The sequence below is a fragment of the Panicum virgatum genome, chromosome 7K (assembly GCF_016808335.1).
Source record: "Panicum virgatum strain AP13 chromosome 7K, P.virgatum_v5, whole genome shotgun sequence".
Lineage (NCBI taxonomy): Eukaryota > Viridiplantae > Streptophyta > Magnoliopsida > Poales > Poaceae > Panicum > Panicum virgatum.
The window spans coordinates 8,030,178-8,102,266 of record NC_053142.1 but is presented as its reverse complement, the minus strand read 5'-3'; the positions used below and the strand labels follow the sequence as shown (position 1 = coordinate 8,102,266).

Sequence of the window (72,089 nt, the reverse complement as noted above, 5' to 3'; positions counted from 1 at the left end):
TGTATGCTATGGCAAAGAAGATTCGCTACTCACCTGTCATGGGCATGGTCGCACACTGGCAGAAAATAATCACGTGCAAATCCCCCATCGATATAACCTCACTGGTCACCTGCATTGCGCGGTTTGTCGGTGTTTTGGAGAATGCACAAGTCACATATCTTCCCGCGATGGATGAGTACCGAACCTTCATCGGTCTGTACCACTTTGTTTAAGCACACATGATGCGTGAAGGTCCCGAGAACTCAGTGTTCATGTGGTATCCGGGGCACGAGAAGGAGATCGAGCTACCATGCCCGAAACTCTCACTCTACTCCATGAAACAACTGACCCTCCCAATGGAAAAGAAGGAGCCAGCACGCCACAACACAGCTGGCCTATTGTTGACGGTCATTATTTCCTATTTTGACCATCAACTTCTCGGGAATAACATGAGCTTTACACCATGTTCCATACATATTTTGCTTATTTCTAACAAGTGCAATAAATTTTGGATGAGTTGTGGTCGCAGGAACTAGTGTACCAAAAATCAGGAAAAAAGGACAAAATACCAGGCCGACCGGCCTACCCTAGACCGGCCGGCCTGGCATCTCAACATACCATGCCACGAAACTTTGCTAGAGTGATCATGAGCACACATCCAAGCCAATCCAATCTGGTTCCGTCCAAAATTCACAAATAAAGACCGAAAGGCTTGGGCAATGGAAGGTTGGGTCCACTTTCAGTGTCGAAACGCAGTTTCAAGACCTAAACCGCCTTGAGCAAGAATGTGCAACCGTTGATTGATGCATCGGTGGAATAGAGGGCCGAGAGGAGCCAAACCCAGGCTGGCCGGCCTAACAATCATGTGCTTTGGACCCAATCCTCTTCCACCGACTTCCAGGAGACAATCCAAGCCGTCCGCAAAAAGTCGGTGGCCATATGGTGGGATCCTTAGGCCGGCTGACCTAGGGGAGGACGGCCGGCCCACCTTGTAGCGTCTCGTGCTCAACTTCGCGTGGAAGTTACATCAACTATCCTAGTTGCTTACAACACACGCGCTCACCTCGTATCGACCTTGGAGGACTATAAATAGAGAGCAACAGCCTCTCTCAACACACACAAAAGGAGCTCTCTTCTCTCATTCTTAGTTTCTAGAGTAGGTTAGGTAGTCTGGGAGTTAGAGTCGAGTCGAGTTTGTCTTGGGATTTCGGAGTCGTCATCGGAAGTCGGGTATAAGCTCTTGTATCTTTTCCTTTGATATTTATCAATATAAGTTATCTTCTTTATCTTTTTGAGTCAGCTTTACCTTCCTCATTTATTTATCTTTCCAAGTTATCTTACTTGTGTGCAGAAGTAATTCCTCCACTACTAGAAAACGGGACAAAGGTCATGGCCAAAGGTACCAGCTGCTGTTGCAACCGGTACTAATGCCACGCATCAGTACCAGCTGCAAAAGTAGCTGGTACCTTTGGCCAGCGGCGATCAAAGGTAAGGGATTCGGTACCAAGTTAAAGCATCACCCGGTACCAAAACCCCAGTATAGGCACCGGTCAGTTCCACCAACCGGTACCAAAAGAACAAGGAGGATTAGGTACCGGTTGGTGGCACCAACCGGTGCCTAAAGAGCGGACAATGGCACCGGGTTTTGCCATGACCCGGTGCCGCCACGTGCCCACCACAAAGGCACCGGTTGTTAACTTCAACCGGTGCCTAAGTCTATTGTTTGCCAGCGGTTGTTGAGCACCAACCGGTGCCTTTGGTCCACGCCTATAAATACCCCAACCCCTCCAAGCTGGCGTGAACTCACTGTTCATGGCAGCTGAGTGAGAGGAGGGGGGCGATTTTTGTTTTTTTTTCAAAAAAGTTAGTTATTTTTCTCCATAACTTAGCAATTGGTTTTTAGAAGCAGTTATCATTTAATTTAGTTTATACATGTGATAATTATTTTTATTTGTAGCATCTTATTGTAGTTATATGCGTTATCAATTTATTTGATATGTGAATACTATCAAATTATTCTATTTATATATTTTATCAATTTATTTGATAAGTGAATAGTATCTATTTATTATAGTTATATGCATTATAAATTATATATTTGAATTCAAATTTTGTATGGAAATATTATCAATTACATATGCAAGGGGGCTTTATTTAGTTCCCTTCAAAATTTGAAAACTATACAAGATTCAACATTCGAGATGCATGCTGCGCCAATTCGAGACCCGCAGCTCAGCTAGGCCTACTGCTGCTGCACTGTAGCGTGCGCGTCTACAAGAAAAAAACATTATCACGCCACTACCATTAATACAGCCAGAATGACCGTGCCAAAGAGAATCATTGCACAGACGATGATCCCAAATCCTCAAGGCTCCAGGCAAACAAATCAAGGTCCATATATAGAAATAAAGTTTTTTACCCAGTCATGCAGCCAGAAGGCCATATGCGTCATTTCTTGTACAAAAATATAAAGTTCCATATAGAGAAACAAAGTTTTTACACAGTCATGCAATCAGAAGGCCATATGCATCGTTATAATTTTGTAGTTAAGTTTTATTAATAGCGTATTCAATGTTAGTTATAAATTGGTAGTATGAATGAACTATTTGTACACTACAATGATGTATATAAATGTATTGTGGACCCAGATGAGTCTTCAATGGATGTACATGGCCGACCGACATTCAAAGGAGTTCATTGATGGCATGCATGAATTCATAGAAGCGGCCGAGAAACACAAATATGGTGGTTTCGTTCATTGTCTATGCAAATTCTGTAAGAATGAGAAGGATTACTCATCATCAAGAACCATCCACAGTCAATTGTTCAATAGTGGTTTCATGCCAAACTGCTATGTTTGGACCAAGCATGGAGAAATAGGAATTATGCTGGATAATAATGTAGAAGAAGAGAATAGGATTCCTAACTTTGCAGCCAATTATAATGCCTTTTTCAATGACACTGCAATGGGTGAGCCTGAAGAAGATACTTAAGGATACGTTGTAGAAGATGATCTTGGTCAGATGCTATGCGAAGCTGAGGAAGTTTGCCAAACAGAAAAGGAATCGAGAGATCTAAAGCTTATGTTGGAGGACTACAGAACATTGTTGTACCCAGATTGCAAACAAGGCCAAAAGAAGTTGGGTACCACATTGGAATTGTTGCAATGGAAGGCATCAAATAGTTTGTCTGACAAGGGATTCGAGGAGTTGCTGAAACTTATAAAAAACTTACTCCCTGAGGGTAACACCTTGCCGGAGACAACATACGAGGCAAAAAAATTTGTTTGTCCTTTAGGATTAGAGGCACAGAAGATACATGCTTGTCCTAATGAATGCATCCTATATCGAGGTGAGTATGAAAATTTGGATTTATTCCCTGTATGCAACGCATGCCGGTATAAGATCCCTCGAGATGATCCAGGCGACGTTGAGGGAATGCGTGCCATGAAGAGGGTGCCTGCCAAGGTGATGTGGTATTTCCCTCTAATACCACGTCTGAAACGTTTGTTCATGAACAAAACGAATGCTAAATTGATGCGATGGCACAAAGAAGAACGTAAGCAAGACAATATGTTGAGACACCGCGCTGATGGGTCGCAGTGGAGAAAAGTGGACAGAACATTCCCAACATTTGCAAATGATGCGAGGAATAAAAGGTTTGGCTTAAGTACGGATGGCATGAATCCTTTCGGTGACAAGAGCAGTGGCCATAGTACCTGGCCTGTGAAACTCTGTATATACAACCTTCCTCCCTGGTTGTGTATGAAGCGGAAATTCATTAGATGCCGGTGCTTATCCCCGGCCCGAAGCAACCCGGTAACGATATAGATGTGTATCTGAAACCACTGATTGAGGATCTTCTATTGTTGTGCAAAGAGGAGGGTGTTCGTATGTGGGATGCACACACAGAGGAACATTTTAACCTTCATGCATTGCTTTTCGTAACCACCAACGATTGGCCAGCACTAAGCAACCTCTCCGGACATTCCAATAAGGATTATAGGGCATGCACCCATTGTTTAGAAGAAACCGACAGCATGTACCTCAAGCACTGTAGGAAGATCGCGTATATGGGTCATCGTTGATTTCTTCCGATCAAGCACCCATTAAGGAAGAGGCATGCTCACTACGATGGAAAGGCAGATCATCGTACCAAGCCTAGGCACCGTTGTGGGAAAATTGTGTTTGAAATGGTCAAAGATATAAAAGTAGTATTCAGAAAAGGACTCGGCAGCAGATCAGTGCAGAGTGATGACAGACGTGCACCTATGTGGAAGAAGAAGAGTATTTTTTGGGAGCTACCTTATTGGGAAGTTTTAGACGTCCGCCAAGTAATTGATGTGATGCACCTAACAAAGAATCTTTGTGTGAACCTTCTAGGCTTCCTTGGTGTCTATGGTAAGCCAAAGGATACATTGGAAGCGCGGCAAGATCTTCAACGTATGAAACAATGGGCCACCCTACATCCAAAAAATAGGGATAAAGGACGTCATTACCTAGGTCCTGCGTGCTACACTCTTAGTAAGGAAGAGAAGCAAAGTATGTTCGACTGTTTGAATAGTATCAAGGTCCCATCAGGCTACTCTTCGAATATAAAGAGGCTACTGAACTTGAAAGAGAAGAAATTCGCACACGTAAAGTCCCATGACTGTCACGTGTTGATGACGCAATTGATTCTAGTTGCACTTAGAGGTATTCTAGCAGCTAATGTTCGAGCAAAAATCATAAAGCTATGCGCCTTTCTAAACACAATTTCTCAGAAGGCAATCGATCCATCGAGTTTAAGCAGGCTACAAGAGGATGTTGTCCAAAGTTTAGTCAGTCTTGAAATGATATTTCCTCCATCATTCTTCAATATTATGACGCATCTTCTAGTTCACCTGGTCAAAGAGATTGGTATTCTCGGTCCTGTTTTCCTTCAAAATATGTTCCCTTTTGATCGATACTTTGCAGTCCTAAAGAAATACGTTCGTAATCGGGCTCATCCAGAAGGAAGCATTGCGAAGGGTTGCGTCACAGAGGAGGTCATTGAGTTTTGTGTTGACTAGGTGGAAGAATTCTGCCCAATTGGAATTCCAGTATCACGTCATGAGGGCGGCTGATTGGAAAGGGCACACTTGGAAGAAAATCAATAAATGCCACAGATCATGCCACATTGAGCAAAGCACATCTCACAGTTCTGCAACAATCAGCCTTGGTGGCTCCATACATGGAGGAGCACATGCAAATTGTGCGAAGCATGTACCCTTTGAAGTTTGAGACATGGATTACAAAACATCATAACGATACATTCGCCACCTGGTTGCAGAAGGAAGTCATGGCCAACAATCAAATTCATGAGCAGCTAGCATGGCTGGCCAGGGGTCTGGCAAATTCAATCCTGATGTACCAAGGATATGAAATTAATGGTTATACATTTTATTCAAGAGCCCAAGATAACAAGAGCACCAATCAAAATAGTGGTGTCCGTATAGATGCCACTGACTCTAGTGACCAAACGAACTCATATTTTAGTTACATTGAAGAGATCTGGGAACTCGACTATGGGCCGTTGAAGATCCCTCTATTTCGTTGCCAATGTGTTAAACTCACAGGAAAAGGTGTCGATATCGATGAGTACGGAAGGACAACGGTAGACCTCAAAGAGCTTTGCTATCGAGACGAACCATTCGTCCTAGCTAAGGAAGTCACCCAAGTTTTCTATGTGCAGGACATGTCTAGGAAACCGAAAAAGGATAAGTCTAGAAATAAATCAAGTTTTGTAGGTGCAGAAGATGAGCCAAAGCGCCGCATAGTTCTAGCAGGCAAAAGAAAAATTGTAGGAGTTGACGATGTCATATATGAAGAAGAACATAACAAGGTCGAAGACATGACTCCGTTCGTAGTGGATGTTGACACAAGTATTCTTTTAGCCCAAGAGGAGGCTCCCTATGCACGTCATGATCACAATGAAGGGACGATTGTAAAGCGAACCATCATTACTATTCTATTAGCTGAATGATTAACTCTTGTAATATTTCCTTTGAACATTATCATATTTATTGGGCAATTAACTGATTTATTAGGCATTTATCGGATTTATTATTCAATTAACTTATTTACTAGGCATCATATGATTTATTATTCAATTAACAAATTTATTAGACGATTAAATGATTTATTAGGCTATTAATGTAATTATTGGACCATTAATTGATTTACTAAGCATTTATCAGATTTATTAGTCAATTAACTAATTTATTGGGCTATTAATAAGTCAATTAACTAATTTGTTGGACCATTAACTCATTCACACACACAATAATTGATTTATTAGGTACAATGTTTTATTTGAATATCATGAAGCAATATTTGATTTATTGGGCAATTAACAGATTTATTAGTCAACTAACAGATTTATTAGAGAACCAGAAAAGGGAAAAGAAAAGAAACAGAAAAGGGAAAAGAAAAGAAACAGAAAAGCCTTAGGTACCGGGTCGAAATATGAACCGGTACCTAAGGCTTCCTAGCCAAAAAAAGGGGGTTGAGGAGTTTCGAACCGTGGCCACGGCGAACAAAATACCCAGAGTGACCATTGCGCTATCGAGTAATTTCAGTTAGATTGTCGCCAACAAGCGGGAGAAGCAAATGTCGTGGAAGCCTTGGGCACCGGTTTTCGTTCCCCACCCGGTGCCAAAGGGGAATTTCAGTTCCCGCCCGTTGGGCACCTAAGGCACCGGGTGGGAGGTCACCCGGTACCTAAGGCTGCCTTAGGTACCGTGTCACTTTATCACCCGGTGCCATAGGCTTCCACCATATAAGCACCGGCCCTCTCCATCTTCCTCCACTCGCTGCCCCTGCTCGATCGATCGTCGCCGCCACCTCGACCTGCTCGACCCCGTCGTCCCTGCGCTGCCCTATGCTTCGACCTTCTCCACCCCGTCGTCCCTGCACTGCCCTCTGCTCCGGCCCGCCACCTCGACCTCCGCACGCCAGCCGGCCCGCCACTACTGATGAGGACATGAGAGTACGTCCAAACCGTTCACTAGTACATTTTCATAATTGTACTAACGTGCATGATGTTAATCCTTTTTTCCTAAATGATAGATGTCTCAAATGGGGGATGAATGTTACTCTACTGATCAGATCAACGCCGTGTGCGAGCAGCTCACCGGATTCATTTTGAACGAGATCTTGGATCCTAGAGGCGAGTTCTACCACGACGGTCACATCCTTTGAGGACTTCCATCGAGCTCCTAAGGGGACCAGTAGTTGGACTACAAACATGACTTGTACATTTGTAAATATTTCTAAACGTGATGCCTTGATGTTTGTATATTTGTAAATATATTAGTTCATCTAATTAGCTTAATTATATGCTCGCATTTCACTTTAAGTTAGTTTCAAATATTCTCTGAAAACGAACACGAACGAACAATGAATGTATAGTATTGTAGAGCTCGAGTGCGTTTAGCAATTATAAAAGAATAAATAGTAATAAATATAACAAACAAAACTGGATTTGGGAAAAAAAGGGAAAAGGTCATTGGTACCAGTTGGAAAGACCAACCGGTACCAAAGGGGCTACCACCTTGCGTCAGCGTGGCAGCCTCTTTGGTACCGGTTGGTCTTTCGAACCAGTACCAATGGAAGCCTAAGGCACCGGTTGAAAAACCCGGTGTCTTAAGGCGAGGCCATTGGTCTCGGTTTGTGGGAACCGGTTGGAAAAACGGTGCCTAAGGCCTTTTCCAACCAGTTCCCATAGCCTGTTTTCCAGTAGTGCTCTAGCTTAGGCTTTGTACCTATCTTGTTTATCGGGATCTTACCTTACGGGTTTTCTCGCCCGGACTAGGGAGGCTCATGTTAGTTCCCTAGGTTGAGGGGGATTTCTCTTGTTAGCTACAAGAGAAATCCTAACACCGAGAGCAGACGTGGTGTCTGAGCTCAGTGTTAGCTAGAAAGTGTGTTCCACCCCTCGGTACTGTTGTGGTAGGCGGCAGGTGGTGACAGCCCTGTTCGTCCTTCGTAGTCCACCACGTTCGGGTGTTTTCATAGCAGTAGTTGCAGGTTGCCGTTGGACTCCCCTCTCACCCCTTTCTGAAGTCCTTCCTCTTCCAACCACCGAAGTAAGCTCTAGGTTCCCGATAACTAGTTAGAAGCAAGGTTTAGTCTAGAGAGGCTAGCTCGATAGTTTAGAAGTGTTTTAGGAGTCTTTCTCGCTCGTTGTCCTCCCAGCTGCTTACCTCTCTAAGGATTAGAGTCTCCTGTGTCAAACGGTCATCGTTGGCCATTATCTTATCTATCATATCAGGCTTATCCCAACTAAGTTAGTCAGTTGATATCTCTAGTAAAGTTTTTCATTTGATTCTCCGATACTCTTTATCCATAGTGCTTCCCTGAGGAAATATACGATACCTTGGAATACTCCAAGGTTAAGTGCTACAGCAGTGATTATGTGCGCTTGCGGAATCCATATTCTATTGAGCGTAAGAAACGCCAACAAGCATTTCTAGCGCTATTGCTGGGGAAGCAATTGGCTAAAGATATCGTCGAATAGTTTGATAAAAGTTACTAATTATCACTGCTAATTTTAGTGGGATTACCATTACTCTCGGTATCCTTGTGATTTCTGTAGAGCAGTGCAGGACCATATTCGATCTACCATATCACTTCAACTCAGATCCAGAAAGAATTGGGTGAAATTTTTTTTCTAATAGAAGAAATTTTCTTAGGATCAAGGTTTGACAACACCAGCATTACACTCATGGCTCAGAAGACACTCCGTCAATTCTCAGCCCCGTCCAATAGCCATATTCCTACTGGACTGAACAATTACCAAGGAACTGATGGCTTTGAGATAAAGACTGGGCTTGTCAACATGGTTCAAGCAAGTCCCTTCTGCGGAAAGGCATCAAAGGATGCCCACGCTCATCTACAGAATTTTCTGGAAGTGAGCAGCATAATCAACCCAAAAGGCACCACGATGTATAATATTCGTCTTCGACTGTTCCCATTCTCTTTGCTTGGGAAAGCAAAGACGTGGTTTTACACCTACAAGGAAGGATTCAACACTTGGGATGTGTGCTACGATTCTTTTCTGGTCAAGTACTTTCCGGTGGGCAAAACCAATGCCCTTCGGAATAGGATTTCCAGTTTTGAACAACTCCAGGACGAGACAGTCCCGGAAGCCTGGGAATGCCTTCAGGAATACATTGCCGCATGCCCAGACCACGGCATGGAAGAATGGCTTATCATTCAGAACTTCATCCATGGCCTGAACCAGTGATCGCAAGATCACATGGACGTAGCAGCCGGAGGAGCGTTCCTCTCTCTCGATGTTGCAGGAGCTAAAGTGCTCATCGACAAGATTGCTTCCAACCAGAGTTGGAAGGAAGATAGGCAGTCGGCCCATGCAAAAAAAATACATGAAATCGATAGTGTCAATATGCTTGCAGCCAAGATGGATCTTCTCATGAAAAAGCTGGAATATCCACACTAGGAGGTTAACTAGATTATGGAGTCTCAGATGACATGTGAGAAATGTAGCAATACTGGACACTCGGGCAAATCTTGCCCATTCACTCAAGAGGACGAGAACTCCATTGGGAACCACACTCCCAATGACTCAGACTGTCATCCTCAGCAAGGTTGGAATTCTAAGCCCGACCTCCCCTTCGGCCAACAGTAAGGTATCAATTTTAATAATAGTTTTCAGCCCTCGCTTAAAGACTTCATGAATGGCCAAAAACAAATTAATGACAACATTGGTGAGAAATTTCTTGCTAATGATAAAATTCTTGAGACTTTGGCTATGCAACTAGATGGGTTTAACTCTATTATTAAACATCAGTTGAGTTTCAATGAATTGTTAGAAACTAAAGTAACTCAACTGGCCTCATCCTGCCTTAACCATGACACGGGGAAGCTATCCGGGCAACCGGAAGTGACCCCGAAAGAAAGTCTGAGTGCGGTGGCTGTGCGGGCATGGCAATCCGCACAGAAACCACATCTTCCGCCAGCCACCACATCCCGCTAGGAAGGAATTGTTCGCCAGCCAGGAATTTCACGGCAGGCCCGCGCTTCTCAGGAAGCCAGACCATCAAACGCTGCACCCTCGCCAGATGCCTGAGCACAACCTCACCCAGACATGACTCACATGATCTTCGAGAAGGCCTACGGGTATTACACCCAGGGTGGCCAGACCTCGTACCAGCCTGAGGGTAGCACGGGGTATGGGTACGACCAGGGGTTTTACTACCCCTTGGGTATGGGGACCTCCCATGGCCCACAGGTCAGCCCGTCTGCGTCAGCACGCTTTGAGTACGACAACCCGCTCACACGGGAGCTGTCGGGTCTCACTGCCCGAATGGGTGCCATAGAGTTACGTCAGGAGGAGTTGGGACACAGCCTCGATCACAACGCCAGTCTCACACAGGAGAGTTGGGGATGATATCCTCCATGTCCTACGATTGGCACCACGGTACGTACTACCCCCCGCCACATCTAGACCAGTAGCCCCGAGCTTCGTTGAAGCTGGGGGGAGAGATCGTTAGTATCCAGGCAAGTCGTCATACCCGCTCTTTCAGCTTGTCATGATCTTAGTAGTAAGAGAGAGAGAGAGAGAGAGAGAGAGAGAGAGAGAGAATTGACATGCCTAGAATAAATGTGTGGAAATCCGTGCATACTCTTATCATGGAAATGATGAATAGTTGCTCTGTTTGAGCTTTGCATGTGCCCCGTTTACAGCCTTTTACTCATCTAGTACTAGAGCTAGTTGGCACATAATAGACACATTATAAATCTATTTGTGTGGGAGGATTAACATGATTTCTGAGTCTAAGTTGTTGTGGGATTCGAGATGGCCAACATTGGAATTAAAACAGTATACCTCAGTAAGGGAAATTCTCAAAATAACATTAAAACATGGTAAAAAGGTTTCCCTGTTGGTTTATATATCCCATCCAGAGCCATAATGTTTTATCATACATGAGCTACCATAGGCTATCTTGATTTACTTTGAGCTTTGTCGAATGGGGAGTTCACTTGAGGAAAGGTACTTGTCATCTGCCGGTCTTTCTCCTTTGCATACCCATTTCTTTGCTAGCTTCAAAATGTCTGGTATGACAATTACCTACTCCGGGTATTGTCATCCACTTTCACCAGAAAATTCCACCACAACTCCAACCCAAAATCTCCACTGTGTGCCTATCCACTCCAGAAAGGGTCAAAATTCTTCAAAATTTTTCGTACCGACTGGGTGAGTCGGAATATCTGGAGGTGTGAGTGATCTGGGAGTCTAGATGCCAGAATGGCCCGTGACGAGATGATGGAAGAGTTGCGTATCTATGTGAGGTACTTTTGTATGTTGGAAACCCCTTACCTTTCCTTGGTTATAATTTTATACCGATGCATCCACAAAGCTTGCATACGGATGGTGACATGAACCTATCACGTCCTTGGGGATAGCTTGGCAAGATACAGGATCCGAGGAGGAGCTCGACACAAATGATGACGGGTGGTATGACTAAGGCTTGGACTACGCTCAAGTCTGCCTATGCAGGAGAAGTCCCAAAGATGGAGGCCCTGAACATCTAGTTATTTGCTCTGAGATTTTGCCCTACGGGCTTGTAATGGAAAAACCATATTGAATCCCCATGATTTATGTAATGACTAAACCCATGCCTTTACTATTTAAGTGGTATGACTATGATATTGTCTAAAATGATGGATCTGTATGTGATAGCATCTGATCTAGTGACTAGCACGATGATATAGGAAGTCAGGATCTCCTTACGGGTTCCCAGTTTGTTTCACCCGGAAACGCCACGGGTGTATTTCTTACATTACGAAAGAATCCGCAAGCGCACGGAATACCACAGTAGGTTTACCCGGGAGTACTCCAGAGTTGTTGATTTATCTTTCTACAGGGAAGGCAGCGGCTAATAAATAGATAAGTTTAAGAACAAATCTTGATTGTATATTCAATTATATAAATAGAGGTAAGTGTTGACGCAAAATGAACACACTGGAATCTGAGGGGCACCGTTCCCCAAGCCTCAGAATGCAGACCAAGCGTGCCAGTCAATTTGACCTGTAAATTGACAAGGAAACAATAAACCGTCAAATTCAAGAGTGTATCGGCTGGATTTCCGAATCACTCTTACGTGGGGTATTGGCAAGACTCTGCCGATACAGAAGACGACAAAAGACCATGTAGAGTAAGCGTGTAATAAAAATGATCTACTACGAATCGGCAATGAGCTGCCGATGCCGATGAGCAACCAGACGGCTAGATCTAAAAGCCGACACGTGCTAGGTAACAATGTACAAACCCACGAATGTATGGATCTGGACAAAGCTAAGCTTATGATTTAATCTAATCAGCTTTACAAGGTTTATCGTCATAAATAGGGAGCTTACAGCCGATTAAACAGATCACTAAGCTGGGTAATTGGTGAATTAATCTAAACAAGAAAACAACGATGCGCCCGAGATCAAAGCTTAGATAAATTTTGAATAGATCTGAACGAAGTGACAGCGATACGCCCATAAACTAAAGCTCAGATTTAGTCGGTAAACAAAAACTTACCTGCAAACTAAGTCGGTCGAATGTGAGACGTCATTGATCAGCTTGAAAGAACTCGCGGAAAGAAAAAAGATGGCGAATCCGCCGACAAGAAAATAAATTCAAGTAGAGTAAAGTTTTGTTTGTTGGATGTGTATCAATCTGTTACAATGGCCGAGGGTTCATATTTATACCCCACGCTAACACAATCCTGGCCGATCACGTCAAAACATGATCTATCCTAGGGGATAAAAACTACTTCTAAAAATAAGATAATTCTTGCCAAACCGAAGCCAAAATATCTGGTCAACTTCTTCCTCTTCGGTCAGCAAAATTTTTGACCGTGGCACACGATCACCCGTCCAAATCCACCGATCGTACGGCGCAAAACCTTTTCTCCTTTGCAACACTTTTCCTTGACATGTGCCAAAATTTGGTGTCAACACATGCCCCAAATTTTAGAGTAAAAATGTCCTTTTTACTTTGAAATCAAACCTCATCATGATTACGCTGCCGAACGGTCTTTTCACATACTGCCGCTTCGCTACCTGTGCGGGTGGCGAGTGAAAATCTCTTCTTTGCCCTCAACCCTTCATCTTCCCGTCCGCACAACGGGAATCTGCCGATTCACCTTCCGTCTTTTTACCCATGCGCCCCTCGATTAGACCCAATTGTAAAGGCTATGCTGGGGCATGCAACCGATTCACCTTCCCTAACTTAGGCTATAAATCGCCCCATCGGCACTGTAGTCTCCTCATCGGCCAAAGCTTTCCTTGCCTTCTCCTTTTTCCAGTCCAAAAATCCTAACCTCTTCTCCTTCTTCAAGACAAATGGCCAACAACAAGCACATCAGCGAGGGTTCCTCCGACGCTCCTCCGCCGCTCCATCCCCATCTGGGGTAAGACATTGTCTTCTTCTCTGTCAATGTTGCATCTCTGATCTGCTTTTTGACCATCTGCTCTTCTTCTGTAGGTACGCCGCCATGGAGCTCCCCCTCAACTTCCGGATCCAGGACTCGGGTACCCAGGACTACATCTACGACCTCCTCCGCCAGCTCAACGAGGCCCACAGCGGCCTCGACCGGGCACAGACGGACCAAGTCATCGTCCACGGCCAACTCACCAGCATCGACACCAAGGCCGCAAGTAAGTTCTTGAATCACGCCTCCCTCAGCGATCTTCCCAAATCTTCCATTCTAACCCCCTCCTTCTTTCTTAGACCTGGAGGCACAGGTTCAGACCCTCCTGGACGCTGCCCGAGTCGCCATCGACTCGGTGAACGGGAGGGGGAACACCATCGCCGCGCGCCTCCAGAACATTCCGGCCCGTGTCACGGAGGTCGCCGAGCACGAGGCTCACAAGGGCGCTGCCAGAGCCATCGCCGTCATTTCCACCATGTTCGAGGCGGATTACCGGCAGTGGGCACCGATCTTCCCCGAGTCAGGGCCGCGGAGCGATGCCTTCGAGGAGCTTGTTGATGACCTCTACTACCCCGCTGATGTCGTCGCCCGTGACGTCAACTCGGAGGGGGTCATTAGCAACCTCTTCAGGGAAGAGTCAGATTAGGTTGCAGCATGTAACATCCTATTCTGGCTTTTTTTGTAAATATAATTAATGAACTGGCTTCCCCGTTGACTCTTGTCTTTTGTCTTTATTATGCTCCGCATTGATTTCTGTCTGATAATCGCACTGAACACACTAACATCCAGGAATCAACCAGAAAAGCCAAGTCAAATCCAAATCACACGTTTTTGGATTAGACTTTTTGATCTAAGGGCGATATATGTATATCGGCCACGAAAACACTTGAACGCATCACGATACGATCAAATCTCTCCTTTATTTTCGCGCTAAAGGCGATACACTTTCTGTATCAACTATTCTGAACTCAACCGACCTTTTCACGTAATCGGCTATGCATCTAACCAAACACTTGGGTAATATTTCTTCAAATATTTGCCATTAAGTGCACTATAAAATTCTTCTCCTTCCAAAGTTTCCAGAATATATGTGTTCCCTGGAACACACATGCTAATCTTGTACGGCCCTCCCCATGTTGGAGACCATTTCCCAAATTTGGGATCTTTAGTTCCTATCGGCAGGACTAGCTTCCAAACCAAATCTCCTTCATCAAAAGATTTGACTTTGACTTTCTTATCATACCATCGACCCACTCTAGCTTTATTGGCCTCGATGCTGATGAGAGCATTCAGCCGATGTCCAGCCAAGTCTTCCAACTCATCCTTCATCAATACAGTATAATAATTGGATGTCAGCTGATCTTGAAACGTAACCCGTCTGGAACCAAGTCTAGATTCCCAAGGCAGTACAGCTTCATATCCATAGACTAGCTAATACGGCGACACTTTAGTAGCCCCATGGCAAGACATCCTGTAGGCCCACAAAACATCATTAAGAGTTGTATGCCACCTCGTTGGTTGTTCCTCAATTTTCCTCTTAATCAACTTGATGATTCCTTTATTGGAAGCTTCTGCCTGACCATTGGCTTGAGCATAATATGGAGAAGAATTTAACAATTTAATTCCCATACTTGCAGCAAACTCTCCAAACTCCTCTGAAATAAACATACTGCCTTGATCGGTCGTAATAGTTTGCGGGGTGCCAAACCGATAAACAATATGTTCCATCACAAATACAATCATCTCCTTGGATGTTACTGTCTTCAGAGGAATCGCTTCAACCCACTTGGTGAAGTAATCTGTCGCTACCAGTATGAACTTGTGATTCTTGCTAGATGGTGGATAAATCTGTCCAAACAAATCAATTCCTCATCCTCTAAATGGCCACGGCTTAATAATAGGATTCATAGCCGATGCCGGTGCTCTTTGCACATTTCCAAATTTTTGACACCCTTGACAACCCTTGTAATAAGTGAATCAATCTTCTAGCATGGTTGGCCAAAAGTATCCATTCCTTCTAATCACCCACTTCATTTTGTATTCCGATTGATGCGAGCCGCAGACACCCTCATGTATTTCTCCCATTAAAACTTTAGCTTCTTCTTTGTCGAGGCATCTAAGTAAAACTCCATCAATCGTCCGATAATATAGTTCTCCTTCAAGCAACACATATTTAGTCGCCTGAAATCTGATCATTCGGCTTACTTTCTTGGAGGGATCTTCCAAATACTCCACAATTTCTTTCCTCCAATCACCAGTAGGCAATTCCAAAGTCAACACACCTTCAATCGGCCGATAACCAGAAGCATGTTGTGCCAGCCGATTGGCATCTTCATTGTAAAGTTTTGGTACATGTTCAATGGTCACTTTCTTGAATTCTTTCAATAATCACTTTCTTGAATTCTTTCAATAATCGGCAACATTCTTCGTGATAGACTCATAGGATGTCATCTTTACACTCATATATGCCGATCAACTAATTAACCACCAGCATGGAATCCCCAAATATCTCAAATGCATCAGCTCTGATCTCTTGTAACCGCCGAATTCCTTTAAGAAAAGCTTGGTACTCAGCCTGATTATTGGTAGCAGTAGCTTCTATTGGAAAAGACAACTCAAATGTTGCCCCCCGAGGCGACACCAAGACAATACCAATACTAGATCCAACTCCACATGATGAACCATCAAAGAATAATGTCCATGGAACTAGATCAACAACTCACAATTCTGGCCCATAATATTGAACAACAAAATCGGCCATGACTTGCCCTTTAACTGCTTTTGCCAATTCATATCTCAAATCAAATTCAGACAAGGCCAGAATCCATTTTCCAATTCTCCCACTCAGAATCAACATAGAGAGCATGTATTTGATAACATCATCTTTGCTTACCACAACACACTCAGCCGATAATAGATAATGTCTAAGCTTGGTACAAGAAAAGTATAAGCAAAGACATAATCTTTCAACAGGAGAATACCTGGTTTTAGCATCCAAGAGTCTTCTACTGACGAAATATATCACGCGCTCTTTTCCATCAAACTCCTGAATAAGGGACGATCCAATAGCACGTTCATCAGCCGATAAATATAACTTAAACGGCTTGTGCTTTTGTGGTGGAACCAACACAGGAGGCAATGTTAGATACTGTTTGATTTCATCCAATGCCTTTTGCTGTGGCTCTCCCCATACAAACTTCTAATCGGCCTTCAACTTCAATAAAGGATTGAACGGTTGTATTTTACCGGATAGATTAGCAATAAATCTCTGAATAAAATTAATTTTGCCGATCAATGATTGAAGTTCAACTTTTGTTTCTGGAGCCACTACTTTGTTAATGGCTGCAATAGTCTTCTGACTAATTTCAATCCCTTTTTCATGTACCATGAACCCCAGGAACTGACCAGCCGACACACCAAATGCACATTTGTTAGGATTCATCTTCAACCCATGTCTTCTAGTGCATTCTAAAGCTTTGCGTAGGTCGGCTAAATGCTCTTGGTATCCTTTGGATTTTACCACAACATCATCAATATAAATCTCAACAATCTTGCCGATGATTTCATCGAAGATATAATTCATAGCCCTCTGGTATGTTGCCCCTGCGTTCTTCAAACCAAAGGTCATGACAATCCACTCGAACAAACCAACATGCCCTGGACATCTGAATGCAGTTTTATGAATATCTTCCTCAGCCATGAGTATCTGATTGTATCCAGCATTCCCATCCATGAAACTGATCACTTTATGTCCTGCAGCAGCATCCACTAACATATCGGCAACTGGCATTGGGTAACCATCCATTGGCGTAGCTTTGTTGAGATCTCTGAAGTCGATGCACACACGTAGCTTCCTGTTCTTTTTATATACAAGAACCACATTGGACATCCATTCAGCATATTTGCACTGCCTGATGAACTTTACTTCTATCAACTTTGTAATCTCGGCCTTTATGTCTGGTAAGATCTTCGGATTGCACCGTCTTGACCCTTGTTGATGTGGCCGATATCCAGGTTTGATAGGAAAACGGTGTTCAACAATAGACCGATCCAAACCTGGCATTTCATAATACTCCCAAGCAAAACAATCTTTGTATTCTTTTAACAGCTTTACCAACTCTTGTTTATACTCAGGATCTAGCTTAGCACTAATAAATGTTGGCCTTGGCCTATCTCCATCTCCAATGTCTACTTCCTTCAATGCATCGGCCGACGTGAACCCATGCCCCAACTTCCCTTCATCTTCTAGGAACTCATCCATTAGGAACAGTTGGGAGAACTGACTGCTTGGATCGGTAGAAGCATGGAGGTTACATTAACAGACATGGTCGATGATTCTGATTGCTGTCCTCCATCGGCCTTTGGCTTGACATGCCAAACTTCAGATCTAACTCCCCTCCTAGGAGCCTCTCTTCTTTCCTCTTTTTCCAGGGCCTCTATCTGACGCAGTCTCTAAACCCGTCTCTTTTGTGACCTGGTCAATCCTCCTAGACACCATCGAGGCCGATCAATGTTGTCATGAACAAGCACTCTTTTTGGATCTCTGCGGTGTGGGTACTCATCGGGAATATGTGCAGCAGCAGCTTGTTCAACTCGCTCATCGGCAGAAATCCTTCCTCCTGCAGGATCACATAGCATGGTCCTGCCCCCCTAGCCGATCATGCACTGAAACCCCGCCCCCCAGCCGATCATGTACAGAGATACGTCTATTATTGCTCCTCTCTCTGATGATCGGCCCTCGATGCCTCTGGTCGAAATGTGGCTTCTTGAATGACCGGTCTTCACGATAGAAGTCGTTGCACTCTAGACAATTATCCACTATTGGCAGAGTCAACCCTTCTTCCCAACAGTACACAAAGAAAGGACACTTCCAATGTCCCTCACGTCGTCTAGCAGATTCTTCCTGGTACTGTCTTCTCTCTTGATCACGCTGGAATTTGTTCAACAGCATTTGATACGTGACCTTCATCTTAGGTGCCACCGATTCTTCTCTCTATTGCAGCCCTTTGCCTTTAGCATCATCGGTCATAATCTGTGCTTTGGGATCAACAGCACCAGACTCCTTTGCCGATTGTGATGTGAGCATCTTAGTTTGTAAAGCATTACCCTTCTTTCCAACATCTACCATATTTGCTGGAAACGGATGCCCATCAATCTTCATCGGCTTTTTAGGTGTCTCAAACTTGATCCTACCTTGTTCTATAGCCGATTGTATCTGCTGACGGAATACCTTGCACTCATTGGTATCATGAGATGTCGCATTGTGCCACTTGCAATACTTGATATTCTTCAATTCCTAATCTGTCGGGATCTTATGGTGTGGCTTCAACTTAATTTATCCCTCTGATAGCAACAGGTCGAAGATCTTGTCAGCTTTGGTAATATCAAACCCATACTTCTCGGGTTCTTTGTTACCAAAAGGACATGAGATCGGCTTCTTACTGTTCTGAACCCATTCAGTCGACCCCACCATCTGATCATCATCTGAATCAGAAGAATCTGAGCAGTCAACAAAATTAACCTTTTTCTGGAAGTTGCTCCTCTTCTGTTCATATGGTCTTGCCTCCCCTAGCATCTTGTTAGCCATCTGACTGATGCTGTAGAACTCCTAAGAAGCATACTTCTCCTTGATGTGTGGCAGGAGTCCTTGGAAGGCAACCTCTGCTAGCTGTTGATAAGACAGAACCAGACTAAAGCGCCGGTTCTTGCCATCTCTGAACCTCTAGGTGAAGGTAGCGACCGATTCATCGTTTCTTTGCCTCAGGTTAGTCAAATCGGTCAACTTCATCTCCTCTACACCAGAGTAGAAGAACTGGTGGAACTATTTCTCTAGATCGACCCAGTATATGATGGAATTGGCTGGCAATGTAGTGAACCATGTAAAGGCCGATCCAGACAAGGACATGGAAAATAAACGCACTTTTAATGCGTCGTGTTGAGCTGCCTCTTCACACTGCACAATGAACCTGTTGATATGTTCCACAGTGGAGACCTCCCCCTGTCCAGAAAACTTGGTGAAATCTGGAAGCTTGTACTTGTGGGGCAATGGAAGTTGATCATAAGCAGCCGGATATGGAGTTCTGTACATCAGATTCTGCTGCTTTGGCTTCAAACCAAACTGATTTCTCATCACCTCAGCAATCTTAGATGTCCAGTCGACCTGTTGGCCACCAGCTGATGCTGCTTGTGGTGTTGGTAGAGTCAACGGCAAGGTTGCCGATGCAGGCTGGACGTTTGGTGAGGTTATCGGCTGAGCAGCCAATGGAGTCTGTGTAGCTTGCTGAGGGAGTTGATTGGATGGTGCTTGGTACAGCACCATCTCATTGCTATGACTGTTCTGCACCATCTTCTAATTAAGCTATTGTTGTGCAAAGCTAGGTACATTAGGCACATCCACATGGCGCAGCATACCAGTCGCAAGATCTTGGAAAACCCATGTGACTCCGTTGGCGTGAGGGAATCTGTTTGCTAGGACTTCTGTAGGAGACTTGGGTTGCAGCATCATTGCCAGATACTGTTGTTGAGATGTCGGCCATGGGGCAGACACATTGCTTGGATTTGCTGGCAAAGACACTGACGCAGGTGTAACCGCTGGTTGTGACGTTGGTGCGATATCTTGAGGCTGAGTCGGCTGCGAAGCCGACACATTGTCTTGCTGGTTCATCAGCTGAGAAGCTGATGTACTTGGCTGCTTTGATGGAGATGAAATCATGAATTTCGGAGGCATACCAAGTCTAGTAGTTGAATTCCATCCAGCTGGGTATCCTAACATGAAGTTCCCCTGTGCATATGTAGCCATCGGCGTAGAATTGGTGTCCACTGGTGGAATCTGAGTTGTCGCTACAGTGCTAATCGGCTGTGCATCTAAGATTTTCCCTTCTGCCTGAGCTTGGGGGTCAATCTGTGGGGTTCCAGTAGCCGATCCAATAGGAGAGAAGACCATCTGACTACCTTGATAATAATCTGGTCCCATAAAGCCTCCCTCTATCTTGTAGCGTCTTGAGCACAGCATTTGTGGACGTGGTTGGCCATGATTGAAGCATGATTCGCGAAAGCATGTCCAATCGCCTGATTCATCTGATGAATCATCTTGTCCTCCTTCTGTGACTCTTCATATGGTACAAAAGTGGGAAAATTGAACTTTTTGACTACCTCTCCACTTCTGTTAGTGCTGAAGGACAAAAGGCACTATTGCTCAAAAGTATCTGTGAGAGCTTTAAGTTCTGCCTTGTGTTCTTCCTTCAACTTCTCTTTATCAATCGGGATCTGATTGTTTCTCGAGATCTCTGCCTTCGCTGACATCTTGATGTTCCGTGTCCCACCAGGCGTGCCAAAAGATGTGTTGACGCAAAATCAACACACTGGAATCTGAGGGCACCGTTCGCCAAGCCTCAGAATGCAGACCAAGCGTGCCAGTCAATTTGACCTGTAAATTGACAAGGAAACAATAAACCGTCAAATTCAAGAGTGTATCGGCTGGATTTCCGAATCACTCTTATGTGGGGTATCGGCAAGACTCTGTCGATACAGAAGACAACAAAAGACCGTGTAGAGTAAGCGTGTAATAAAAACGATCTACTACGGATTAGCAATGAGCTACCGATGCCGATGAGCAACAAGATGGCTAGATCTAAAAGCCGACACGTGCTAGGTGACAATGTACAAACCCATGAATGTATGGATCTGGACAAAGCTAAGCTTATGATTTAATCTAATCGGCTTTACAAGGTTTATCGTGATAAACAGGGAGCTTACAGCAGATTAAACATATCACTAAGCCGGATAATTGGTGAATTAATCTAAACAAGAAAACAGCGATGCGCCCGAGATCAAAGCTTATATAAATTCGATAAATTTTGAATAGATCTGAACGAAGCGACAGCGATACGTCCGGAAGCTAAAGCTCAGATTTAGTCGGTAAATGAAAACTTACCAGCAAACCAAGTCGCTCGAATGTGAGACGTCCTTGATCAGCTTGAAAGAACTCGTGGAAAGAAAAAAGATGGCGAAGCCGCCGACGAGAAAGTAAATTGCAAGTAGAGTAAAGTTTTGTTTGTTGGATGTGTATCAATCTATTACAATGGCCGGGGGTTCATATTTATACCCCATGCTAACACAATCCTGGCCGATCACGGCAAAACATGATCTATCCTAAGGGATAAAAACTACTTCTAAAAATAAAATAATTCTTGCCAAACCGAAGCCAAAATATCTGGTCAACTTCTTCCTCTTCGGTCAGCAAGATTTTTGACCGTGGCACAGGATCACCCCTCCAAATCCACCGATCGTACGGCGCAAAACCTTTTCTCCTTTGCAACACTTTTTCATGACACGTGCCAAAATTTGGTGTCAACAGTAAGAAAAATACTGGATAAGAGGTAGTGTGACACACAAGGCTATCAAGCTCATACTCATGAAAAGGCTAAGGCAAGGAGAAAGGAAGAAATTAGCTAACCTTGCTAATGTACTTTTAGTTAATTATATAGCTTGTATTATACATTTACACCATACACATTATTATCCTCAGCTCTAGACGTCTACGCACTATCGGAAGACTGCTCATGACTAATAGATAAGACTGTCTAGATCATCACGGTACATTATGGACCTCCTACCCACCTAACCGAATGTGGAGGATTACAGTGACCAAAACAGGGTTGTCAACACCAGCTGACTACCTCTACAAACCGTGGGAAAGGGCGACATCCAGCAATACATGATTAACCTAGACACCATGTCTACATTATATCTAGCAAGAGAGAAATGGGACATGTGGTATGTCTACATTTGACCCCCATGGTGTGCATGGCTAGGAAACGCTGCCCTTGCACCATGAACCAACGTTGGGAGCCAATGGGGAGCTGCCACGTTGAAGAAGAAGGTCAGTGGCACTAACCATGGCTCGGTCGAGCTGGGTGGTCGGCCAACCCAGGTTAGGCACCAACCAACCTCAGTCCGGACCAATGGGCCCTCTTGACAATTATGGGTGCGCCGGCCTTGTCCTAATATGGTTATATCTGTTGGTGGACCCTTTGATCCATAGGAGCCTAAATTTTGCAATCTAATTTGTAGCCGTGTTTTGCCTTGAATCATGGGGGTGCTTGAGTTTCATTCCTGCTCAATTTCCAGTATTGCATAGTTTTCCAAGTTATTTTTTGTTATGGCATTACTTTGAATAGGTATGCGTGTAAGAAATGCAAACTCTTTTGATTTTCTAATCAAATTGACACTGTAGCAAGTGTCAACAATATACAACATCTACAAGATATTATCCAAATGAATCGGACTCTGAGATTTACTGATAACATCATCCTCCTGTCCGACTTGTGGCCTACTGCTGTGCCGCACTTGACCAGTCTCTTCACGGCACCTCGACCTTGCTGGCGTCAGATATGACCAGGTCTGCTTGCTTCTTGGGCCGAATGGGCCATCGACATTTCTAAAAATTCCCTTTATTCTACTTACCAAAATTATACTTGCAAAATTTTGACGCCAACACATACATTACATTATTTTTTCATGGTTAAACTCAAAATTTTTTGTTGTACAGTATTACATTATTAAATCCAAAGCACTCATGGATGCAAGGCCAGCTCAGAGGGGAGGGCAGGCAGGGCGACCGCCTAGGGCCCATGAAGCTTGGGGGGGGGGCAGGACCATATACATAATTAGTACATATAATTTTCTATTTGGATGGTTTTTCTCAAAACAACAACTTTAATGTTGATTTAGATGATTTTTTTTCTATGAACTAAAAGTGTTGCAAATATCTTTGCTAGAAGAATTGATATAAGCAACTGAGATTCTTCAGTTTGTTAAAGCTGTAGATTGTTATCCGAATTGTCTCTATTGCATATTGGATTCTCTAAACTATTCCACTAACAATAGCATCATCTAAGAAGTTTGTACAAATTGTAACAGTAGTAACAGTAGCATTGAGAAGGATATTTTGGATGATGTTAATCTTGATATAGTTCTTGAATATTTTTGCATCAAGAAATGCCTGAAGACGGTTTGTTACAAGACATTGAAGCTTTATATTTTTATTTGAGATAATCATGATGGTTATTATTTTTAGTTTTTTATACTACTGCTATGTTTTTTGAGCTACATATATATTGCAAAGTAATTTTTATGATTCGTACTATATACTAATTTTGATAATAAAAATTAGTTTAATGGGCCTTTATTTTTTTTCTTGCCCATGGGCTCTTAAAATTATAGGGCCGGCCCTACTCGGATGCATATGACCAGCGGCGGACATAGGTTTTCATCAAGACTAAGGGCCATGTTTCAAGTTCTAATGACACGGTGATACATATATCGCATAGATATAGTTTACCATACGGCCACACGTTTACTAAATAAAATATGTCATAATATGTACGGTATTTTCTCAACATCTACGCATATGATATAATTGTTACATTGTAAAGTCAAATCTAGCAGGTACTACTTCTCGGCCTTATCTATCGTGCGGCCCTTAAAAAATTGCTTGATTAATTGAGTCTAATAATCTAGAGATATAATCATCGAGTTGTTAGTTGGCTGTGCTTTTTCTAGTAGTTAGAGCATCTCCAACAGATTACTCATACCTCATACCTTAAATATTCTCTCTTTCTATTACCAATAGCTATTTTTATTTTTTAGTAATGATTGCTACAGCAGATTACCAAAATCCAATCACCAATAATAGGGTAGAGGAGAAATCCCCTTCATTTAGGTGAGAGAGAGCACTACTAGAAAATGGACCTTGGGCACCGGCTGAAAAGGGCTAAAGGCACCGGTTTCCCAACCGGTGCCCCGCAACCGCGACCAATGGTCTCGCCTTAAGACACCGGGTTTTTCAACCGGTCCCTTAGGCTTCCATTGGTACCGGTTTTTAAAGACCAGCCGGTACCAAAGAGGCAGCCACGCTGACGTAAGGTGGCAGCCCCTTTAGTACCAGTAGGTATTTCCAACCGGTACCACTGACAATATCCTTTTTTTTCCCAAATCCATTTTTGTTTGTTATATGTATTATTGTTTATTCTTTTATAATTGCTAAACGCACTCAAGCTCTACAGTACTATACGTTCATTGGTCGTTCGTGTTCGTTTTCAGAGAATATTTGAAACTAACTAAAAGTGAAATGCGAGCATATAATTAAGCTAATTAGATGAACTAATATATTTACAAATTTACAAACATTAAGGCATAATGTTTAAAAATATTTACAAATGTACAAGTCATGTTAGCAGTCCAACTACTAGTCCCCTCAGGAGGTCGACGGAAGTCCTCTATAGATGTGACCGTCGTGGTAGAACTCGCCTCTAGGATCCAAGATCTCGTTCAAAATGAATCCGGCGAGCTGCTCGCACAATGCGTTGATCCGGTTGATCCGATCAGTAGAGTAACATTCATCCCCCATTTGAGACATCTATCATTTAGGAGAAAAGGATTAGCATCATGTGCGTTAGTACAATTATGAAAATATACTAGTGAACGGTTTGGACGTACTCTCGTTTCTTCATCAGTAGCCTTCCCGCATGGAGTCATGATGTGCAAGTAGTCGCATACGTAGTACCCGCACCAATCAGTTCCTTATTGTTGTCTCGCACACTTAAGGAGAAACAAATAAATTACTCAATTTATAGAACAATTTGGGATTATATACTTAACTAGACAAATCTTTATGAATGAACATACCAGATAATCCATGTTAACGTTCAGTTCGGGCCTCCATTGACCACGTCCTTTGTTATTTTTTGTTAGGTGCACCACATCAATTGCGTGGCGGACGTCCAAGACTTCCCAATAAGGTAACTCCCAAAAAATGCTCTTCTTCTTCCACATAGGTGCACGTCCGTCATCACTCTGCACTGATCTGTTGTTGGGTCCTTTTCCGAATACTACTTTTATATCTTTGACCATTTCAAACACAATTTTCCCACAACGGTGCCTAGGCTTGATACGATGATCTGCATTACCATCGTAGTGAGCATGCCTCCTCCTTAATGGGTGTTTGATCGAAAGAAATCGACGATGACCCATATACACGATCTTCCTACAATGCTTGAGGTACATGCTGTCGGTTTCTTCTAAACAATGGGTGCATGCCCTATAACCCTTATTGGATTGTCTGGAGAGGTTACTTAGTGCTGGCCAATCGTTGGTGGTTACGAAAAGTAATGCAGGTTACTTAGTGCTAGTCAATCGTTGGTGGTTACGAAAAGTAATGCACGCAGGTTAAAATGATCCTCTGCGTACGCATCCCACATACGAACACCCTCATCTTTCCACAACAATAGAAGATCCTCAATCAGTGGTTTCAAATACACATCTATATCGTTACCGGGTTGCTTCGGGCCGGGGATAAGCACTGGCATCATAATGAATTTCCGCTTCATACACAACCAGGGAGGAAGGTTGTATATACAGAGTGTCACAGGCCAGGTACTATGGCCACTGCTCTGCTCACCGAAAGGATTCATGCCATCCGTACTTAAGCCGAACCTTATATTCCTCGCATCATTTGCAAATGTTGGGAATGTTCTGTCGACTTTTCTCCACTACGACCCATCAGCGGGGTGTCTCAACATATTGTCTTGTTTACGTTCTTCTTTGTGCCATCGCATCAATTTAGCATTCGTTTTGTTCATGAACAAACATTTCAGACGTGGTATTAGAGGAAAATATCACATCACCTTGGCAGGCACCCTCTTCTTGACACGCATCCCCTCAACGTCGCCTGAATCATCTCGAGGGATCTTATACCGGCATGCGTTGCATACAGGGCATGAATCCAAATTTTCATACTCTACTCGATATAGGATGCAATCATTAGGACAAGCATGTATCTTCTGTGCCTCTAATTCTAAAGGACAAACAACTTTTTTTTGCCTCGTATGTTGTCTCCGGCAAGGTGTTACCCTCAGGGAGTAAGTTTTTTATAAGTTTCGGCAACTCCTCGAATCCCTTGTCAGACAAACCATTTGATGCCTTCCATTGCAATAATTCCAATGTGGTACCCAACTTTTTTTGGTCTTGTTTGCAATCATGGTACAATAATATTCTGTAGTCCTCCAACATACGCTTCAGGTCTCTCGATTCCTTTTCTATTTCGCAACCTTCCTCAGCTTCGCGCAGCATCTGACCAAGATCATCTTCTACAACGTATCCTTCAGTATCTTCTTCAGGCTCACCCATTGCAGTGTCATTGAAAAAGGAATTATAATTGGCTGCAAAGTCAGGAATCCTGTCCTCTTCTTCTACATTATTATCTAGCACAATTCCTCTTTCGCCATGCTTGGTCCAAACATAGTAGCTCGGCATGAAACCATTATTGAACAAGTGACTATGGATGGTTCTTGATGATGAGTAATCCTTCTCATTCTTACAAAATTTGCATGGACAACGAACGAAACCGCCATACTTATGTTTCTCGGCCGCTTCTATGAATTCATGCACGTCATCCATGAACTCCTTTGAACGCCGGTCGGTCATGTACATCCATTGCCGACTCATCTGAGTCCACAATACATTTATATACATCATTGTACTGTACAAATAGTTCATTCATACTACCAATTTATAACAATATATTTATATAATTGATAATGCATATAACTATAATAAATAGATACTATTCACTTATCAAATAAATTAAAAAACATATAAATACAATAATTTGATAGTATTCAAATATCAAATAAATTGATAATGTATATAACTACAATAAGATGCTACAAATAAAAATAATTATCACATATATAAACTAAATCAAGTAATAACTGTTTCTAAAAATTAATTGCTAAGTTATAAAGAAAAATAACTAACCTTTTTTTCAAAAAAAAGCAAAAATTCGCCTCCCCTCACCCCACTCAGCTGCCATGAACAGTGAGTTCACAACAGCTTGAGAGGGGGAGGGGCTGGGGTATTTATAGGCTCGGGCCAAAGGCACCGGTTGATTTCAATGACCCGGTGCTAAAATTAATTCAATAGCACCGGGTCAAGGCACCAACCGGTGCCTTAGGCCCGAGCTCCTGGCAGCTGCCACGTTTCATTACCATAGGAACCGGTTATTCCTATAAACCGGTGCCTTTAGCGCGGTCTTCATTTGATACCGGGTGGTGGTTCAGACCGGTTCCTATGGTGACGCATTGGAACCGGTTGGAACCACCACCCGGTGCCAATTGCCCTCCACAAGGTCGGTCGATGGCCAAAGGTACCAGCTGCTATTGCAGCCGGTACCGATGGATCGGTACCGATGGGTACATCGGTACCGGCTGCAAGAGCAGCTGGTACCTTTGGCCAGGACTGATGGCCCGTTTTCTAGTAGTGGAGGTATGTTTAAAAAAAACTTATAGGTAACGGGGATTGGATTGGCAATCTGTGGAGCACTTCCATCACCAAAACATCAATTTTTTGTAATTAGAGAGAGAAATGAGTAATCTGTTGAAGATACTCTTAGATACACAGCTGCATGGTGAGATGTCTGAATCATTGCCACCTCCTGGCCAAGGAGGTGCAGCCAAGCACCATTCGCGCACCAAAGGCAAGCTTGGGGGAATGCTACAAGTCTCCTACTGAATCATCGTACACTGCAAGAAAAGTGAGCATTCTACTGAATCATCGTACACTACAAGAAAAGTGAGCATTCGTCACGCACGTTAGTACCGGTTAACTTTTAGTCCGGTACTAAAGTTATTATGGAACTCTTGGAGCTATTTTAGCACTGGGCCAAAACATCGGCCAGTACTAAAATAGCGCGGTTATTTAGTACCAGTCAATGACACCACCCGGTACTAAATTGTGATATTTAGTATAGACCGGTATCTTGACCCACCCAATCACATGTGATGCGTATGTTGGATGATAAAGAAGCTACGCACGAGATTTGAGGTCGGGAGTTCGAATTCATGCGACCGCGCACACGCATTTTCATTTTTTCTGAGTGGCGCCCTTAGTACCGGACACTTCGAACCGGTAGCATTTAGAACCGGCCAGCTGCTACCCGCTGCGGCAACCCGGTACTAATGCTACTTATTGTAGCTGTGGTATTATGACCATACTTATTACGTACTTTTTGTAGCTGTGGTATTATGACCATACTTATTACGATAGCTGCATCATCATCAGTAGCTCGATCAAAGCTCGTTCTACAATAACCGTATCAAGGTGTTCGTCTATATGTTCCCCCTTAGTCATATCTTCATTAATCCACCGTGAAAAAAAAACATCGGATTAGCCCTACGACGATTTGATCTCCGTATCATAGTGTGTTATAGTTCATTTAAATTGTAGCATCTGGTATATACATGTTCCAATCTCGGTACACCAACAGAGTTGCACTTTTTTGTTTATACAGCCCATAGTTTTCTAAGAACAGGGCAACACGAGTATAGTAACACAGTTGAATTTATAATAATTTTTTGAATTATTAAAAAAACTTAAATGAAAAATTATCAACTACAAAATTTTAGGTCTCGTCATCCCTTTAAAATTTCGATATAAAGTTTGACTTCATCTGAGATCATATGAAAAAATTATGAAATTATTTACGCGGGACCATTAGTAGGGGCGCATCATATAATCACTTGTCCCTGAAAATTATTCTTAGAAGCGAGTGATGGGGCGAGCCACTCCTAGAAATAACCACCCTTTCCATAGATTGGTGACGCCATCACCCACCCTTAGCATCACCTACATGCCTTCTCTTCTTTTGTAGGAGCGGACTATCTTTTGCACCATTCCTAGAAAAAAAAATAACGCTCCTATAAATCATTTTTTAAATAGTACTTGTGCCTTTGTTTTATGGCCGGCTAGTGATAGCCACCAAATTCTTGACCAATCTGGACCTCACTTAATGCAAACGCAAGTGCGTGCAGTGTTTAGACTTGATAGCTTCCTATAACTCAACTATTTATGGGGAAAGAGGAGACTATCTCTTCCACACAAATTAATGTGGTTGTGGGCTGTTGATCGGTAAGGTTGACACTAATTTTTTTGACACAAATTAATGTGGAAAAATAGATTCGGGATGCAATTTTTGACATGGAACATAACAAAGTGCCAGGCCTAGATGGCTTCTAGGCTGAATTCTATCAGCAGTTTTGGGAAATGATCAAAGGAGACCACATGCGACAATATACACAAAGGTGACCTTCCCCTCTTCAGTCTGAATTTTTGTGTCATAACGTTATTGCCAAAAACACACGAAACCACCAAAATCCAGTAATACAGACCGATTTGCTTACTTAATGTGAGCTTCAAGATTCTTATGAAAGTGGCGACAATCCGTATCAACTCGGTTGCAGATCACTTAATCAGCCCCACACTTGCATTAACCGGGGTTCGAACGGCTTACCGCAAACCTCACGCATATCTTCCTCTACACCACACTATACAGTCACTTGTGACTCTATGCGGTATGTCATTTTTTTTGTATTAACTCTGAAATCAATTCATAGCCATCACCCGCTCCTAGAAATCTGTTTCCAGGTGCAGATGATGCCACAATCTACTCCTGAAAATAATTTTTTATTTTATTCTGAAAATTTGTTTATATCTCAGAATATATCAAAACAAATAAAAAAATGTTAGGTGTATGGAAATCTCAAAGTATGACTTGAGATGTATGGTATACTATATAGTACCACTACACGTGTAGAGCACAACTATGCCTAAATGATCTTGTGATCCTAAACGGTCTTAAATGAATAATGTATGAACTATGAAATGTTAGATCCTACCACTACAACTTTAATATAAAGCTACTCTACATAAGTGGTTATTGATAAAATCAAAATTTCTAGATTTTAAATTTTAAAATTTATAATAATTTTTTGGATTATAAAACAACCTTAAATAAAAAAGTTATCAACAAAAAAATGTTAGGTCTGGTCACCTTTTTAAAATTTGGATATAAAGTTTGACTTCATCTGAGATCATATGAAAAAATTATAAATTTATACGCGGGACCATTAGTAGGGGCACATCATACAATCACTGCTCCCTAAAAATTATTTTTAGGAGCGAGTGATGGGGCCAGTCACCCCTAGAAATGGCCACCCATAGATGGGTGACTCCATCACCCGCCCGTAGCATCACCTGCGTACCTCCTCTTCTTTTATAGGAGCATGTTATCTTTTGGACCATTCCTAGAAAAAAATAAGTAATGCTCCTAGAAATCGTTTTTAAATAGTACTTGTGCCTTTGTTTTATGGCCGGCTAGCGATAGCCACTTAATTCTTGACCGATCAGGACCTCACTTAATGCACACGCAAGTGGGTGCAGTGTTTAGACTTGATAGCTTCCTAGAACTCAATTATCTATGGGGAAAAAGGAGACTATCTCTTCCACACAAGTTAATGTGGTTGTTGTCTTTTGATCAGTAAGGTTGACAGTGATTTTTTGACACAAATTAATGGGGAAAAGGAGATGCGGGATGCAATTTTTGACATGGAACATAACAAAGCGCCAGTCCCAGATGACTTCCAGGCTGAATTCCATCAGCAGTTTTGGGAAGTGATCAAAGAAGACCTCATGCACATGTTTCATGATCTACACAAAGGTGACCTTCCCCTCTTCAGTCTGAATTTTGATGTCATAATGTTATTGCCAAAAACACAAGAAGCCACCAAAATTCAGCAAAACAGACCGATTTGCTTACTTAATGTGAGCTTCAAGATCTTTAAGAAAGTGGCGACAATCCGTATCAACTCGGTTGCAGATCACTTAATCAGCCCTACAAAGACAGTGTTTATGCGAGATCGAAATATTTAGAAGGGGTTGTAATTCTGCATGAAACAGTACATGAGCTACATCGCAAAAACTAGAGTGGGGTAATTATTAAAATAGATTATGAAAAGGGTTATAACAAAGTGAGATGGAATTTCCTAGTGCAAGCGCTTCGATTGAAAGGCTTCTCACCCAAGTGGATTGAGTGGATTATGTCTTTCATTTCAGGCAAGAGCCTAGCTGTAAACGTGAACAATGAGGTAGGTCATTTTTTCCAAAAAAAGAAAGGACTAAGGCAAAGTGATCCACTTTCACACATCCTTTTCAACATAGTTGCCAACATGCTCATACTGTTCATTAACAGAGCAAAAGCAGAGGATTAGTTGAGTGGTGTGGTGGCCCACCTTGTTGATGGTGGGTTCTCCATACTACAGTACGCTGATGATACGATCTTCCTGGATCATAACTTGGAGCAGGCTCAAAACATAAAGATCATTCTTTGTGATTTTGAGCAGCTATTGGGTCTCAAAATTAATTTCCATAAGAGTGAAACCTTCTGCTTTGGTGAAGCAAAGAACTGTAAAAGTCAGTACATGGAGCTGTTTGGATGCAATCCAGACACTTTCCCAATAGGATATCTAGGCATTCGGATACACTATAGGAAGTTGTCTAATAACGATTGGATGAAGGTCCAAGAAAGGTTTGAAAAGCGCCTTAGTAGTTGGAAAGGCAAAAATCTTTCAGCTGGAGGTAGTTTGATGCTTATCAACTCTGATCTTAGCAGTCTGCCCATGTACATGATGTCCTTCTTTGAGATCCCAAAAGGATTCACAAAAAGTTGGATTACTTCCGTTCTAGATTTTTTTGGCAGTGTGATGAACACAAAAAAAATATCGGCTAACCAAGTGGGATATCTTGTGTCAACCGAAAGATCAAGGGGGATTAGGGATACACAATTTAGAACTAAAAAAACATAGCCCTGCTCAGTAAATGGCTACCGTCTATTAATGACAGATGTTACATGGCAGAAGATCATACGCAACAAATATCTAGCCCTAAGCCTCTAGTGCAACTCCAATGGAAGAGCGGAGACTCTCATTTCTGTGCAAGTCTAATGAAGGTAAAACATGTTTTCCTAAAGTTTGGAGGTTTTATAATAAATGATGGGTCACAAGTTAGATTCTAGGAGGATATATGGTTAGGCAATAGATCTCTACGTGAACAATATCCTCAGCTTTATAACATAGTCATGAAGAAACAAGATACGGTGGCTGAGGTACTACGTACACAGGTTCCAAATCTATCTTGGCATAGAGAACTAATTGGCAACAAGTTAGCAATGAGGAACAATCTTGTGTCACATCTTGCAACTATTGTGCTAAGCCAAGAAATGGATGAAAGTAAATGAAAACTAGACCAGACAGGTGTTTTCTCGGTGAAATCACATTATATGGGATTAATTAATCAAAATACCCCAAACTTGAACAAGAGATTATGGAGGCTTAAAACCCCACTTATGATTAAAATATTCTTTTGGTACCTTAGGCGAGGTGTCATTCTAAGAAAAGACAATCTAGCGAAACAGAACTGGCAAGGAAATCAACAATGTTGTTTCTGTCATGACAATGAAACGATACAACATTTGTTTTTCGACTACCGATACAGAGAATAGCATGGGCTATGGTGTATGCGGCTTGGGGAATACCCAAACCTCGCAGCATGTCCAGTATGTTGGGGAGCTAGCAAAATAGAATACCTAAAGAGTATAAATAATTAGTGCTTGTGGGTGTGTTAGCCTTATTTTGGTCTGTTTGGCTCTACAAAAATGCGGTGGTGTTCAATAACAAACAATCTTCTTTTTTGAAGGTTATCTACTCGACTACCCTTTGGCTCCGTACGTGGCCTATCCTTCAGAGACCTACTTCGTGGGAAATGCTTGTAGCAGCGTCTCATTTTTTGGCATAGGTGGCCAAAGACTTTTTTATCCGGGCACATTGGTGGCAGTCTAGTCTTACGATCGACAGTTATTAGTGTGTCAAGATCTTTATCAGACTTTTTGTAGGATGTGTGCCGGTTAGGCAGAGGTCGGAAAAATTTTATGACGATGAATCACCTTGATGTATCTTCTTGAAATCAATAAAGTTTCCATTTAAAAAAACCAATGATGAACACGGGCAGCTCCGTTGCGGAGCTATCCATCCACCCAAAAATACTTATAACTAGATCCAGTACTCATGACCGCAAAAAAATACAGTAATTTAGTCTTCGAGGTCCAAATTCACTCTTCTAACCAAGCAGTTCAGATTGGACTCTCCCAGCATAAGGTTAATCTTGCCCACCAATGCTGTACAAACATACCAAACATTAACCTGACACAAGGAAACATTTGATGAAAATTGTCACGAACACTAGGTTCATCGAGAGCACATGCTCCACCAGTCCACCTCCGTCGGGAGAGCGTGGCGTGAAAGGGGAAGTGCGGCGCTCCGCACCGCCATTGCTCGACGCTGACGCAACGACCTGTCGCACCGAAGGCAGGGTGGGAAAAAGGAGGGGAGGCGAGGGAGGGGAAGGGTGGCTTAGCGCTGCCGTAGCGGGGAGGGTGACGGTGGGGAACGGCGCGCCACCACAGCTCCACGCTACTGCACCCGTGCTCACCGCAGATCTAGGCCGCCGCCCGAATCGAGCCGCCGGGCAGCTGCCACACTGCTGGCCGGGCACGTTGCCTAGCCGATGCAAGGAGAGGAGAGGGGAAGGGCGGCGGGGGAGAGGAGGAGGGTAGGCGACGGAGGAGGTGCAGGTGGTGGCGGGAGGGAAAGGGAGGTGGGGTAGGTGGCGGCGAGAGAATCCTGGAGCTGGCGGCGCTAAGGACGCTACTTGGGTTAGCCCCATGAGTGGGAGTGCATATGTTTCAGGTCTGGTGAAAGGTCGTGGCGACCCAGGCTCAGGTTGCCAGTCTTTTTATCTATCAATAGATACGGATAGGTAATTAGTGATGTTAGTCAGGAAAATGTGTCAACAATTAGTTCCAACATTGGTGACGCGTCTAAATAACAACCATCTCCAATGAATTTGTCACTGTGATTAGTGACACGTCGTGAGGGGACCCGTCTCCAATATGGGTGATATAGATGCAAGGTAAAGATATTGGTGACATGTCTAATTTACATCAGTCACTAATGTTAAATTAGTGACACATTTTATTTTCGTGTCACTATATTATATTTCTCCTGTCTTCGGTTCTTATGTAGCGTGTTGCCGCAAAAATGGGACGGTGACTTTCATGAAACAGGGCACGCTAAGGCCTGGGAGCTATGCTTATCTCTAATGTAGGTCTACGTCTTGAGGTTCGCGGCATGTCAGTCAATTTGATCTAAAATTGATAAAGGAAAGAAATTGGATCAATAAATAACAATGAACGCATTAGCTAGGAATCCAAAGAGTTCCAAGAAAGGCATTGGCTATCGGATCCTATACTAGAAAAACATGTCATCACCTATTATTCCAAATCAGATAAATAAAAGGATTTCAAAATGTTATGAACGCATTATGGGCAATGGAGCCTATTCGTTAGCAGTAAATAAGGCTAAGAGTGATTGGTCTTTCCAACAGGTACCAAATGTGGCCTTAGACATTGGGTAAAATACCTGGTATACTAGACCGATCTCATTGATCTCGGTTCCCTAGTACAGGTTGCAAAACCGGGATCAATGTCAATTTCGAACCTACATTAGGTACCGGTTCATCTTCATACCGATATTTTTGGGGTGGATGGAACCTATGGACGAGCATTAGGTACCGATTGATAACACCAACTGGTACTTAAGGCTTTCTATAGGTACCGGGTGGTAACTTTTACATTAGTACCGGGTGGTACCACCAACCGGTGACTATGGATGAGCCTTAGGTACCGGTTGGCGTTACCAACCGGTACCTTAGGAGTTTTAGGTACCGATTGGTGTTTAGATTCATCCATGGGTTACTTTAAAAGGAAAATATCTCTTTTTCCATCAGAAGTGATGTGTAGGTGAGATGGTAAGAAAGATGCACATGAGGTAAGAGATCCTAAGTTCGAATCCCGGCCAACCTTTTTGACAAAAATATTTTGGTAAGAGAGCCTTAGGCACTAGTTCTTTTACCCGGTGGTGATGACCCTAGCAGTTGGTACCAGTTTCCGGGTATCGGTTGGAAAAATCGGTACCAATGGTCCTCTTCAACCAGTGCCTAAGACCTCTTTTCTAGTAGTGTTGCTTGGGATACGACGAGAGCAGATGGGTACTGGACTTCACTCCAACAGGGACAACGATGATGACAGATAACTGAGTATTTGTAGGCTGTGTTTAGATCCCTGGAAAGTTAGGAGAAAAAGTCACATCGGATACTGAAGCATACTGTAGCACTTTTCGTTTGTTTGTTGTAAATATTGTCCTACCATGACCTAACTAGGCTCAAAAGATTCATCTCGCAACGTACATCAAAACTATGCAATTAGTTTTTTTATTTACCTACATTTAGTACTCCATACATGGGTCATTTGCTATATTTAATGTTTCGATGTGATGGAGATGTGATGGAAAGTTTGGATTTGAGGGGGGGTTTGGGGCATCTAAACACACCCGTAAGAAGAATTTCATCGAGTTTCAGGCCACCACGACAGGCTATAAATACAGGTTTCTCAGGGCCACCATTACAAGCAGCTCGATCGGCGTGACCAGCTAGCACTGCTGTGTGTTCGGGAAAAGGAAGTGTTTTGAGCGAGAGGTCGAGGCTCCAGGTGATCAGGTCGTTCATACTCCCACTCTGCTCACTCACGAAAGAGGAAATACTACTCGATCGGAACCCTTTGTCGTGTCTTTTCACTGTGTATTCTGAGACTGTCTCGCGTTTTGTATTGATTCCATAGTTTCTTATAATTCTCATGAGAATAATGCCACTTTCTGCAGAACAACAATGTCACAGTCTGGGGCCTTCCATCTTTCTACGGGCTTCCATGGTTCTACGGGCTTGCAAGGGAAACAAATTGACAAGGATCAACTTGAATCGACCGTAGAACAGTTCTCTCTCTCACACACACCCGCCCCCTCAAATTAGGCCATGTTTGGAAATTAACACATGATTATAGAAATATGAAATAATGATTTAGCACTACTACAATAATGATTTTTAGAGATGTGTAAAAAACTATTTTCAGGGGCAGACATGATACTCGCCCCTAATTTTCGCACCTAAAAGTCAGATTTGTAGGGACGGATAGTATGACCGCCTCTACAAATGATTTATAGGGGTGGGTCATGGGCTCACCCGCCCCAACAAATTGATTTGTAGGGTCATCCCTACAAATCAATTTGTTGGGGCGGGTGAAAATTAGAAACAAACTCGAAAACAACAAAATAAAAAGAAAATCCCTACTAACTGGCCACCACCACAAACCCCTCTCCTCTCGAGGTATAATTTTTTTGACGAGATATGCACACTTGCGTAAACCGGGATTCAAACTGCCTACTTCAAGGCTTGCGCGTACCTTCGTTACCACCACACTACACAATCACTTGTGACTCTATAGGGTATCCATTGTTTTATATTAATTCTGAAATTGATTCGTAGGAGCGGGTGACGCCATTACCCGTCCTTACAAATCATTTGTAGGGGAAGGTGATGCCACCACCCGCCTCTAAAAATATTTTTCTATTTTATCTGATAATTTATTTAATTATTTATATATATCAAAACAAATTAAAAAATGTCAAACTTCTATGCTATGGTTATTGTGAACTATAGAAACATAAAAAAAAATGCCAAGTATATTTCAGTGTATATAAAGTTTAAGTTATATGAGATACTATATTTCAGTGAAACTTCAAAGTATGACTTAAGTTATATGAGATATTATATAGTTATAGTTATTAGAGAACTTATCATATTTTTTTGCACCATTAGACGACCTTAAATGAAAAGGTTTTCAACTACAAAATTTTAGATCTCGTTATTCTCTATTGGTATCAAGTTTGACTTCATCCGAGACTATATTAAAAAAGTTATAATTTTTTTTTGCGTGGAACCATTTGTAGGGGCGAGCCATGTCATCACCTGCTCCTAAAAAATGGATTTGTTTGGAACCATTTGTAGGGCGGGCCATGCCATCAGCTGCCCCTAAAAATGGATTTGTAGAAATGTGTGAGGCCATGACTCACTCCTACAAATGCCACCATTTTTAAGGGCGGTTCATGGCGTCACCCGCCCCTATAAATGCTCTTTTTAGGGGCGGGTGACGCCATTAACCGCCCCTATAAATGACGCTCATTTTTAGGAGCGGTTGAGTGGGTGACCCGCCTCTAAAAATGCTTTTCTAGGGGCGGGTCGGATGCTACAGTAACCCCGCTCCATTTGTAGCAACTGGTGAAATTTTGGTCCGCCCTTAAAAAAATCGGGGCGTTCCTACAAATCGTTTTTTAGTATCGTGGGCATTTACCATTGTTAGACTAATAAGGAGATGAATTCATTCCGAACCAAGAAGTAATATGCCACAAACTGGTATTATTTTTTTTCACTATTTTACCATGGCAGAAGGTACTCTAAGAGTTATTCATTTAAAGTCATTAACATGTGTCATGACAATATGAAGTGATTACTGGTTAATGTGTTGGGAAATTTATCCATATAGATATATACACCATGCCTTCAGAAAACCAAGTGATTTGGAGCAAATGGGTTATTTCCTGGGTTTTAAACTTGAAGACAGTCAAGTGAATGATAGTAGTTAGAAGGGTTACTTTTGGACGGATCACTATTTTATGACAAGGGAGGGGCGACACACACCATGCCTAAAGAATTTGAGAAATGAACAGGAGAGAAGGGAGGGTGGTCTGGACTCAGCATAGTTATTAAGACCGGACCGGCTGGTCCGATTGGTTAAACCGCGAACTGTAGCCCTCATTGGTCCATTTGAGATAAAAGACCAGTATGCAAGCAAACAAGATAAATCCCGGTCCATCTGCCAGCTTTTCCACGAAACTGCCTGATTTTTCATATTTGAAACTGGAGTAAACCGGGCGGGCTCAAGCTGGCAAGGACTCAAAAATAGCATGCAGAGCTGTTCGAACATGACTTGCTGCTCCATATAGCCTGTTTCCTTACTACCACTCCACTCCATCAGATGCGCTTACTATGAATTATTACCCTATTTAGACCATTTCGAACCGGCACCATTGAACCAATGAGATGAGCGGTTTAATCACCCTCTGGAAGTAGTTGATATTAAACAAAGCAGCTGATCTAGATAGTTGGATGGAGATCCACGGTTAAAAATGAAACAGATGCCCAAACTCTTTTAACGATGACAATTAATTGAGGAAACCTATTTGTGATAGATATCAATTATAATCTTTTTATAACAGCGTGCATCTTTCATTAGTTAATCCATAGATTACTACACTTATTACTTCCATATAATGTAGTAGTGTTTTGACATTACACTTACTGTCAAGACAATCGCTGGATGTCGCCATGTTAGAATAAATTTGGTTCCAGTTTTTTTGTTTATTAAAATATTCCTCTTAGTCGCTCCTAAACGTTCAATTTGCTTCAGATATGCAAAGTATCATGACCTGCACGGAGGTGATGAGGAATTCAGGAAGTCGAACTATAGTGACTTGGTAAATAGAATTATTTGCTTTTGGGATAAAGTTAAGTACTTACTCAAATGTTTTAATACTGGTTGGGACTCAAATTTGCATAATTCTCACTGTACAATCAGGTGAACAAGTATTACGATCTTGTAACAAGCTTCACTGAATACCACTGGGGTCAATCATTCCATTTCGCCCAAAGGTAATGAAATGTGAATCTCGTTGCAGTTACAACTTACTAATAAGCACCTTCATTTTGTCTACTGACTTCTCTACTTCACAATTGTGTGACATTCATTTGACTGAACTCCATTTATATATTTTAATTACTAGATGGCGTGGAGAAACCATTCGCGAAAGCATCAAGAGATTTGAGCATTTTATTGCCCTTCAATTGGGGCTCAAGAAGGGAATGAAGGTTCGAAGAAAAAACAGAACTGCATTGTTAATTTATAGCCTATTAGAGATTTTTATGACCCTAGGAGCTACCCAAATTTCCAATAATGGTACGATCTAAATCTGTCGTAAACAATTGTGATGTATAGATATATTTAAAATAAACTGTAGCATTCCTTTGTACTAATTTCATCACAAGCCTTCTGGCCATCACTTATAAATAGGCAGCCACGAACATATTATACACTCATTAACTGCTAGTGGTACTAAAACTGAGTTGGCTTTTTGTGCAAATAAAATTTTGGATCCATACAGAATTCACTGCAAACATTGTTCAAAGTGAGTTCAACTTAAATCATATCATGTGGTGTCATTTTTAGCCACATTATTGTAATTTGATGTCAAACATGGCTTTTCCACTTGTATATGTTGGTAGATACAATGCTAGCAACAGTTCTGCCACATTTAGTTTTCTTGAATTCAGCATCATAAGGTCCTTGTTGCATTGCAGGTCCTGGATGTAGGATGTGGAATTGGGGGACCCTTAAGAGAAATCGCCAGATTCAGGTACTGAGCCAAAATTTTCATTGTTAATCATTTAAGCCTGTGATAAAATTCCTTGGAACATGTAAATATATAGCATCCTCAGTACTATTTATCATTTTAGCTCAACAGAGATAACTGGGTTGAACAACAATGCTTACCAGATATCAAGGGGCAAGGTTCGCTTTTTTACATCTTTTTTGTACAATACAATAAACAACATTGTGAGCATACTTGTGTATCGGTTGTAAAATGGGTTATTGGATTTCAGGAGCTCATTTCTTTGGCAGGTTTGAGTGACCAGTGTAACTTTATAAAGGTGAACAGGCATCCTTATCATGAGTAGTATTATGCTTTTCTTTGGGTCTAGACCATTTTTTAATCTATTTGTCCATAACTCTAATTGGCCATCATAGGGAGACTTCATGAAGATGCCATTGCCTGATAACACCTTTGATGCAGCCTATGCAATTGAGGCCACAATGCATGCACCTGATGCAGTATAACCCACATCATAAATTCCCAGTTTCATTTATGTTTTTGAACCAATAATACCAATCTTGCTAAATTTTTTCCCTCTACCCGGTAATTGCAGCTAGGAGCCTACAGGGAGATTTACAGAGTGCTGAAACCAGGCCAGTATTTTGCACTAGATGAACTGTGCTTGACTGATAAGTTTGATCCAAACAACTCTAAGCATAGGGACATCAAGGCAGAAATTGAGCTTGGCACTGGCCTGCCTGCCATCCGTAGCACTCGCGAGTGCATCCAAGCGATGAAAGATGCAGGATTCGAGGTTATTATGAACAAAAATCATCATGCCATGGTTTAGTTTGAAGTACCTTGGGTGCTAGAATGGCTCGGTTCTTCTCTTTTATTTCAGGTTATCTTTGCGAAGGATCTTGCTGAGGACTCCGACTGCCCTTGGTACCATGAAATAAATCCTGGCCATTTCTCATTGAAGAGCATCAGTAACTCACGTGTTGGACACCTCCTCACTCGTGCAATTGTAATCTTAGAAGACTCTATGTCATGTTTCTAGGTAATTGTATAATCTGCCGGTTTTGGTCTTCAGATATCTTACTGTACTGCTTTACCATGTTTTTGCAGGTTGGCACACTCGAGTTCCTCCATATTGCCCCCAAAGGCTGCAACAGACTGTTCAGCATCCTGCAGACTGCCTCCCACGGCTTGGTGACGGGCAGCCAGTATGTCTTTTCTTTGCTTTAAAGGAAATTTTAATTGCCGAATAATCAGAATCACACAAGTGAGCAACAAACTACAAATTAAATGGAACTAATGGATCTTGCATGATGCCATGATCCCAGGGAACAGATTTTTACCGTGAGCTTCTTTGTCCTGGGCCGGAAACCTCTCAAGGAGGGTGAAATTTAATGCAGCCTACAACAATGCCGTATGTAGTATGGGCTCTTACTCTAAAGTTGGCTGTGATCCTTGCACTGTACTAAAGTATTGCTAGTCTTAAAGTTCTATTAAAAATGCTGGGTTTGGTTCCCACGCTTGGTTGTATGCTGTGTACTGAATTACTGGTTAAGATTACTATCTGGAATAAACATATTTATAGTATCAGGATACTGAGGACTCTCTGAAATGTTTGCAATATCTCTGTATAAATATATTCATCGCTGGCACCATATTCCTGATGGGGATGGTGCGGGTCGGCCCGTAGGTTCGCCGAACCAGCCCAGTAAAAAGACCCTAATGAGCTCCTTTTGGGAATAAGTTGGCTTGGGTCGGTGGATCGGATTCACTCCAACCATAGGCAGTGGCGGATGCAGGATTGGAGGCAAGGGGGGCTGAAACAATAGAGATGTTGATTTGTGTGAAGATTTAATGATGATTTGGATGTCTTGCTACAGTGTTTTACGTGTAATTAGGGAGCTTAGGGGGGCTTGAGCCCCCTAGCCCCCCTCCTGTATCCGCCCCTGACCATAGGGTCGAGTGGTTCGACCCACCCCTCGCGACTCCCTTCGGCGACCAGCTCGGAGCGCCGCCACCGGCGGCGGCGCGGAGACACGAGCTGGAGGTGCGCAGGGGCTTCAGCCACCTGAATCGGGCGCGCGCAAGCAGGTCTCTCGGTGTGCTCATCTCTTCCTCTCTTTCTCTCTCTCTCTCTCCAGCTCTGGTTGTGGCGATTTGTGTGACTGCTTCAAGCTTGACGGATGGATCGTTGTCCAGCGCAGGCCGGCCGGTAAAAAGCTTTCACTCCTTGGCGATTGGCATGGCGAGCTAGGACTCAGCGGCAGTGGGCAGGTAGGTCATCGCAAGATCTTGAATGCGGTAGGTCTATTTGGGAGGTAATTGCCGTGGAATCATGGTAGTGTTCTCTGAATCACGGGGTTGTAGTTGTACTGATGCATAGAATAGCTGCCACCTAATGTTGTTTGTTCTTAGCATTTTTAATACGGGTCCAACTGGTAGCTGTTGAATTGCTGATAGCTAGTAATAGAAATCTGCTCTTGTCAGGCTGCCCGTCAGTGATATGTGCCGGAAACCTACAAGCAACGTGTGTCATCCACCTTAAGTCGCTGGAACTTACATGAGCATCACGAGCCAATAGCTAGGCTGGTGTCCATGTCTCACAAGCCCAGGACGATGGATGGGATCTGCAGAATGCAAGCAAGTGTGAGCAAAGAGCAGATTATGTCTAAACCCAATTGCTCTTGCATACAAGTCAGGAATTGCATGAGCAATTGGGTTTAGACATAATCTGCTCTTTGCTCTGTATTCGCAGCATTTTTTTATATTGCTCATTTTCTATGGAACATTTAGACATAAGCAGATGTATAAGCAAAACAATGGGTGTGCCTCACTGTATAGTTTTTTTTATTTTGCATGCTGCCTTGTAACACCTCTTTTGTCCATATCAAACTGTTAGCATGGTTTATTCCTTATGATAATGTATCATGTTTGTGCAGATAATGGTTGTGCCTCACCTCCAAGGAGTTGGAGAAGCACAGTCAAGTAGTGGTAGAGAGTTGTAGAATAATATTAGATTTTCGAACCCGGTTAACTCCAAAAACTATGGAAACACTGATATGCTTGCAAGATTGGATGCGAGCCTCGGGTACACTCTCTTTCCAGTTCTCAATTTTGTATGATTTGGAATAGAAAACTATTTTGTCAGATCCAACTTCAATCTAATTTTGATAAGTTCATCAAAATTTTGCGTGGAAGTGATTGAGGATTTTGACGAGTTATCTGATCCAGAAGAATGACATGCTTAAATAAAGGTAATAATTTCTGAAACATTTTTTGATCATCTATGGGGTTATGGGGACATGTGGATTTCAGTACCATATTTCATCTGAACATGTTGAAAAGTTTCAGTATATAATGATAACGCAGTGTTATAATTTTGCCTTGTTGATTGGTGCTTGTCTTTACATTTTTGTAACTCAGACACACTTCTCCAGTTTTATTTTGTGACTAACAATCATAGACTGATTAGGACGATCTATTTGCTTATTGCAGACAGTGCTTCATATACAACCTCTTCATATTAGAGTTTCGAAGTCTGCTGCTTTTGTTCAGACAACTGCAAGTGGCATGGCTATAGGAACATTGAAGGTCGCAGAGTCTATGTGGAGGAACATTTTGAGCAGGGGAACAAAAGTTATCATAGATGTTTGGAGTAAAAAAATTATTTGTTGGATGAATTAGCACTTGCTGCCTGATCTTTTCTTAATGTTAACTGTTCTGAAATAGTGTCTTTTTTTTTTCTGATCTTGGTTGTTGGTAGCAGGTTAGGTTGGATTAGCATAGCCTTTGTATTTACGTACCACAATGAAACTTGCCAGGGTGTTCAGTGTGTTTAATAAGTTTGTTAGCTAGCATGTTCTTATGTCAGCCTTTATATTTACGTAGCACACTGAAGCGGCATCAAGCTGACCACGCATGCAAGCAGCAGCAAGCATAAATGAACTAAGAGCAGGTACAATAAGAGTCGAATCGCCCAACACGTCAGCTTTAACTCCGAGCTGGATGAGAGAATCCTCAGCTTGGCGCTGATCATGGCGACTAGCTGAACACAGTTTCCAAGAACTTCAAATTTATTTGCTGGACCAGCCGAATGAGAGAGAAAGGAAGACAGTAGGTAAATGGTGAATGACAAATGGGTCCAACATAATAAAATAATATGTATTGAAACAGGTGAAGAGATAAGTTATTGTATGAGTTAGGCTCCAATCTGACGTGGAGGCTCTTGCAGCCAAGTGCTTGTCCCAACTATTAAACTAGCTCTAAGCTTAAAGGTTATCCGTAATATCCATTGGGGCACCACATGTCAGCAACTAATTAAAATGGATACACACTACAACAAATATGATCTTTTGTGACGAATACCTCGTGACATCGAAGTTATTCGTCGCTATGATAGATTGCTTTGTGACGTTTTATAGGAGGCAGTAAGACTTAGTGACCAAAGTAAGGTGTTCCTCATTAAGACCAAGTCGAAATCGTCATAAACTAGACCAACGCCATACCGTGACGAACATTAATTTGTCACGAGACATTAACCAAAAAAGTGTCACAAATAAAAAAAGAAAAAAGTCCGAGAAAAAAAGGTCTTAGTGGGGGTTCGAAGCCTTGAACATGCAACCTCGTGGATTACAGGGCAACGGCTATACCACTGGGCTGCTGAGGCAGAACTGTCAATCTTGCGCATTCCATTCTTATCAAATGTTTTTGAAAAATAAAAAAATCAAACCCGCCACCTCGCTCAAGAAAAATGCGAGCAATGCCACTACAGCGTTTGCTAGTTGAGAATAGTTTAGACATTAGGATTATTTCAACTAGTAAGCCACGTGGAGGACACGAAGAACATATCTGTCATTGATATTTCTCTTTTTAATCCGGAATTAAATATTGTAATTTGTATTTCTTCCTTGTATGAACTCCAAATTTGATGATTATTTTTCAGATTTTTTCTAAATTCATGTTCTTTCATTTGATTGCGCTTGTTTGTAAGTCAATTATGATTTCTTGGATCTCTTTCGTGTGACTTGTTTTCTTTCATTCAGGTGTAGAATAGAAATATGTGTTTTGACATAACAATAACTAATTTAACTTCGTAATTTCTATGATTATGGTCAAAATAAGTTTGTGTCCAAAATTGAGGTGCATATGAATTTGAAAATGTTATCATATTCTCTAATCTCAAAGATTGACTTGAGTTATATGAACCTCTCTCAGAGATGTATCCATTTATGAACCACATATGGTCACACTTTATTTAAATTATTTAATTTTTTATGGCAAGCTCGTAGACCAAAAATATGTTGTCACCTCAATTCGTAGATTGTTTTTTTACCGAATTTAGATATTACTACAATTATTGTGTTGTAATTTGTAGATAGAAATTTGAATTTTCCAAATAAAACATTTGAATTTTCCATCAATCTAAGGAGCATGTGTAGAATATAACCTATGAACCTAACAATACTATTTTTTGCAATTTTCCGAATCTCATTAGAGGTAGATATAGTTCAACTTCAAATTACTTTCAATAAGCATGTAGAAAATCATTTAAATGTTAGAAAATAGAAAATCTATTCAAAAATTCTTGAAACTCCTATAACAACTTATATATAGTATATTAAATATAAAAAATATATTAGTGTATATAAGATAATTATTTATGTGTTACTTCACATGGTACAATAAAATAGAAAAGAAAAAAGAAAAGTGTTAAACAGGGCTAGAATAAAAAAGGCCCGTTTCAGCCCATATAGCCCAACTAATTGTGGCCGCTGATTTCCGATCCAATGGTTGAAATCATGCCACACGGGATATAAACTGCAACACAGGAAACCCTAATCCTATCCACAGCCCCCTCGCCAAAGGCCTGCTATCGTAGTGGTAGCATCGTTGGAGGCACTCCCCAGAGGTCCTGGGTTCGATCCCTCTCAGGGGCGAATCCCCAGTGGGGTAGGGGTTCGGGGGTTTTCTTGGCCTGCTGTGAGAAGGTCATTCTACCTCTCAAACAATGCCGTGGGGGCGGTCTCACCCCCCGCAAGTCAAGTTTTATCCACAGCCCCCTCTCTGCCTCCTCCCACGCCTCCGTCTCCTCCCCCCACCCCTCCCTTCTCCGTACACGCCCCAGTGAGCGCAGGGCGAGCGCCCTCGACGAAGCCGAGAGGCCCCCCGCGAGTACGGGAATGCGCCGCGGAGCTCAGGGGAATTGTATATTTGTATATATTAAAAATAGATGAGGCACTATTTCACAAAAAACTACTCTGAAAGGCGAATTTGGAACAAGCTGAAGCAGCAGCAGTAGCTTACCAGACCTGTGGAAGTTGCTTTTCAAAGGAACAGCAATTTCAATAGACTTTAGCAAACCAACCAGTTTGAACCAATATCCTTTCTGCCTAAAAGAGTAGGAAGCCATAAAGAAAAGCAAAATTGTTATAATGCAATTGCCTAAATAAAAATAAAACTTCATGCACGATCAAAGGATGCAAACATTTGCAAGGTTACAAAGTAAAGGCATACAATAAATAGAGGAAACAGTTCACTACCTTATCAGAGAGAGCAGGAAGTTATCCCATGTCTACAATAGTGTGTTAGAATTAAAAGCAAGTCGAATTTGTATTTGCAGGACAATTGAAATAATCACTGTATAGCATTATGCACAGTAGTATGAATAAGATGCGACTTGATAGAACTTGTCGGGTACCATGATTAGGGGCACCCTAACCAGGGGGACTAAATCGCCCTCAAAATGCAAAAGCATGTGTTAGGCAATCGGGCCCACGAAGGCCTGCAGCCAATCCAAAGAAAAGGAAAGGACTCAAAGAAGCCCAACTCGCAGCCCACGGCCCAGCTTCATAGCACAGCGCATCCGAACCCCCTCGAACCCACGGGGCAGTCTCCGCCTCGCTCGAGGGCCCCCCGCCAAGGCCCTCGACAGCTCCCCGCACCTCCGCTTCGCTCGAGGGTAGCGAGCCTACCCTCGGGGAAGCACGCCAACTCCGCCTCGCTCGAGGATAACGAGCCTACCATCGGGGAAGCGGATCGACTCCGCCTCGCTCGAGGCCTCCCCTCGGAAGAAAGGACAAGCGGCCCATCCGCCCACCTGCCCGCCGTACGGAGGCATTAAATGCCAACAACTCCGCTGCAGCAACCGGGTTAGATGGCGTCAGGCCGCCATTCCGCACAGCAACAGCGCCTGGAGTCCCATCCGCCAACTCCAGTCACTGCTCCACCATCCCCGGTGCTACAGCAACACTGTGGGAACCTGCGGCGCATTGTGCGATACGTGCTCGGCACTGCACCAGCCACTGTGCTGCCAACTCCCCGTCCTTCCCTCATACTTTCCACTCCGCGGAACCCTCGAATGGCATAGGCACGACCCTCGGGCGCGGCCCGAACCTTGACCCGATCAAGACCCCTGCCTGCAGGACCCTCGGAACACCGCCACGTCAAGTGCAGGGGACGGTACCCTCTACAGGAGCCACCATGCCGCCCGCTGGAGCTGCCAGGACGCCGGCGTGATCTCTGCAAGACAAAGGACGACTCCCAGGACAACTGCCACGCTCGGCGCCATGCTCTTCAGTGCCCCATAGTGTACTTTCTACAGTAGTCACCCACTGCGCACCCCCGATTCGGGGAGAAGAAGGCGACTTTAGATCTCCCCGTACATGTACTCCGCCCCTCCTTGTGTCTATAAAAGGGGGAGGCGGGCACCATCTTCTCGAGGATCCGATCTCATCATTCGCACACACGTAACTCGTAGAACACACACTCCTGCTCCCTAGAGCACGATATTGGCACTTGCCTCAATCATCTCCTCCTCTAGTAGAGATTTAGGAGCTTTCCTCCCTATCTCACCTCGCTTGTATCCCCTACTACAGGCACCCCCGGTGCAAGATAGTACAGTGCACTAGCACACCCCCTAGCTGGACGTACGGCCCTGCAGCTGGAACCAGGATAAATCCGTGCGTTCCTGTGTTACCTCTTGCATCAACCATCTAGGATTGGGATCACGCAGCATCTTTACTAGTTAGTGCCAGGCCCCCCGGGTCAAGACACCGACAGTCGCGCCAGGTAGGGGGACGCGCTGCGTGACCCTTGTCTTCATTCCCTCTTGTTTCCTAGATGGCAGACGGGCCACGCCCGACGGGCACGGTACTTCGGTTCGGGAGTCTCGAGTCCGTCGCGACCGGCAATGATCCTAGCACGAACCTCCTCCCGCCCGAAGCCAACCCCAACACTCCGACACCACCGCCCCGGCGCAGGAGGCGCTCAGGCTGGCGCGCATGGCAGGAGCGCGTGGACCGACGCAGAGTGGCTCGCCCCAGCTCCCCCACGCGGGTCGAGGCTGGCGTGTCACAGCCCTGCGCTGTGACGGAGGACGTCACCCCTTCACTGTCACCAATCGCAGCAACTGTGCTCCCCGAGGAGGGCGCGGCTGAGCTGCCGCCCTTTCGTTCCGGGATGCACACTTCTGCTGCAGCCCACCCTTCATCCGTCAGCCCCCATGTAGGCGTGTACGAGGACTCGCCGGGTCATCATCTGATCTCGATCCGCAACCTTGTCGCACCACCACCTGACAGCTCATACCCCGACTCCGCGAATGAGGGGTACGTCTTCGTGCGCGAACGCGTCGCCTCGGACTTCTCCGGAGTTCGTGATCGCGAGTCATTTCTGGCGTTTCAAGCCGCGGCGGACTACTGTTTCGCCTGCTCCGACGACTCCAGCGAGGGGGACTACGATCTCACTCGGGAGTTCTTCATGATTAAGCTGGCGGAACAGGACGACGCCGCGACGAACGACGCAGAAAGCCCACCGGCGAACTCACCAGTTGAGCCACCGGCGAACTCTGCCGCGCCCACAACAACCACTCCGACGAACGGCGCCCAGAACTAACGCTTGGAATATTCAGCAGCTATGTCGCTTCTATCCTTAAATTCCAAGCTCTTTGCACATAGCGTGTACTCATATTTTGTATTTCCCGGAGTAATAAAGGAGTATGCTTTACATATTTATTTTGGGAACCTTCTGAACCCTCGGGGGCTCGGATGCGCACGGACACTGAGGTATGCTTGGTTTCTCCCCCGGCAAAACCAAACCTCCCTTGGGGGCTACTACGGGGGGAACCCCCGAATGTCCCCAAAAAATCGCCAACATTTTTTCGAAAATTTTTCGTATCTAAGATTCTTGTATACTTAGAAAAATGGATGCGAGTTGTAAGCGATTACGGTACGGGGCCGGCCGAGCCGCGGGACTGCCTACGCCTCCGGGATACGGCATCTCCACTCACCACCCTACGCCTAAGTTGCTCATGAACACGAAATTCCTCGTAGAAGTTTATCTAAAGTCACATACGAGAACACGAAAACTTAGTAACAAAAACGGTGCGCACGAACGTACAAGGCCTCAAGCGGCCACATTGTCGGTTTACATTATTCTGTTTTCTCGCACAGAAACATGTTTAAGGTAAAATGCTAATCTGACTACTTGGGCTCTATGTGCCACCGACTTTCTACAGGTCTCCCTCTCCGTCGCTTGTACCCTCGGGGGCTACAGCCTCGAAGGCCACCCCCAGGGGGCTGCACCCGCGTACAAGCTAGCTAACGGAAAGGGCGAAGTCGTCACCAATGCTTGGAACATCCAGCAGCTATGTCATTTCTATCCTTAGAATTCCAAGCTATTTGTACATCGCTTGTACTCGCATTTAAAATTTCCCGAAGCAATAAAGAGTATGCTTTACTCATTTATCTTTGGGAACTTTCCGAACCCTCGGGGGCTCGGACGCGCACGAACACTGAGGTACGCTCGGCTTTACCCTCGGCAAAGCCAAGCCTCCCTCGGGGGCTACTAGGGGGGGACCCGAACGTCCCCAAAAACGCTAGTGTTTTTTCAATAAATTTCCATATCTAAGTTTCTCGTATATTTAGGAAAGTAGATGCAAGGCATAAACGACTACAAAACAGGATCGGTCGAGCCGCGGGACCGCCTACGCCTCCGGGATACGGCATCCTCACTCGCTTCCCTACGCCTATGCAGTTTGTGAACGCAAACTTCCTTGCTGAACAAACTTCCTTGCTGAAGCTTATCTAAAATACATACGAGAACACGGAAGTAAAGCAGGAAAAATGAGGGCTCGAATGCATAAGGCCTCAATCGGCCACACTGTCGATATACAATAACTAATTTTCTCGCTCAGAAACAGCAACGATAAAATACTAACTTATTTACATGGGCTTCGAGGCCCAGACCTCCTACAGGTTGCCTTCCCGCCCCTGCGGATCTTCAACAGCATCAAATTCGGCTATGGGGGGATGTCATCTTCAAGCTTCTTGGCTAAGACGGTGGCGAACTCCTCGACGGCGGTGTCGGCGTCATCCATGGCAGCCGACGTACCCCGACTACACCCTCCCAAGGTCCATATCGTAGTGCGTCGAGGCCACAGCGAGGGCCCGTTGAACATCGAGGCAGAAGGTGCTTTTGATGTGCTCGGCCACCAGACCGCCTAGCCATCGCAGGCGGCTGGCCACCGAGCTACCAGATAAAGCCCCCTCCCCCTCGAGCTCCTAGCACACGGCTACGACGGTTTGCTCCAGCTCTGCATACTCAGTTTTTGCCGCCGTAAGCATGGTGTGGACAACTTCTTTCGCCATGGTCTGGTCCGCCACCGCCTTCCTCAGCTTTGAACAGGGGAATAAAGGTAAGTCTTAGGCAAATCGAGAATCAAACTAAGCAACAATCTCATATACTCACCTTTGATGTCTCCTTGCGCCTCCTCCAGCCGAGCCAGTGGGGCGTTCGCCTGCTCCTGGAGTGTGGATAAGGAGTCCTCCTTCTTGAGGGCAGCCTCCGCACTCTGAGCGGCCGCCACCTGCTTAGCGAGGGCGGCATCCCTCTCAGCGAGGGTCGCGGAGAGCGTGGCGACGGTCGCCCTCCCATGTTGGAGCTCGGCCTCCTTGCCCTGGAGCTCGGCCTCCTTCCTCTATAGCTCGGCAGCCTGTGCCTCGACCTCCTGGGCCTTCCGCTCCGCCGCAGCCCTCTGGGCGTCGCGCTCGTTGGCGGCCTGCGCCAGCTCCTCCTCCAGCGCACGCTGGCATGCCCCCAGGTCGGTCACCAAGGTGTTGGCCTCGATCATTCGAATGACCAACTTGGCATTGTACTCCCCAAACCAGCGCACCTGGGAGTACAACCGGGCCAGCTCGGCGCTTTTATTGTGCGAGATTTCCCTCAGCCGCTGCAAGCGGAGGAGCATGAGTGGAACACACAAAAATAAGATAAAAAACGAGCAATTCCCAGGGGAAAGTATTTACCTTGCTGATACGGAAATCCGTCTTCTGATGGAGCTGGAAGGCGCGGTCGAGGGCGTGTTGGATCTGACTACCGACATCGTACTGCGCCTTCCAGGCCTCCTCCTCCTCCTGCTCGTTGTGAAGAAACACCGAGGGGACCTCGGACCGAACGATCACATAGTTGGCCCCATGACCGGGCCCCTCGGATGTCCCTGTGCCGAGGATATCCTCGGAGGCCGTAATAAACTCGGCAATCCGAGCGGCGGCGCTGGTCGCAGCAGCAGGATTGATGTCCCTCGAATCCCCGTACTCATCGCTGCTCAGCAGCAGCTCCACCACAGGCTCCATGCTCTTCGGCGCCGTTTGCGCCATCGCCGCTACAGCAGCACCCTTGTCCCTGGCCCCCGCGGGCTCCGGGATGCGGGTCTCGTCCACCACCAGCGCCCTTGGCGCCGACTCCACTTCCGTTGCCCCCTCGATCCCAGCCCTCGGGGGCTCGGGGGCGAAGGTCTCTCCCTCTCTTTAGCCGGCGGGGCAACGCTCGGCTGCTGCTGCTGCTCAAACTGCTGCTGCTGCTCGTCTCCAAAATCTTTCTCGGGCTGCTGCTCGAACTGCGTTCCTTCTACTCGCAATAAGCATCGGGGCAAACATACAAGAAACAAGCAAAACAAGCACAACTAAGAACACAGCACTAAACAAAAGAAAAGCATTACAAGAACGCACTAAAAGAGAGGGCTCGAAGCTACGATCGCGAGAGCGCAAGAAACACTAAAAACAAAGCTACGGTTGAAAAGATACAGCTATCGGAAGACTTATATTATAACATAACAGAAAACTATAAGTTGGATTTATTTTAATTAAGAAAACACATATAAAGAATATATTCTAATTAATTCAATTTAATTTATATTTATAAAGACGAGTTAGACTTAGTCAAATTTTATTTATTGAGTTTCATAATAAATTAAACCAGTTCACTATATTTGACTAGCAAAAGGGCTAGGGTTTGTAACACTCCAATTTAAATTTCAGCTTTATTAATAAATTTAATTGGCTTTATTTAATTTTCTAGGTTTATTACGATTAGTCTTGCATTTAATCTAATTTTGTTTCACAAGGAATTAAAAATTTTCTAGGTTTAAACATGTTTGTGCATTCATGCTGGTGCATGGTTTTATTTTGGTTGAGTGCATAGGGTTTGAATTCAAATTTGAATTTGAATTCAAATTAATTGAGTGTTGTTTGGAAAAGAAAAGAGGAAAACCAAAGAAATAGGAAAACCCAAACCCAACCTAGCAGCTCAAACCAGTCCGGCCTACCTCTTTCTCCGCGGCCCGCTCCCCTCTCTTTTCCCGCAGCCCAGCCCTCCGCTCGGCCCGTTTCGCCCGCGCCAGCCCAGCAAGCCGCGCGCTCCCGCAGCCCAGCACCGCGCCTGCGACTGACAGCGTGACCCCACGCGTCAGCGCCTCACTTCGCTCGCCCGCGCGCACGCTCGCGTCCGTGCTCCCTTCCACTGACCAGCCTGGCCCACCGATCAGATCCGTCGTCCCCGCCGGGATCCCGCTCGGCAACGGGCCTCCCGTGATCACCGCGCTCCCCTCCTCTGCGTCCGAACCCGCTTCGCCTCACGCCCCACTCACTGCTCGTGGACCACCCGCGCCCTACCATGGCCTGTAGGCCCACAAGCCAGTGCCGCCTTCGACACCAGCCGCGCAGCATCGATTCCGCGATCCTCGCTAGGATTCCGCCGCGCTCGCAACGGGCACGCACGCCCAGGATCCCGAACCTCCTTTAATTGGCCCCGCGCACCTTCCTGAACCCTACCTTGACACGCCATCACCGCTAACGCACCCCGGCCACCCCGCCGCCCTGCTCTGCCGTGCAGAGCACCCCTGCGCTGCCGCGGTCACACTGCTCCGCCGCACCCCAGCCCCACCGGAGCCGCTCAGTAGCTCCGCCTTGAGCCCAGACACCTCCCCAAGCACGCTGCCCCTACCTTGGTCCACACCCACTCCGGAATTTCATCGAGCGCCGCCGTAGGTGAGTTCGGTCCGCCGCCCGATTCCTCACAGCCGGCGACCCCCAAGCCTCTCTGACCGCCGTGGCTCCCTCGTAGGCACTCCACGCGTCGATCCGTGGGGTCCAGGTGCACGGAGATGACCTGCAACAGTCTCCTCCCCGAGCGCTGCCTGCGACTCGCCACCAGACTTCGGCGTCGACGCCCTGCACGACCTCCCTGCTCGAATCCGGGCCTCGGTGAGCACCAGCTGTTGCCCCTGTCCTTGTTGCGCTAGATTTAGTAGGCCGTAGCCCACCAAAACAGTCGGAACGCCGTTCACCGGCGCTCTGCCGCCGCGCAGGGCCGCCTCCTCCGCTACGCGCCTTGCTCTATCCGCCGCAACCCCGCACAAACGGTTCCAGTAGATTACGTTTGCCGCAATCATCCTCCCCGGGCACCGATTTCGGTGAAGTCCGGCAGTGCACCACCGCGGGAAGAGTCGCCGGCGACCCACGCCGCCGCGGCTCCTCACACCCCCCCTCTCAACCGTCGGATCGGGATCCTGCGGCGTCGGATCGGGATCCTGCGGCCCAGATCCGGTCGGCCCGGAGTCGAACCAGTAGAGAACGGTCAGCGCCCGTAGTTTTTGCAAAAGAGACCCTGCCTTTCATAGAAATCAACCCGTGGTCCAACTCAGTTCAAAAATAATTCCAGCTAGGCCCAGTTTTTAATGTTTAGGCCCCTGACCTTTTTAATATTAGAATCCGCAGTCCAGACCTGCCGGTTTTGCATGTCAGACCCCAGATCTATAGTTTAATTACGTTTAAGTCCCTGGTTTTTGCATAGAAGTCCCTGGAACCTTAGTTTTTCTTGCAGAAAAACCCCTAGACCTTGTTTTAAGCCTAGTTTTCGCGTTCTAGCTCCGTTTTAGGTGTTCTTTATGTCCACGCGATCGTTGAAACGCGTAGAATAGTTCTAGCTTGGTTTTGCTTGCTGTTTTTATGTATTGTTGTACTGTTCCTTAGTGTTAGCCTTTGTTTGCATGTATGTTTATGTTGCTGCCTTGTTTTTGGCCATGTGTTCGTGAGTAGACGTTGAGCTATCGGAGGAGCATTAGTACCAGTACCCGGAGCAGCCACCGTATTCATAGTAGTTTGAGCAGCAGCAGGAGCAGTTTGAGGAAGGCAAGTATAACATGAACACCACCTATCACTTTTAAATACAATTACATACTGCATTTTAATACTGTATGCCTATAAGGATCATCCTAGACACTTTATTACCTTATATATATCCCTTGGGTTGCATATTTGGTTAGTTGTGCTAGGTGCTGCGCTCTCACACATGGTCCTTTTTAATTAAATTGTTAATGGTCTTATGCAACTTAATTCTGAGCGTTACCTTATGTGCTCTGTACTTGAGTGGTTTACGTCTCCTTAAAACATGTTTTTCTAGAAACTTGGTTTAGGGGGATCGCACTGTGTTTTGTACTAGCTACTCTCCATAAGGACCGTACGTCATTAGAGCGACAACCTGGGACAACCGCGCAACCACAAGACTAGAATGGGACGGTCTTGGCTTACTAATTAGGTCTTTTTGGTTTGGAGTAACTTACCTGTGGGGCAAGGGTGGTAAGCTTCTATGGCCCTCGTACTGAGTGGCGTCGTCTGTGCTCTGTGTCTTGACACCCACTAGACCTACTCCATAGTCGCTGATCCAACCCTCGCAGTTACTCCTTACCAACAAGATTCTTTGTAATAGCCTCATAGTGAGTTTGCTAGTCATCTCACCTAAGGAAGTGTGTTGAACAACTAGCGTAGCTCACGACTTGTGGGTAAAGATGTGCAACCTCTGCAAAGTGTAAAATTGGTATACTAGCCGTGCTCACGGTCATGAGCGGCCCAGATCCTCCTTTTGATTAGTGGGGTTATCTTCCTTTGATTAGGGGGGTTCCCCGGGTGGTTTGGTTTGGTTCTCAGTAGTTCATAATTAATTTTGATTAATTACTATGTAACTGGGGTATGGTAATTCATCAACTTGTAGTAAATAGCTTTAATAATATTTTGCCAAGATTAAAAGCCAATGCAGTTGAGTCAGCCAACCTTAGAGCCTCATAGTTTGTGTTATACTTGTTGAGTACAAGTTGTGTACTCACTCTTGCCTACTCTACTCTTTTCCTCTTGTTCTCTTTGGGGACATCCTACTGCTGCTCAGTTCCCGGCGACGCGGAGGAGTTCACCCGGAGCTACCAGGAGTACGAGGACTTCTAGGCGTTCGTCTCCTAGTCGACGTCCCTGTGGCGCCCAGCTTTCGAGTTTCGTACTGTTTTACGCTTCCACATATTTGTATCAAACATTCTGTCATTAATGTAATAAATAACATTCGTACTCGCTTTATTATATCTTTTTACATGATATGTGCTATGATATACTGTTCATTCTGTTGTATATACGTGTGACTTGATCCTGGCACATATATGATTGCTCGGTTTATGTCCTTTTATAAACCGAGTGTTACAAGCAGCTGTCCCTTCATCATCTCTCTTCACCCAAGAGCGAGTTCTATGACCCACCATCACTTTTTGATCCTATTCGCACATCCAGCTATGAACTCAGCTCAGGCTTTATAGCCTTAGTTTAGGAAAATTCCTTTTTTCGGAAGGATTCCGAGAATCCCTACCATCATCTGCGCTAATAAATGGAAGTTGATTCCGTTCTCTCTTTCGGATGACGCGAAACAATGGTACTCTCACAACGCAGGAAGCGTACATGAGAACTGGATTGAACTTCGGGACAAATTCTGTGCCACGTTCATTCCGCTTCCACGTATTTGTGCTCTGTGGGCGGAAGTTTTGACCTTCCGCCAGAATGAGAAGGAATCAATCGGTGTAGCATGGGCTCGATTTACCTAATTGGTTCAATCAGGTCCCGACATGACTTTGCCCGATTATATATTGCTTCAACATTTTTATACGGGGCATGACAAGGAGTTTGCACACCATCTCAACATCACTTTAGGAGGTTCTTTTGCACATTTAACCCCAACCGAGGGAAGGGAAATCCTCAACAAAATATTGGATTGAACCTCTTTCATCTGTGTGCTTGAACCATCTCCAGTAGAACCCGAGGTGCATCATGAGGAAGTTCTAGCGATCAAGTCTGAACAACTAGAAAGCCAATCCATAGATTCGACTCGTGAACCCTCTCCTAAACTTAAACCCGAGACACCAAAGGAAGAGGATCCTCAACCTCTGAAATGTCTCCAAAATCTCAAGGAAGATCTTTTTGAAGATTATGAAAACACCTCGAATTATTCCTATCAGAGATGACCACAAGTCTCTATCACTCCCTTGGATCCCTCCGAGAAGGAATACCTCTGCGAAACCATAAAGGGTCTGACAATCATCATGAGCGATGAATGGCTAAAAGAAGGTGAGTTGTCCTCGAAACCCATTCAGATCAATTCTGCCTCTTCATCACTCTGTTGTCGTATCAAGAATCATGACGTGGATGTTATCTATAATTGTGACACCCTAGGTGTTTAAAAGTCAATAATAGACACACTAGAGCAATTAGTGGAACTAATGAGTGGACAAACAATTATTAAATGGTACCTAGAGACAAATGAAATTCAAATTCAAATATTGGTTTCAATTTGTGAGGGCAAATAAAGAAAGTCCAACTCTATTTCATGTCCAAATCACCTCACCAAAATATTATACACTAAAATCTGGTACCATTAGTAACATGTGCTTAATTGGTGGTGGGTCCAAAATCAACCCAAACAAACAAATAAAATCAATCCTTTTAAGGAGCCTTTGAATCTTTTAAAATAACTCACAAATTATTGCTGAAATGAAAAAGTGGTTGAAATGAAAGTTGTAGATCTCGAAAAACTAAACAAAAATGGTGTTCAAAAGTTTTTCATTCGAGGCCAATAAGAGGGAGAAAAATTTTGTTTACAGAATTGATTTTAAACTTCGATCTATTTACGGTTTTGCCATCCCCTGTTTCTCTCTCCCCTTTCCCTCTCTGCACGCTCGGGAAGGCCGTACGCCGGCGCCGGCGCCAACTGGATGGCGCGCCCGCCCCCTGGCTCGGCCAAGTGGACCCGACAAGCCCCCAATTTTGCAAAACCGCCCACACCTGGACTCTCCCCCACGCGGCACGCGTCCAGGATGACGCCACTAGCCGCCATGACACCCCGACGCCACCACCTCGCCATCGAGCGCCTCCAGCCCAAATAGCCCTTCCCCAGTACGCGAACCCTTAACCACGAAGCCAACGGCACAATAAATAGAGACGCAGGGGCACCGTGTCGCGCGAGCCGCCGGTTTCCTCTCCGCCCCGCCATTACCGCCGGCGAGCTCAATCTCCCCATGGACCGGCCACCTCGCCCCCACATTTTCCGAAACAACACATCCACGACCTTCTCCATGTCCTCCTGAAGCTCTCAAGCCCGGCCTCCTGACCCCTACGTCGCCGGAGCGCTGCCACGCCGGACCGTCGCCGGCCGCCCTTCTCCGTGGAGCTGCCGCCTCGGGCCACCATTCCGCGCTCCAAGACCATCTAGAGGTAGCTCTCGACGCCCTCGTGCTTTCCCCCAGGGAGACCATCGCCGCCGGCGTGCCATCTCGCCGGAAACAGCGCGCCTTTCCTCTCCTCTATTTTGTCCCCAACCAACCAAGGACCTATGCGTAAATAAAAGAAAAGAATCCAGGGGTTAGAGTGAGAAATGTAAATGAACTCTAGTAATGAAACCTGTGAACTTGTAAAATGCATGTAAAATCGTAAAAAATCTTAAAAATACAAATCTAATTGTTCTGGAATTCTTGCAATGAAATCTACAAGTTTTGTCACATGCAAATCTTTAGAATCTGTCTACATTTTAATCTGTGAAAAAGGCTAGATTAAATGGCACATAAATGTTCTAGTAGTTTGGTTCAGTGGCTATGCTTGATATTTGGATATAATGATCTGTGTGTTGTTAGAAACACCTGGTAAGAGTATGAGGTCTGTTTGAAATCGTTTACTTTCATAAATGGTAAAGATTCCTAGATCTACTAGTGAACTTCATATATTAATGCTGGTAAACCTAGACATGGTTTAGCTCTGAAATTTTTTCTAACTGAACATGTTAATGAAATCTTGCCAATCTATAAGTTTAAGAAATTTTACATGTAGTTTGCTATATATTATGTTTAATGATTGTTTGATGAACTTAATTCATGGTATATAGTTCCTGTGTGTGGAACTTAACTATGTTAGGATCATTGGATCTTTTGCTTATTGACTCTTATGATATTTTGAACCAAAATCATGCTTGTTCTAATTCAAGGATTTGGTGGGATTTATTTTGAAAACAAAATCATGGCAACTCTCTTTTGCTCAACCGCCACCAATGCCACATATATACATGAGAGTAGTTTTTATGATTCCAGACAGCTATCTTGTACATTTTGAGCTCGGTCAAACTCATTGCCTCTTGTGTGTGTTATGCACATTTTACTCTGGCCATACACGTACACGGCTCAATCACTATCCGTCATGATCAGTCATACAAGGCTCATCATCCCCCTGAAACAAAAAGGAAACAAGTAAAGTGAGTCATCATACTCATGAATCCTTGTTCAAAAAAAAAGAAAGAAGAGGGGAAGATGATAAGAGCAAAAGTATAGATGATGGATAAGTATCGCTGTTACACATGCACATGGTCAAAGTATTTTAATGGCATGACTACTTAGAGACATTTTGTTTGAATCTGCAAGACAGATGGAAAAAGACAAGCATATGCCTTTGTTATCATACAAAAGAGAGATCTTTAGCTTTGAGAGAATCATACACCATGAGCATCTAGAGTTTGCCTTATTTCGAAAATCTGAAAACCCTCCAAACTCCAAGATAAAGACTTGTATTGATTTTTGTGATGAGTTCTGAGGGTCAATAGATAGAAGTGAAGATGTTAGCCACCTGGAATCCAAGGTATGCAAAGAAAGCTAAGAAATAACTCTTATTGCTTGGGGCGAGCAAAGTCTGGCTGTGGGGGTGTGTTGGCGGTCGATAATGATGGTTTTCACCGCCAACGCTCCACCTGATTTCATGAAATGTAGGCCCTAACCATGCCATAACCATTATTACTAATGAGTTCCACAAGTTTTGGTGTTTATTTGACATCAGGAACAACATATCCAAATTTGACCCAAAATGGACGCTGTTTGGACCAGAAGGCCCGAATCCGGCCGACCGACATACTTTCAGTGGAATATTGGCTTGAGACTTTACCAAAGTCACATAGAGGGAGAATCCAAGCCATTCCAATGGGCTAAATCAGGAAATGCATAACTTGGATCCGGAAGGCTTGGACCCATATCCTAAAGAGAAGCCAACCTGGGCCATGGTCAAGTATTCAACAGACACCCTACCCAACGTTGATCCATGGCCAGAGAGGAGCGTGTCGGTGCAACGGGGGACCGAGAGGCCGCCAGAAGCAGGCCGCCTGGGCCCAAGGAGGCCGCCCGGCCCAAGACAAGGTCGGTTGATCAAACCGCCTGAAGAACCGACGCCTGGAGGAGATCAGGACCATCCCACGGAAAGGCGGTGCCACGTCGAGGCAGGGCCAGGCCGGGCGGCCTAGGCAAGGCTACCCGGCCCCACTCTGTAGCCTCTGGAGTCCATCTTTTGCGTGAAGATCAAGCACCTCCTCCTCTGCTGCGTACAACTGGCGCTACCTGAAATAACCGCCAAGAACCGACCTTGGCACACTATAAATAGGACCCCCTCACCTCACTTGTAACACACACCTTGGGAGCTTGAGTGCCTCACAATTTCAGTTTCATCCTTAGTAGAATAGGGAGAGTGTGAGGTGAGAGCTTTTGCGGAAGCCGGGCTAAAGGGGCGGAGTCGAGTTCTCTCGACCTTACCCCATCTTGTACCCACCTCCGGGGAATCTTATAATCGAGTAAGTTTTCCTCGCTTATCTTTAGTCCCTCGCTAGTTTACTTTTTACTTAAGTTACTTGCTTAGTTACTCTCTTTGATTTGTGGGATCCTTTGTCTGCGTGGGCAGCAAGTTCTGTCCATTTGGGGTTTCTTCTTGCCTTAGCGCGAGGCAGAAGTCAGTGACTCGATAGTTTAGGCGTGGTGCTTAGGCTTGGTAGTTACCTTGGGTTGTGTTCCACCCCACGGTACCGCAGTGGTAGGCGGCAAGTGGTGACAGCCTTGTCCGTCCCTAGTAGTCCACCACATTCGGGTGTTTTCATAGCAGTAGGATTGCCGAAAGTATGTTGGGCCCCTTCTCATCCCTTTCTGAGCCCTTCGCTTAGGCCGCCGAAACAGATCAAGTTAGTAGCTTCTCAAGTTATCTTAGTAACTAGGATTCTATCTAAAGATAAGCCCTCTACCCTCATACCTCTGCTCCTTAGCGGGTCCAGTTGAATCGCTCCAGACCGCTAGTCGACGCTCACCGTTCCTTGGATTCGATATCCCAGGCTTACTCACCTAGTGAAAGCTACAATCGGTCTCTGTGCGCTTGCGGAGTAATTCGTTAGGCTAAGGAGTGCCAACAGTCATGTATCTTACCGTTGAAGAAACCGCGACTGAAACTAAAGTTTATTTTCGATTCTTTAACGAACAATTTGAGATGACCCTAAAAAATTCAGCGTTGCATTGGGTTTTAACAAAAGATGCATTCTGGACCCCAACACACTTGTTGAATGTTATGAATATGATCGTAGCTCTTGGTGGAGTTTAATCTGAAATGAACCTGTGAGTAGCAAGAATAGAATAGTCTCCATTCATAATCCTACTCTGAGGTTTCTCACCAAGTGGCTCGCCATGGTCATGCATCCTCGCACAGACCTTTGCCTCTGCAGTTTGCCTGAGCTGCAGTGTCTGTACGCTATGGTGAACAAGATTCGCTTCTTGCCCGTCAGGAGCATGCTCGCTCATTGGCAGAAGATGATTTCGGGCAGAAGCCCCATCAACATAACCTCTCTAGTCACTCGCGTGGCGAGGTATGTCAAAGCAATGGAAGGCACCGAAGTCACCTTCTTGCCTGAGGTGGAGGTGTACAGATATGAGGTCAGTCTCGAGCATTTTGTGCAAGGACACATGATACGTGAGGGGCCTGGAAACTCTATCTTTATGTGTTACCCCGGGTACGATAGGGAGATCGAGCTGCCATGCCTAAGACTCTCTCTCTACTCGGTGAAGAGTCTAACCTTGCAGATGGAGAAAAGAGAACCCGCACGGCGGAGTGTTGCAGGTCCTCAGACGAAGAGCAGGACCCGGCGCGAGCAAGCCGGAGCAGGACCATCACGACGTACACCCCCGGTTCATGCCTCGGCACAACCTGGGCCGTCCACACAGAACATGAGCTTCGAGGAGGCATACGGGCATTACACTTATGACACGTATCAGGCCAATGGTAGTGGGTATGCCGGTGGGCAAGAACCGTACTACCCTCCAAGTATGCATCTGTCTTATGGTCCACAGGTGGGTCCCTCATTGTCAGCACGCTTCAACTACGAGGACCCGATTCACCGGAGCAACTCCGACCTGTCAAACTGCATAAACACCCTTGGCACACAGCAGCAGATGCAGGATACAATTTCACACAATACCCAGCTCACTCAGGAGAGTTGGGGGCTGACATCCGCCTTGCAGTACAACATGTCCAATGTCTTCATTCTCTTGGGGCTGGACTATCAGCAGTCCCAGCCTTACCAACAGTACCAGCCATACCAGCAGCCCGAACAGGAGAACAATGACGACGACGAGGAGAACAATAATGATGGTGAAGATGAGGACCCCGACGAGGGAGAGCAGGACACCGATGAGGAGAATTGAGCTTCATCGAAGCTTAGGGGGGGGTCACACTTAAAGATGGCAATGGGTAAAATCTGCGCGGGTATCAACTTCATAAACCCGTACCCACATGCTAAAATCCGCGCCCGCGCCCGCAACCCGCAATGGGTAGGGAACGATACCCGTACTTGCTATCCGCGGATACCCGCATACCCACGGGCACGCCCGCATACCCGCAACTTTTAAAAAATTAAGCACACAAAAAAATTTTAATAGCATGTAAATATTAATATGCACCTCTATATCTCAGCATTAATAAATTATAACCTATTAAGCAACACGTCAACCCCATGTATTTGAGGCAACAAATAATTCTTAGCAAATAAATGAACTAGTCTCATACATAATACATCACAAGAGTTATTGTTCGCGGGTTTGCGGGTCTGTGGATTTGGGTATCAATTTTACAAACCCATTTGGAAATACCCGTTGGGTTTAGAGTTGTACCCACGCCCGTGCCCGCGGGCACAAACTCATACCCGTATCCGCGCTCGTCAGGTTTAGTATCCGCGGGTACGCGGATATTTCATACCCGTTGCCATTCCTAGTCACACTGCCAAGTAAGTCATCACACCCGTCCTTTCATTCAGTAGCCATGCCTAAATAATAATAATAATAATAATAATCTCATAACAAAAATCCCAAAAATATTTCCATGCTTTGAATAAAATCTATATGAGTGGAAATCCGTGTTAGCTCTCACTTTGGAAATGATGAATAGTTGCTCTGTTCAAGCCTCGTATGTGCCTCGTTTATAGCTTTTTACTCTCCTAGTACCTGAACTAGTTGGCACATATTAGTTCCACTGAAAATCTGGTTGAGTGGAGGCATGAGTTTAATTTCCAAAGTCTAAGTTGTTGCGGGATTTGAGATAGCCCAAACCGAAATTTAAACTGCTTGCTCTAGTAGGGAACCTCTCGGAATTCTTTTCAAAATTAAAATCTTGGTGAAGGTTTCCCATGGTTAAAATGACCCATCCAGAGCCTTATATTTTATAATCTGTTTGAGCTATCTGAAGTTACCATGAGCTTTGTCGAATGGTGTGTCCTCTTCGGGAAGGGTACTTGCCACCTACAGATCTTGATCCCTCTCGAACTCATCATTTGCGAGCCCAATGATGTCTGGCCTGTCAGTCACCCACTCCGGGTATTGGCATCCACTCTTGCCAGACATACACCCCCGTAATCATAAATACCACAAAGATCTTCCCGATCAGAACTCCAAGGAATTCAAGTTATACTAGCAAGGGAGAGTGGAATTATCTTCTTTAAAAAAAAGACAGAGAAGAAAGAAGTCCACTCTCCATCCCTAAAAGAGTTGCAAACTATGGAGTTCAAATAAAATCGATCCAAGTGGAAAGTCACCTACTTCATTCCCTCATTCCCTCCAGATATTCCATCCTCCATAAGACCTGAATCTGGCTAAGTACCAACACTGTCGTGGATCACTCTTCGGCTCGGCAATACAGGTAATCAAGGTATGCACACATCTTCCTACCCACAAAACTCCACATATCAGCCTTAGATGTAGGAAGAAGATGGTCAGAAATCCGACCATGAGTGAGGATCCTACACCTTGAGTGACTCGAGAGTACCATTGGGGAACCTGAACCTCTTTTTGAAAAGTCTTACAAAAACTCCGAGCCAGGAACCTGAACAGGTAGAAGGGAACATTCCGGTGAAGGTTGTTCAGTCCAACAACCGCTCAAGACCGAGGGATGAAAAACGAATATGCCCCATCCTCCAGAACCTTAGGTATGAGCCAACTTTTCATAAGTACAGATGTGAAGAGTAAAATGCTATGCACAAGGTACCTGCAGGGGGTGAACATTGACGCAACTCCTGATCCACCGAGCCTCAGTTTAAGCTTTGGTCGAGGACGAGCAAAAGTTTAAGCTTGGGGGGGTGTTGACGGCCATAAAGTCGCATTCTAGCCGTCAACTTCTTGGGAATAAAACGAGCTTTACACCATGTTCAATTCATATTTTGTTTATTTCTAATGAGTTCCACAAATTTTGGATGAGTTTTGATTTCAGGAACAAGAGTACCAAAAACGGACAAAATTTGGCAAAAACCCAGGCCGTACGGCCTCTCCTAGGCCGGCCAGCCTGGCACCTCTGAAGACAGGGTCCCGGCTTTGGTCCATGGGCAATGTGACACAATGACAATACCTCTGAGCCGTGGATTGGGTGTCAGTTTGATCTAGTGGACCGAAAGGCTTGCACAAAGATCAAAGGACCCACAACTCAGTACAAACTCAGGTCCAGGTCATCGATCCACCGCTCTGGCAGGATCACAAGTGTGTAGAGGGAACGTCGGCGCAATGGAGGGCCGAGATGGGCCAGAGGGAGGCCGGCCAGCCTACAACCTCATGCATTGAAGCCACATAACGGATACCAACCCCAGGAGATGATCAGGAGCGTCCACACAAAGGTGGTGGCTAGATGGCCTCAACCCCAGGCCGGCCGACCTAGGGGGCCTAGGCCGGCCCCACTTTGCAGCCCCTCAAGTGGTGGCTTTGCGTGGAGGATAAGCACACCAACCTTACCTGCTTACAACTGACGCCAACTGCTTTACCGGCCAGGAACCGACCATTGAAGCCTATAAATAGAGAACCCATCCATCACTTGTAACACACACCATTGGAGCTCTTCTCTCTTCACTTTTACTTTCTAGAGTACGTTAGTAGCTTGGGAGTTAGAGTCGAGTCGAGCTTGCTCGGGATTCCGGAGTCTTCGAAAGTCTGGTATAGCTCTTGTATCTTTCTTTTGACATTATTAATATAAGTTATCTTCTTTACTTTTCTGAGTCAGCTTTACTTTCCGATGTCTTTTATCTTCTCAAGTCTGAGTGTTTAGCTCGAGCACGGACGTTTTCCTTTAGCTTAGGCTAAGTTATCTCTCTAGTAATCAAGATCTTATCTTACGGGTTTTCTCGCCCGGACTAGAGTATCTCAAGTTAGTGCTCTACGTTGAGGGGGATTTCTCTCGAAGGCCTCGAGAGAAATCCTAACACCGAGTGCAGACTTAGTGTCTGACCTTAGTGTTAGCTAGAAAGTGTGTTCCACCCCACGGAACTGTTGTGGTAGGCGGTAGGTGGTAGGTGGTGACAGCCCTATCCGTCCCTCGTAGTCCATCACGTTCGAGTGTTTTCATAGCAGTAGTGAATGTTGCCATTGGACTCCCCTCTCACCCCTTTCTGAAGTCCTTCCTCTTCCAGCCGCTGAAGTAAGCTCTGCTTTCCCGAGAACTAGTTAGGTATCTAGTCTGATCTAGAGAGGCTAGCTCGATAGTTCGGAAGTGTTTCAGGTGTCTTATATCGCTCGTTGTCCTCCCAACTGCTACCTCTCTAAGGAGTTGAATCTCCGTGTGTCACTCGGTCATCATCTGGCCATTTATCTTACCTCTTTATATGGCTTACCCCCCGCCTAGTTAGTCGGTCGATTAAGCTAGTACGGTTATCATTCGATTTATGATACTCTTTACCATAGTGCTTCCTTGAGAAAAAAAATATGATACCCTTGAATACTCCAAGGTGAAGTGCTACAGCGGTGATTCTATGCGCTTGCGGAATATTTATTCTTTTGGGCATAAGAACCACCAACATCCATTCGAAGGGTGGGGGACCCGGGGGCGCTAGGGTAGTGACGTCATATGCGGGCATGGTGCCCGGGTATGCAGGATCCCTCGGATATGATGGTGCTCCATGGTTTGACTGGGGTAGACCACAGGTGGTGACAGCCCTGTCGGTCCGCCAGGAAGCTGCTTCTCGGTTAGCATACTCCCTGATGTTCGGGTATCATTTAGGAGTTCATGCAAAGATGAAACAGGACTGGATGTGTTCTCTAGTGTGGGTCATTCTCCCCGATATCCCTAATTTCCTGGCACCTGCAGCTCTAAGCATGTGGCTAACATAACTTCTCTGCTAACATGAATAGTATACTAAGATCTTGTTTGCCTATGCTCCCGCTGACCTTAGGTGTATTCGTTTATTTCTTTATTCATGAGAGTTGGCTGATCTGTGTGTGTCACATTACCCCTGATTATCTTCATTATCACTTACCCCTATATAATCAGCAGTTTGCACCTTATCTCATACTGTTATAGTTCTCTTTACACACCACGCCATCCCTTGGGAAAATATAAATAACAATACCTTGAATACTTCCGGGTGAAATGCTACAATGGTATATCCGTGTGCTTGCGGATCCTTCTGTAATGGTTAAGACATACCACACGGCATTTCAAGGCGTCGTTGCTATGGACCTAACCCATTCATAGTGATTATGCTATGGAATGCCTACCGGCATTTTTGGCGCCGTTGCTGGGAACTAACCCCTCCTAATAGCGACTTTAAAAAATGCCAACAGCCATCCCAAGTATCATTTGTCGGGGGATTGTACCTGCCTGCATGGTTAGTGCGGGGAGCCCGCCGAGGAAGGTTGCCCCACCCGGTAGACACCATGTTTATAGTTACAACGGGAGACTCGTGTTGCCCTGAAATCTTCCCGGATTCGGCAACAGGAATGGCGGCAGCAATTTGAGCCAGTTGTGAATCGATCATTTTGTTGAAACTTAATTGATTTTTAAGAGCGGAAGAAAGAGTTTCAACTTTTGCATTTATATTTTCCAATATTTTGTCGTTGGTAGCAAGCTTTTTACTTCAAGATTCATTAATTTTAGCTTGGGTAAAAATAAGATATCTCAAGGAGGGTTGGTTTGAATAGAAATTTGAATTGAAATTTGAGTTACAGTTATTACCTCCACTTTGGAATGGTGGGCGTGCTTGACCCCACCCTTAGCCTCCTTGTGGACAGAACCCGTTGTTGTTGTTCACATAGGCTGTATCTTCACGAGTCTCGGGGCAGTTGTTCCCCGAGAGTCCACCGTCACCGCAAACTTCACACGATGAGTACGAGCTCATGGCATGGACGGGAATGAACTTTTGATTGTTCCCTTCATCAAGCTTTTTCAGTAGGAGGTCTAGCTTAGCGGCGAGTGTTGACACTTCTTAGCGCAATCACTAGGAATGAGGTTGTTAAGCTCGTCCCCGGCAACGGTACCAGAAATGCTTGTTGGTATTTCTTAACGTTCATAGAATAATCCGCAAGCACACAGAAGATGCCATTGTAGCACTTCACCTGAAAGTATTCAGGGTATCGTAATTTCCACAGGGAACGGATGTGTAACGACCTTCTCGCTAGCTTAACCCAGGAGAATCAAGAAGTAGGAGAGCTTTGGGTAGTGTGGTTTATCTAAAGATAAGGATCAAGGTAATGTAGACTTAGGCTTTCACTCATTTACTTCGGGCACCGGTCTGACCCAGGTACTGTTAGGGACCTCCGGCTTGTTGCTCTACGCCGTAGCCGGACAGGGGGGAGTGCACTAACCATGAAGTAGCTTCGTAGCGGACCGACAGGGCTGTCACCACCTGCGGTCTATCCCGCAATACTATAGAGTACGAGGCAAACAAAGGCAATCTAGGGCCTAGACACCATGTCTAATCCTTCAATTAATACTCTAGCGGCGTACAGGGTTACCCGTCTTTATCATGGGCCCTCTACCAAAGCATACGTTACAAGAACGTACGATGAACCTGTAAACGAATAAATAACTTAATAATACTTAACCAAGAACTTAACAGAAGATGAACTCCGGATACTTACTCAAGTGATTCATACCCGTCAAGGTACAAGACAAAGAGAAGCCGACAAGTCCGGCTCTTCTCCGATCCTCCTCCTCGCACACTCCCTACTCTAAAGATACAAGTGGAACACTACTACTACTTCTACTCCTTGAAGTGTATGAGAATGAAAGGGTGAATGGTGAATTCCTTGAGAGGGGTGAGGGAGGCCCCATTTATAGCTCCAAAGGTCGGTTCCCGCCATCAACAAATATGGGAACATTGACAACCACCTTTTATAGGATAAGAACAGCCTTCCCGCCAAAATTCAGCTGAGGACACTTCCATGTGGGGTCGACCGACCCCCTATGGCCGCCTCTGGCCACCGCCTTCGTCTGGGTCTCTGCTTGGTGGGTCCTGATGTCAGATGGTCGGTGCCGGGGCTTGGTTTGGTCGGTTTGGTTTTGGTTTGTGGGCTTCCTTTGCATGTGTGACGCTGCGTCGGATATTCTGTGCAATTGTGTTGCGTCATTTGTCTGTTTTTGCTCTATTCTGGGTATGGGTGCCTACAATAAAAGAATCAACAAAACTCGTGGAAATGATTAGAAATAAGCCCTACAACTACTTTTGGTGTTTGAAAGTTATCAAAAGATGCAGGAGTTGATGGCTTTATTTCTGACTTAAGGACCGTCAACAACACCCCCACACTTAGCCTTTGCTTGTCCTCGAGTAAAGATGCGAAGACTAAGGTGGATGCAACTCCTTTGAAGAAACCTGCATACAAGTTATTCCAAGTTTTTCTCCCAGACTTGTGAACTTGTTAAGTGTCTACCATGCTTATCTTGATAATTGAAACTTGGAATGGTTTAAACTTCAGGTTCCTTAGTCTCCCGTACTCAGATACTTGGGTTTTATGAATTTTCAAAATCAAACATAGCTTAGCTCCTCAGTTTGTTCTCTCAAATCTCTCTTTTTTGCTTTTTTTTGAATTCCTCACCAAGGCAAAGTGTTGCCTTTTTTTCACCTACCTCTAAAAAGGCTTATGTGGAGCTTAGGGTAGGGAGAAAGTTGAAGGCATACGTGTTCCTCAGATGTTGCTAAGTCAAAGACCGGATCCGAAGGAGAAACAAGTCATAAACCTTGATCAAAATGTGCATGTGTGTGAATATTTTTGTATGGATGGTGTGTGGACTCCTTTCATGAACTATCTCTCTCTCTTTCTTTCTTTGGACATGGGCTATCTTTCTCTCTCTTTTTTTTGAATACTTGGACCTTCATGTGTCCAAGTCTCTTTCTCTCTTTTTTTTATATATACTTTGGACCTTCATGTGTCCAACACTTTTTTTTCATCATGCTTTCTTGAGCATGGCATTTATTTCTTTTTGCATAGCCCATGTCCTTCATCTTGAAATGATAACTTGGAGAGAGTAGTCATGAATAAAATGGAGTTTTATTTACTGGGATGAAAATGGATGGATGGGTGAAATGTTCTCGCGCAACTTCCAGTGTAGAAGTTGGCAGAATATATGTGGAGTGTACGTGATCTTGATCATGGGAGTATGAAATATATCTCACAAAGGGTCACAACAATTTGACAAAGCTCAATGAGATAACAAGTTGCATATGTAGAGGGTTTTCAATTTCGAACAACATATGGCCTTGGATAGTAATTTCGTAAACAAATGAGGAGCCATGCTATTAAATTTTTAAATTTTATAAGAGAAATCCCAAGTACTTTGCAAGGAAGAACTAGGTTCCATTTGTTTTAACCATATCTCAAAAGTCAATTATTAGATAGCATGGGTTCCCTATCATGTTTTAGTTCTCAAGAACAAGGTGAAAGTCAAGGAATAAATAGTATGCAAGTTTATCATGAAGTGCATGGAGTGCATGAGATTAGCAAGGTTTGTTGAGTTTAATTTTTAGTGATTAGCATTAAAATCAATTAAACTCAAAGTCTTAGGGAGTATGAGGAGTGTGTTTGCACAAACCATCGTTTGAAGAGGAAGAAGAGGTGACTGAGGGAAATTAGAGTTGGTTTGATCGAACCAGAGGTTCAGTCATCCCTCTCTGAATCCCATCTGTCCTGTTCTTCACCGTGCAGGACTGGCGATGTTGTGCAACATGTTGGGGGAGAGATCTTGAATGAGTTTGCAAATGGCGTCTTTGAAAGATCTCCCCCACACTTATTCTTGTACCTGCTTTTATTCAAAAGGAAGACAATACAAACAAGGACTCTACCAGTTTTGAATTACCGTGGAGTCAAATTTTTATTGAGGTAAGGTGCATGAAATGCTTAAGTGCCTAAGTATCTTTTTGTTATTATTTTCATTATATGTATTTTTTTATTTTTTTTCTTTTTATTGTGGCAAGCTAGGCATCATGGGTAACTTTGCAGGGTGAAGAAATGAATGAGGATGCACAAGTTATGTGGGATATTTACCTGATTGAACTTACCAAGCACTGAACAAAGATGCAAGAGTTTAAGCTTTATATTCATAAAGCCAAACATTGCATTTTGTTCTGTTTGGCTCCTTGTGCATCTGTCTCCTTCTTGGTTCAAGGAGGGTTGTATCAGTGTTAAGGTGTTCTCGCTGCTCCTTGGTTGCATTCTTTTCATTTCCTACAAAAGGTTAGTGGACAACAAATATTCGAGAAATGCCTAAGTATTTTTTTTCTTTGAAAGTATTCCATCATTTTTTTATCTGTTGTTCACATCCATGGTTAATTAAAATCATATTCCAAAGTTCAAATTGCATGGATCCCATGTTTCTGGCCATTATTTTATTTCATTCATTTTTTTAAGAAAGTTATTCCCCTTTTTTTTGTTTATCAAAAGGTTTTTATTTCTTTTTATTGCTGTTCACCAAATTTGCGTCTTAAACAAGGCTAGGATAAAACTTGCACAAACAGGAAGGAGCATTTTGACAATATATTCACAGTGCACCTTGGAAAGGTGATCTCTGCTTCTCTTTCATGTTGTGCAATTTTTGATGATGTGCCTTCCGCGCCTTTGTTTTTCTCCAGTATGAACTTGAGGACTTACCCACCAAATTTGAAAATTTCCTGCAGGGATTAGTCCACAGAAAGATATGCATCCAAAGTTTATGATAGTATTAACTCAACGGTTCAATAACCAAACTTGACACCATGTCTAATTTGATTAAAGAAGGCTATTTTAACCTAAGCACCTTGCTTAATTCAAAAAGCCTATGGATGCACAACGTTGATACACCCAAACCAGAGCATACGAGCAAAAACAAAGGTAGCATGGATTTTGAAGATCAAGTTATGTTCAAAAGGAGATTGGTGAACTCGGGGCAACATACCTGGGTGCACTTACCACCTGAATGTAGGATGGATGTCTTGATATTGCTGCAGTGGTGGCATGGTCATATTTGGTTGTCGATGACTCCTCCATTTTTGATGCGAGCTGAAGTGAAGGAGGACGCATAGACCATGCTAACTCATGTGACAGCAAGGCTGGGTCACACACACGACTAGTGTGCAGGAACCCTAGGCCTTGGTGGCATGCTACATTGGCACGATGATTGGAGGCGCGAAATACGTCTCCTTTTCGCGTGTGCGAGCGGGTGCTATAATGGAGTGGAGGGGTTAGAGCCTTGGACCAGAAGAGGGGCATTCCTTTGGTGTCTGAGCTTGGGCTGCTTAGAGCGGATGAGGACTATGGCGAGGTCTTAAAAGCGTGTGCGAGAGTAAGGATGGGTGGAGCTAGGTGGCAGAATGTTTTTCTTGCTAATGTGTAAGGCCACAGCTTGAGGGTATGTGCACATGACGGCCTTTTGACTTGCGTGGATCTTGCTGGCTCATGCTCACTCCCTTCCTAGCTCACTTCTTTTTTTTGTTTTCTTTTTTTTATTTTCTTCTTTTCATCTTTTCTCTTTTTTTCACTCTCTTTTTTCTTTTTTCTTTCTATATATTTTTTTCTTTTTTTATAAGAAAGCCAGAGCTGATCCTTCTGTAAACTAGGGTACTCCTTGAATAGAACTTGCAGTGATTTGCCCACCAACTTCCCCCACACTTGAACTTTCAGGTGTCGGGACACCAAGAGTCAAGTGTGTGGTGTTGGTGTTTCCTTCAGAGTAATCCCCAGCATCCAGTTGGAGAAGTTCCCATGTTCTAGGGCTTCGCATGTCCTTTGTTCTTTTTAATCTTAACCTGAAAGTGTTAGCTACCAAAAATACCCGAAGGTGCATACTGCCCTACAAACATGCTCTTATTTTTTTTAGAGAAGGATTTTTTTTGATAGTCAGGTTGTCTCCCGGTAGTGCTTTGTTTAAGGTCATAAGCTTGACCAAGGGAACACTTGTTATGCTTACGATAAACGAAAGCATCAACAACCACTCTTCTATACATTTTACCGGGAAGGATCAAGAGGTGTCTGTGACCCTGGTGGGAGCATGTGGCACTAGGAGAGATGGACTCTGGAGATTCCTTATGTGGGCACGAATCTTGAGAAAACTCAAAGGTTTCATGCTTGTTTGTGGAATTTTCTGTCTTGGATTCCAGAGTCTGAGGAAGGTCCATGGCACAAAAGTTCTCCTTTTCAAGAGATTCAAAGTGAAACATTGAGCCAG

At 44.3% G+C, this 72,089-nt stretch overlaps 1 protein-coding gene and 1 long non-coding RNA gene across 4 annotated transcripts; both read left to right on the top strand.

The window, feature by feature from the left end:
- Window positions 1-35,814: 35,814 nt before the first annotated feature.
- Window positions 35,815-41,334, top strand: LOC120639714 (cycloartenol-C-24-methyltransferase 1-like). Of its 2 annotated transcripts, none has more exons than XM_039915596.1 (13): window positions 35,815-35,947; window positions 36,109-36,219; window positions 38,751-38,817; window positions 38,919-38,992; window positions 39,124-39,208; window positions 39,698-39,753; window positions 39,854-39,908; window positions 40,001-40,048; window positions 40,146-40,229; window positions 40,325-40,525; window positions 40,613-40,738; window positions 40,840-40,937; window positions 41,058-41,334. In XM_039915596.1, exons 2-13 carry the CDS (start codon window positions 36,116-36,118, stop codon window positions 41,122-41,124), a joined length of 1,065 nt encoding a protein of 354 aa, XP_039771530.1. In that variant the 5' UTR covers window positions 35,815-35,947; window positions 36,109-36,115; the 3' UTR covers window positions 41,125-41,334. The 2 variants fall into 2 exon arrangements, with proteins under 2 accessions (XP_039771530.1, XP_039771531.1); XM_039915597.1 differs by having other exon boundaries at window positions 35,819-35,939; window positions 41,058-41,328.
- Window positions 41,335-41,834: 500 nt separating this feature from the next.
- Window positions 41,835-43,599, top strand: LOC120639715. Of its 2 annotated transcripts, XR_005661625.1 has the most exons (4): window positions 41,835-42,003; window positions 42,217-42,375; window positions 42,669-42,983; window positions 43,225-43,599. It is a non-coding gene; the product is annotated as an uncharacterized LOC120639715 (long non-coding RNA). The 2 variants fall into 2 exon arrangements; XR_005661624.1 differs by having other exon boundaries at window positions 41,835-42,375.
- The last annotated feature ends 28,490 nt before the right edge of the window (window positions 43,600-72,089 follow it).

Bases quoted from the DNA above. Each gene is read 5' to 3' on its own strand.
- LOC120639714 (XM_039915596.1), top strand. From the start codon at position 36,116: ATGTCACAGTCTGGGGCCTTCCATCTTTCTACGGGCTTCCATGGTTCT. The intron at 36,220-38,750 runs GTTCTCTCTCTC...AATTTGCTTCAG, and splicing joins CTTGAATCGACCGTAGAACA to ATATGCAAAGTATCATGACC. The intron at 38,993-39,123 runs GTAATGAAATGT...TTTAATTACTAG, and splicing joins TCATTCCATTTCGCCCAAAG to ATGGCGTGGAGAAACCATTC.